The following is a 72,089-nucleotide window of genomic DNA, read 5'->3' as shown; positions in this document are numbered from 1 at the left end:
TAAATTATTTAAAGATGACTTAAAAGGCTACGTGAAATTCTCTGTAATAGTCTTTGACACAAAGTTATTCATGTTCAAAAGCACCATAGACAATATTAGAAGGATTCTAGGTGAGTTAGAAGAATATGTTCTACTAGGCCTAAAGATAGAAATAGTTTCGATTGCACATGGAGAAAAAACAGTCAGAGGTCTATAAAGTAAAAAAAAAAAAAAAAAAAAAAAAAATCCAGGTGTGTTTTTTTTCTCTGAACAATCACTTAAAAATAAAGATAGCTTTTATCAATCTAATATTGTCTCCAGTGAGACCTATAATGAATTGGCCACTTAATGTCTGAATCCCTAAATTCCATACATCCAGTCTGCTTAATAAATGCTAATCCTACAAATGCCAGATGCTGTTACTTTGACAGGGGATTTCATCCAGAATAATTTCAGTCTCAGTACTGTAGCCCTATAGTCCCTATGCAGCACTTTTATCCTTGATCGTCTGCGCACATCTTCACCTTCTCTGTCAATATTATGTCAGATGATAAAGCAGAAACAGAAATATAAATAATAGATATGGTTCTTTGAATTCTTATAATGTGTAAAACATAGTTTCAATATTTTAATAATTATCAGAATATTCTTAAAATCTCCACTTTGATGTTAAGCAAGTGCCTCAAAGGAACTCCTGGTATATGTATTATTCTGCATCTCTCCCAGCACTGCCATTCATTCTTGGCAAAAACTTCACATTTCTTTCACACTCTACATATAATCTCTCCATGAGAAAATTCTGTTAGATCTACCATTCAAATATATTTCTAATCTCTTTCTTCTCCAGAAGTATACTTTTATATTCTGTCCCAGTCCAAGCCATAATCATTGGCTGGACCACTTTACTAACTTCTAATATTTCTCTCTATCCACTCTGGACTTTCCTATGTTCCACTGTCCACATGTAGTCAAAATGGAAGTCCTGTTGGGTCATTTTCTGCTCAAGGGAATATATCTTTAACCCAAACATAGGATAAAAGCTGAAATTCTTTCAATGGCTCCAAAGGACACTATATTATCTGTTTCCTGACCTTTCTGACCATCTCTGTCTCTCTCTCTCTTTGTATATTTTTTTATTGGAGTTCGATTTGCCAACATAAAGCATAACACCCGGTCCTCATCCCGTCAAGTGCCACCCTCAGTGCCCGTCACCCAGTCACCCCAACCCCGTGCCCACCTCCCCTTCCACTACCCCTTGTTCATTTCCCAGAGTTAGGTGTCTCTCACTTTCCGTCACCCTCACTGATATTTCCCACTCATTTTCTCCTTTCCCCTTTAATCCTTTTCACTATTTTTTATAGTGAATGAGACCCCGAATGAATGAGACCATAAAATGTTTGTCCTTCTCCAACTGACTTACTTCACTCAGCATAATACCCTCCAGTTCCATCCACATTGAAGCAAATGGTGGGTATTCGTCATTTCTAACAGAGTAATAGTCCATTGCATATATAGACCACGTCTTCTTTATCCATTCATCTGTAGATGGACACCGAGGCTCCTTCCACAGTTTGGCTATTGTGGACATTGCTGCTATGAACATTAGGGTGCAGGTGTCCTGGCATTTCACTGCATCTCTATCTTTGGGCTGACCATATCTCTCCTCCTTGCTCAAGTAATTTCAACAACAATGCTACTTCTGCAGATCCTTATACATGTCAAAAACAAACCATTTTAAGGTATCTGCACTTTTTTTTCTTAGCATGAAATGAATTCTCCCCTAATATTTGCATAGCTTGCTACTTTAGAGATGACTTTTTAAAAAAATATTTATTTGAGAGAGAGAGCACACACAAGTCAGGGTGGGGAGCAGAGGCAGAAGGAGAAGCAGACTCCCCACAGTGCAGAAAGTGGGGCTCTATCCCCAGACCCTAAGGTCATGAAGAGCTGAAGACCATAAGAGCTGAAGTCAGACACTTAACCTACTGAGCCACCCAAGCATCTGGGATGACATTCTTGACAAACATTTTACCTCTTATTCTTTAAAAAATATATATATATTTATTCATGAGAGACACAGAGAGAGAGGCAGAGACAAAGGCAGAGAGAGAAGCAGGTTTCCTGTGGGGAGCCTGACACAGGACTTGATCCCAGGACTCCAGGATCATGCCCTGAGCTGAAGGCAGATGGTCAACCCGGAGCCACCCAGGTGTCCTTATTCTTTTTCTTAATAGTACCTTAACCGATACATATATTTATTTGTTGAATATATATTCATTTATTGCCAATATCCTTCCTTAGAACATTGTCTGTGGAGACTGTTTGTTGTCAAGCATTATATTTTTAAAGCCTAGAACAGTGTCTGTTAAGTAGTGAGGGTTTATGTAAGTGAATTAACAAGCCTATGAGAAATGCATTTTTATAATCTTAATTTTACAGATCAGGAGACAGGCATAGAAAGATTAAATAATTTACCCAAGGTCATACAACTAACAAATGGAAGAGCCACAGTTTCATTCCAAGTTCTGAGTACATGCTATATATAGCTGCCTATAGGAAGAATGATTTTTTTGCCTGGCATCTAGGATTCTGAAAGCTCGAATAGGCAACAATCAATCTCCTGTAGTACCAAGTTGCAAGTTAAATTATACTGATAATTCTTAATGAAACCCCCTGTGTGTCATCAGCTTGATCTCTGTGGCACAGCAAAGATTCCTGTCATTGAAACAAGGCAGAGGGGTTCTGGCACCTATGTAGGCCAGGATACCTACTTGATCTCTTTGTCCCTAGACCTAATTCTGGATCACAGTTCTTGAAAAATTACCACTCCGGTGAGAAGAAAAGACCAGATCAAAGAAGAGTAAAGGACAAAAGAAAAGTGTTTTCTCCCCTCAATGTTTAGAGCACAGGTAGATGAATTCACCCATCTGATGCCTTATCAGAAATGTATCCCTCCATTTTCGCAAAGGCCTTCGCTTAACCCAGTTGCCTCCTAATTACCTCAGGGATTACAGCTCCAGTGTGGTGAATCTCAAGAGAAGATGCAATGGGAGAGCTTGAGACTCCTAAGGTATAGACAAAGAAAGCTTACCCAAGTCACCTGGGCCTCCCGTCCTTTGATTTATCCTATTCTAAGGCAAAGAGTAAGAGGATAAAGGAATCTTGAGCTCCTCCTTGTGGTCAACACGTGCCATTAACTAGTCATCCTCAATTTTATGAGAAAAATACAATCGAATAAAAAAGGGGTTTGAGTTATTTTTGACATAGATAACTATGCTTTGGGGTAAACCCAGATATTCAAACCATAAAATCAAAGTCAAAACAGTCTTAACCTGTTAGCAGTTATCTAAATTTTAGTTCAGGCATCGAGCAGAAAATAAGACTCTCAGGAAATGCAGCCTTACGAAGCAAAAGCTATCATTAGCACTTGACATGCCAGTGGCTCTGCCTCTCTAGTCATATATACTATTTCTAATCCATACCTTAGTAAGTAATTTTGAGGTTATTATCACCATCTTACAGAGGAAGAAGTGAGAAAAAGAGAGTTTAAGTAACCACTTCAAGGTCACAAAACCAGTGAGGACCAACAACAGGATTTAAACCATAGTCCCCATGATTTCAACGCCCTGTGCTCTCTCTACTAGGCCATGTGGCTTCCATGAAGTTATGACAAACATCCCAGTCTCGAGAAATTTTAAAATATATCATTGATGTTTCATATCTCAGCTTAGTTATTGTTCCTGATGCTGTTGCTATTTATGTGAGGGTGGCTGAAAGTGGAAAAGAAATGAGTCACTGTATATACATCACTGTTGCTAATGTAGTCACTGTCTCCAGAGCCTGTCACTGTTTGTCGCTTCGCCACTTTCCCTCACCAGCTGTCTAGGGCCTTTGCACAAAATGAACTATTCCATATCTGATTGCTGAATTCCCAAGTTAGTTGACTGATCGTGCCCTTCAGTATCCCACAGCTAGAGCCTCCGTTCCTGAGGTTGTTTGCCAGTACGTACTGTAGATTTTCTGTTTTTTGCATACTCTGAGCTACTGAACAGGCCACCGTTTGGTGCACTGGAGCAGTAATTTGAGCAACAGGACCAGGGCTACCTCAAAGTTTTAATGTTCTTCCAAAGATGCCCAATGTAATTTTCTGGGAAAATTTGGCTTGTTCTGTAAGAAATCAATTTAGGTATTAAGATACAGAAATAGGCAGTTTAAATATTTAAAAGCAATCCTTTAATCCTTAAAATGTATTTTTCCCCAGATTGAGTTGAACAAATATTCGGGGAGTCCCATATGCTGTATGTATGACTTGACCATTTGACGCTGAATGTGTTGATGGCTTTAGTAAACAGACTTTGTCAGGACCAAAGGTCATTTGTTTGACTCTCACAGGGCGAGAGGATGGGTAATGTGTGATCTTTACAGTCCTGGGGCTACGAGGCAGATTGTTTCCCCCAGATGACCTAGCTCTGTGACTTCTTGAAATTTGAAGAGCAAACGCCAGAAAATTGGTGCATTTGCATCATTGCACAGTGTTTCAATATGACACTTGCTGGTCCTGTTTGCTTGCTAGCTCTCTCACACTGTGGGTCACGTGTTGTGCATATCCCCGTGCACTTCATGCTCAAGTAAGGCCAGGGAGCAGCTGGGCAAAGAAACATCAGAGAGCTTGGCAAGCTACGCCATACCTGCGTGTCTCTTGCGGCAGTTGGTGTTCCTCTGAAGCATCTGAGCTAGAAGGGAATTAAAGCAGCAGTGCTGCTGAGATTGGGCAATTTGTAATACTTGCTGTGAGTTACCACACACTAATTTAATTCCACTGTTGGTCGCAAAGGCTGCATTTTGCCTGAGTTATGAAAATAATCGCATTGAGCCCTTCGGAATGCAGACTTTTATGTGGATTCCTCAGCATTAAGATTTTGTCAGTCTATCACCCAGTTCATCAAATGCCTTCTTTCTGGGACTTGCTTTGCACAGTCCTGGATGGAAAGATTTGGAGATTAATTTGAACTCTAATGAAAATTAGCTGTGCTGTTTGGTTTCATGTTGTGACTGTCATCATGGAGGTCAGTACTGATGACATGTCAGGCTCTCGTTGACAGTTTGCATACAGGCACCTTTTACTCAGAGCTCAGCAATGCCACTCTCAGAAGATGAGGAGGTATTGAACTGTCAAATGGGGACAGCACAGATGACAGCTGATGCATCTTAGATCAGCTCCTTAACAAAGTGAGCAGGCTTTTTCCTCCCTCCTACCCCCAATAGTGAAATAATCTATTTCATCAAAGTTAAACACTTTCCCATCAGATTTTCTAAAAGGAAAACAAATGCAATCTCTTGAGATCACTTTAAAAACTTTTTTCATAAAAGATAAAATATTTGTGCTATATTACAAATTAATTATCTTAAAGCTCTTTGTAGTTACAATTAATTTGTGTGGATATTGAATTTTTTCAAGCAAGAAAACAGAGGTAAATGCAGATATTTGCAAAAATATTTGGATGTGACAAAATTTTCCATTAATGGGTTTTTATTATTTCATATCTCTGAAATACATTTATGTCATTCTTTACTTTGAATATTTTAATGTTTTGGAAACATAAATATTATTAATTAAAGTAGAAATAAATTTTAGCTCATTACTTACTTCATATTCCCAAAAAAATATTATATGAAACAATTCAAAAAAATAGCTATTCCTAACTGATTTTCATATATCTTATTTTTTCATGTCTAAGCATAAATTTCTAGGCAACCTATGTATAGGGCTACAAACTTTTCATATATTAATTTCAAATCTTTGTACACACTTGAAAGGTTCTTTTGTGTCACTGGGGAAAGATGGTTTCCTTTAGAACTTGTTAAAAACAAAAAGAAACATTGGGCCCAAATGGAGTCATTCCTGCTAAGTCCCAGATCAGCAAAGCAATACTTAATAATTAACGTTACTGCAATTCCAGCCTCCCCCAGGTAGGTGATCTTTAACCGGTCTAATCTAAAAATCACCTGGTTAGCACTAGTGAGGTAATCTGTTTTACCCCTGCTCCCCCCCCCCAAGAAGATCTTGCCTGAAACAATCCACTCTTTGCTAGAAACTTCCTTTTACCATCCCCTCTGCTTATAAAAGTCTTCTGTTTTGTACAGCTTTTTTTTTTTTTTTTTTTTTGTACAGCTTCTTGAAGCTCTTTTCTATTTGCTCGATGGGATGCTGCCCAGTTCATGAATCATTGACTAAAGCCAATTAGATCCTCAAATTTAATCGGTTGAATTTTGTTTTTTAGTTAAGTTTTAGTGATTAACCTTTTCTTATAGAAGATACAAAATCCTATATCTAAAGTAAATCACTATCTCTTATAATAGTTTGATAAAAGTGTATGTACATATGTAAAAGTCTATGTATGCATGTTTCGTAACTCTATGTGATTAGCTTCTGGAGATTTATTTCATCATCACACATGTATTAATTTACCTTAATCTCCTTATTTAATACATATTTTGAAATAGGCATGTGACTCCACAGATCATATTAATTAGACTAGGCCAGACAAGAGGATACAATTAGCCATAAAAGAACATAATAGCATTTATGCTGAAGTCACCTAAACTATATTCTCTTTATCTCCAGGGCAGTAGGGAATGCAATAGAACTAGAGATGATTGACATTTTTTCCTAACCTCTCTGTCCTTTCCTCATGAAAATGCTTAGCGACTCCTGAGAAGCACAGCTGTTGGACAAAGCACAGGGCTCAAGGTTGTGCCTTGGGAGGGCTAACAGAGAAATTCATCCAATCAAAAGGCAGGCTGGAAAATGTCAGATCAGATATGCCAATCACCATAAAAAAGGTGATGACCCAAAGAGGTGATAGTGCCAACCTGATGCAGAACTCAATCTATAAAGAACAATTCTCTTGCTACTGATTTCACTTATTTATCTATGGTATTGGTAGGAACAGCTGCAGAAGATAGAAGCTGATATAGAGAGATAATGCTTCAAAAATGGTGCAGAAAAATCTTTTGTTAAAGAGAGGGTCAATTTTCTTTTACCAAAAGAAAAACCTCATCTTATCATATAAATGAAAAAGAGAAGAAAAGAAAACACAAAAAACTCCATACATTAATATTTCTATGCAAGAAAAATGGGACACATATCTAACCCAACCTTTAATGCAGCAGAATTGTGTTATATTGCCAAGATATAAAAAAGACTTTACATAAAAAGCATAATATTTCAAAAAATGTTGGAAGCTTTTTTTGCCTGATAATGTCACCAATTAGTTCAAAATACACACTATTGTACTGTAAAAATGAAAATTAAAAAAAGAAAACATCTTAATTATTGGATTAATGCAGTAACTAGTCAATGTCCAGCAAGAAGAGATACAGTTTTACCCTAAATTATTAATTAAACTGGTTTTAACTTGCTCTTCCAATTTGATTTCCTTTTTTAAGAGGAAAATATTAGAACTCATTGCTACCTGCAATACTTGCTACTATATTTACATTTCAATCACATTTTAACATTAGCTGCAAAACATCCCGGGCTGTGTAATGTTACCAATTACATTGTTAGTAGGTTATATAATCTGCCAATTACAACTAAAAATAAATGCCAGGTGTTTCCATCTCAAGTCATTAAAATGCACATGATGGGCTGGGACTGACCCTGGGGCTGTCTTACTAGCATTCAACATAAAAATCACAAGAGGAAAAACAACAATAACAGAAGCAAAAACAAAACAACAACAACACCAAAAATAACACCCAAAACCCAAAAAAAACCCAGAACCCCTCCAAAAACCAAAACCAACAACAACAAAAAACAAGCATATGGACCTACATAGATAGATGGATAGATAGATTTTTGTTTTGTAGTTGCGCTCTGACAAATACGATAACACATTTTGCATGACTATATGATAATACAAGTGTTGGAATGTGTATCTTCTATCCAAAAGGGACAATTTGAAAATATCTGTACAGGATTAAAATAATAATTTTCCTTCTTCTAGATTCTTGGCTAAGATCTCAACACCCTAGAATCAAAGGCCAGATTAACAGGAGAAAAACAAAATTAATAGCATATATAACTTCAGTATATATAGGAGATACCCAGGAAAAGTTACTACCCCCTGCCCACCCTCCTCCTGCCCCCAAGGCCCAAATTATGTCCAGCTAAAGACAAAAGACACTGGGGAGAGCAGAGCCAAGTTGTGAGCGGTTTCCAGGCAAAGCTCAGTAAAAGAAGGTATTTTTGTTATGCAAAATTAAGTCTCTGCCTTCTCCAAAGATAAGAGTTTCTAGAGATTTAGCCATCTCCCCCTTCCTCTGCCTGGGAAACACCCTTAAAAATGGAGATTTCCCTTGTAAATGTAAATATTCCTACAAAAGGTAACTTCTACTCTATTCAGAGCTTCTCCTGTGTTTGTTGTTTCTTAAAGATAAAGCCTAAAATAATCCTCGTGCCGAAGAGGCATATTTGGGACTGACAAATTCCGCTTCTCCTTCACATTAGATATTAGGGTGTTTTCTCCTGAACACAAGAAGGAAAAGAGTAGAAAATCTAGATGCTTCTTGAGACCAATTTGTCAATTCAGAATGTGAGAAAACGAAAATAATTCAAGTTTACAGATGAGTTTTAGGTACTTTTATATTAACTACAGGGTTTTTATTCTTAATTATTGCCTTCTAGGAAATTTAGAATCTGCGGTCAATGTTTTAATTCACCTCAATTTTTGTCCAATGGCGTCTTCTTCCCTGGCCTATGTGAGGATGACAAGTATAAAAATGCTCAGCAAATAGTTGCCAAGTACAATGGATGAATACGTGAATCAGCACAGTAATGCCAAGTATGTAGTATGTGGTTCAAATCCATACATAGGCCTAATATAAATTGTTTTCCGTGAACCACCCATGATTGCAGCAAAAAATCAATCCTTTTTGTGCATTCTCTGTAGGCTGGCACTCCTGAAAAGGCTGCTTTCAGGCAAAAGGTTTGAGCGATGGAATGTAGAAAGGACCTAAGGTGACCACCAGGTTGAATACAGACAGGCCCAGCAGGTGATCCACCTCCAAAATATCCATGGGCCTTGACTGACCAATGGGCTACTTATAACTAGGCACAGCTACCAAAAAAGGGAAGATCCTGTATGTTGCCATGCCTTCTCATCTTTCCCTTTTAAAAACAGGCCCCACCCCCTGCCTCCTTGCAGTACTCATACCCTCAGCTCTCTTGAGGGGTAGTCAATAAACTTCTATTTTCTTTGTTCTGTCTCAGGTGAATGCTTTGACCTCTAGTGCCACTGGCTTCCACTCAGTTGATGCCCCACATTTGGGGCCCCTAACTGATGGGGAAACTTCTCATTTAGGCACTGATGTAGGAAGGAACATTAGGGTTTAAAGCCAATGGCTAAGAAGGATTTCTTGAGAGGTCTTTGGAGGCAAAAAAAAAGTGTATGGTTGTTTGTTTGCTTGTTTGTTTGGTTATTTATTTGAGAGAGAGAGAGGGAGAGAGAGAGCACACACAAAGAGGAGAGGCAGAGGAGCCTGATGTGGGGCTTGCTCTCAGGACCCTGAGATCATGACCTGAGCTGAAGACAGCCACTTAACTGACTGAGTCACCCAGGTTCCCCCACAGGGCCCATGGGCATAAAGAGCCACACCGGGGTCATGAGGAGTGGTCCATTATATACTTCTGGGAGGGGGTTAGGGATAGCGTAAGTCTCTAAGGAATTTTGGAAGCAAGATTTCCAGGACCTTGAGGGGGCTAATGTTGTGCCCAAGATAGCGAATCTGAGAAACCACCAAGGAGCTGACACCAATGCAAACACACGGTGGTTTATTTACAAGCTGGAGCTTGGGTCCAAGTGTACCCGACACAGCGGAGCAGGGACTTGGACCCCGAGGTGGGTTTCAGCTTAGTTTTATGGGGTGGTCTAGGAGACCTTCAGAAGGGAGGGAGGAATTTCTCAAGTTCTGTTTACATTCTGATATGGGGCTTTCAAGGGCACTGAGCTCTGTTCTCATTCTGAAATGGGGCTTCCTGCCACTGGCTTGGGCTCTGTTCTCATTTTAATATGGGGCTTTCTAGGGCATTAAGCTGTAAACTGGGTTTTTTGTTTTATTTTGTTTTTTCCTGTAACTGAAGTAATGTAAATTTCAGCTCTTATTCACAGGGGCCTGGGATGGCTGCACTTGTGCTAACGCTGAACTTAAAGTGGAATGGCCTTAATTTTCTCGGCCTCCACACTAGCTATTGTTGGGAAAATGTCATTTATTAGCCTCTAACAAAACCTTAGTCATGAGACCCTTCAGATGTATATTGGTGGGCCATATGCTTGCAGGATGATTACCAACTCGCACCTTGGAGGGCTTAGAGATAAAGAAAATTTCTAAATGAATATTCTGTGTTAACATAGATTTGCAGGACCCTGGGAGTCTGGCTAAGATTGCCCTTTGCCCTTAGTGAAGTATTAAAATTGAGGCATTTGAGTCCCTAGAGGAATGTCTCTCTGCCTGTTTCAAGGGCTGTAGGTAGTAAGGAAATTTATTAATTTCTTTTCTGCCTTTGTTTCCCACATCAGGCACCACAACTCCTACAACTGCATCTTCTATCCTGCATCACCAATTATTCCCTCTTTACTGTAACATTCCAAGATCATCCAAACATGTTATATATTTCTTACTATAAAACAAAAATGGATCTCAACACCCCTTTGTAACTGCTGTGCCACTTCTCTGCTCCCAATTGCAGTGAAACTCCTCAGGGAATGTGGCTTCTTTCTCTTCATTAACTTTTGGACTCACACTAGTCAGGTGTTTTCCTAACCACTCCTTCAAAACCAGTTATTGTGAAATTCACAAATGACTCTTGGTAGTAAATGCAATGTTCACTTCTCAAGTAATATCTTACTAAAGCAATTAAAAAAAGTTGATAGAGCTGACCATAACTTCCTCTTGAAATACATTTTTTTCCACTTATTTTTGAGTCAATACTCTTATTTTTTTTTCCATCCACCTCATTGAATGCTTCTTCTCACATGTCGTTGCTGGTCATCTCCTCCTGACTTCTCAACGTTGGACAGCTTTGGTTCTAGTCCACTGAACTTTTCTTTCTTTTTTTTATACATTTATGCCTTAGTTAACATCATAATCTATGACTTCCAATAACATTTATTATGATGAAAACCAAATATGTATCTTTAACTAAAAACTCTCATGAATTCTAAACTTGAGTTCCCTATTCAGCATCTCTATTTCAATGTCCAACAGACATTTCCAGTGCAACATGTTCCAAACTGAACACTTGATTTGCCTCACCAAAGGTCTTTCCCATTCCAAAAAGAAGACCATTCTTCTTTCAATTACTCAAATGAACAATCATGGAGTCCTCTGACATTTATTTTTCTCTTATACTCCACATTTCTTTCTGTCTTCACCTTCTGTTAATTCTTTCAATTGCTACTGCTATTGACCTAATGGAAACATTCATAGCTTCATCTAAACATTCTTACTTGGGCATTTGCAATAGTTGTCTAACAGCTCTCCCTGTTTCCACTCTTTATTTTCTTCATCCTGTCCACTGTTTATTTTCCTCAATGTAGCCATAGTTAAAATTTTAAAACATGAGTCAGATCATGCAACTATCCTGCTCAGAACTCTCCACTGAGATTTATATATGATTGAGTTTCTTGACAGAGCTCAGATACTTTATTACTCTCTCTTTGGCTTGTTCTGCTCCAGCCATAAGGACCTACTTCATGAGTTCATCAATGAGGTGCACCTGTTTCTGCTCTAGGTTCTCTGCACCTGCTCTTTCCTCTTTTCAAAGTGCTTAGCTTTCTTGGTCACTTTTGCCTGGTCTCTGAACAAATTTTATCAGAAAAGTCTCATCATAACATCTATAAAACATCTTATAATTTTCTATTCTTTCTTACTATGCCTTACTTTTCTTCAAAACATTTAATTCATCTCATATATTATAGATTCATTTGTTTAACCTCTGTGTCTATCTCCCCTGAATACAAATATAATAAGGCTACTGATTCTGTTTGCACTTTGTTTCATTGTCACATCCTTAGTTTCTAGGACAGTAAGTGGTACATGGTAAATGCTAAAAACAGATGTTGGAATAATGAATGGGTAAGTAAAAGGAAGAGAGAATTCTTTGGCACACTGCAAGAGATTTCAGTCCCTATTGAACAGTTGTATAATAATCTTTCTTTGGGTACAGTATTTCCATTAGCAATACAGCAATAAAACACATATTTATCAAAATTTATACCACCATCAATCATCTCTACTATGTCTATGAAGACATTGAAATCTGAAAAAAATCATATATATTTAATATATAAATAATATATCAAACATTATATTCCTAATTCCATTTGAGATGCTTATTTGAAATTTTACCAGTGCTTTTGGAAAACAGAATTTAGAATGTTTTTTTCTTTTCTTTTATTATTATCATTTTTGCTATAGGATATTCTACTTAAGGTAGCTACTGATGATTCTTTTTTAGTCTTTTCAAATATGTATGACAATTCAGGCTAGATTTCATTATGGTGTTTTCATTACAGCCCTTTAATTTTGGAAATGGATTACTTTAAATATCGCTGCATTTATCTAACCACCTCACTTTAACCTATTCTCTGATTCTCCACGATTGTAAAACCAATGCTAATTGCAGTGGACCTGCCATAAAATCAACACCATTCATCAATACCTTAAGATGTAATTTATACAAGAGATGAAAAATAAGTTCACTGAGGGACACCTGGGTTGCTCAGTGGTTGAGCGTCTGCCTTTGGCTCGGGGTGTGACCCTGGAGTCCCCACATCAAGCTCCCTGCATGGAGCCTGCTTCTCCCTTTGCCAATGTCTCTGCGTGTCTCTGTCTCCAATTAAATAAATAAATAAATAAATAAATAAATAAATAAATAAATTCACTGAAATTTGCTAAGGATTCAGTTACTAAGTAGGTAATAGTTTTGGATTTTCTTTCATTTTTTGGGTGTGTTTATGATTTTACTATTGTAGGCTCACTTCTATCAGAAATGTTGGAAGAAGAGTTCAAAGGCACTGATATTAGGTTGGAGATCCCCCTACCCTCTGCCTAGGTAATAACCATTCACAATCAGCATGTGCATCAGTGTGTATTTACCCAAGAAGACTTGCATTTGATTTTTCCTGGTACTCTCAGGAATAGCCACCATCTTAACTGGGTGATTTGCAGATGTAAATGGCCCTAAACACATGAGGGTGGCTGATGCATTTGAAATTCCAGAGAGAAATAGGGAGCTAGTTTTACTGTTGCTTATTTAATCTACTATCCAGAGCACACACAAAAAGCTATTTCTCTTAATTCATAATTTTCCTCAAGATATAGCTTGTCCTTAGGTCCTTAGGGTGGCTCAGTTACTTAAGGGTCTCCCTTTGGTTTACATCATGATCCCAGAGTTCTCCGATAGAGTCCCATATCAGGCTCCCTTCTCAGCAGAGTCTGCTTCTCCCTCTGCTAGTCCCCCTGCTCGTGATCTCTCTCTCTCTCAAATATATAAATAAAATCTTATATATATAAAAAAAAAGACATAGTCTGTCCTGATTCCAGATTTTGTGAGTAGTTGTTTCTCTTCTGGTTCACCACTCAGTATACAACCCAGGATCAGCCCATAGCACCTTTCTTTCTTCCCCTCTGGGCAGTGCTACACATGCAAGCACTAAGACTTAATGCCATTAGGGTATTTTGATAATTCTCCCATATACTTAGTTTCCTGGATGGGTATCCTTACTTCATTGTTAATTTCAAATGGTTCTTCTAGGGATCCCTGGGTGGCGCAGGGTTTGGCGCCTGCCTTTGGCCCAGGGCGCGATCCTGGAGACCCGGGATCGAATCCCACGTCGGGCTCCCGGTGCATGGAGCCTGCTTCTCCCTCTGCCTGTGTCTCTGCCTCTCTCTCTCTCTCTGTGACTATCATAAATAAAAAAAATAAAAAATAAAAAAAAAAAACAAATGGTTCTTCTATTTTCTGGCAGTCTCTTTCATGATTTAAAAATATTTTAATCTTTTGTATGTCTTATAGGCAGTGGGTTTAGAGATCTTCAATTTATTACTCTAAACAGAAATCCACCCTTTGAATTTCTGTTCTAAAACATTTTGCTTACTTTTGCATTTGCATGTAGTTCTTATTAAGTAAATTGAAGCAAAAAAAAAATTAAGATAGTTCTGTCCTGAGCTCATTTTTTGATACAATTTTTTTTTCTTATACAGGAAGAATGATTTTGAACAGCCCATTATGTTCTATGGCTGCTAATTGTAGGAAACATTGAGAAAAATTCTAATTATGATGATAATGATGGTAATTTGATTGAAAAAATTCCTGTGACTGAAGATAAATTGGGACTCCAGAATAAACTGAGGAGAAATTCAAGGATTCTCAGGTAAATTGTTCATTATAACATGGGCTTTTTGAAATCTCTGGTTTATGTAGTAATAGAATATTTTGGGGGCACCTGGGTGGCTCTAGTCAGTTAAGTGTCTGCCTATGGCTCAGGTCCTAATCTCAGGGTCTTGGGATCAAGCCCCACTTTGGGCTCCCTGCTCCGCAGGGAGTCCACTTCTTCCTCTTCCTGCCCCTCTGGCTTGTACTCTCTCTTTCTCTCAAATAAATAAATAAAATTCTTAAAAATAAAATAAAATACTCTGGTACCCTAGACATCAAGTATAAGACAATGTGATTATACTCTAGGAGGTATATATGGATAGGATAACTATATCCATTTCTCTTATTATCGACTTATCACATATCATCTTAAATAATTACAAATGTTCTAATTCTCAGAGTAGAACCAATGGTATCTTTTTAATTCTGAAAATTTAGTGAAATTAGCTTTTCTGAGATCTTTTTTCAACCTTTGAAATATACTAATTTTTATTCCAGAAGTGAAGCAAGAATTTCAGATATTGACCTCTTGTAGTTCTCATTTTAAATTTCTGCACTACACAAAGATATTAAACTACAAGGGATAAGTTATAACTACAATTAAAGTATTTTGTTAACTTCAAAGCAGGGTTGATGCCAGGATGGCATTAACCTATGAACTTTAAAAGAACTGACAAGATAATGAAACTATAAATTCCTGAGAAAATACCAAAAGGGTAGAGTACCTCTTCAGAATTTTTAACTATTCTGTATACTCTAAAATCTTAGTAAATTATTTAATATATACAGACACGCATACTATTTAATTTTTTAAAAATCTTTTAACATATTTCTTACAACAGAAAAACACTTTGATCTGTCACAAGATTATTTCTCTCCTTCAAAGATGATTCATAATGACTATCAATTATCTGTAAATGTAAATCATATGTCATATATATCTCATATCTTCCCTCTCTGCCCATTTCTATTTTTCTCCATCTATATACTTTTAGGTATATTTAATTTAGGAAATAAACAGGTATTTTATACCACTTATTCATTCATACTATTTCATTCTTCACATATTAATACTGCTACATTCATATGTAAAAATCTCATTGGATTTACAGGTCTAATTCTTTGGAAAAAATGTGATTGTGAACAGTCCTTATATCAGCATCTTAATATAGTTCACTGTTTAAACATTACTATTTCAATTTGGATTTTAAAAATTCATTGCAAAATTATGGGCAAATTATTTAGGTTTAAATATTTCTGTAAAGTCATTAAATTCATGTTAGTTATTAATTTATTTCACATATATTTTTATTAGCTACTATATAAGGCATCTCTCCAATATACTATAGGAGAAGTTCATTGAAATGGCTCATTTGCTTTTCCTGTGGAAGAAAAATTTACCAATTTTGTTCTTTTATATATCATGATTTTGATGCAGCATTTAAGAATATTTGCCTAATTCCAGGTCCATAAAGAGTTTCTCCTATATATTATATGTTGGACTACTTGGATAGGTTTTCAAATATTGAGCTAGCTTTTCATTCCTGGGAAGTGTGTGTACTGCTGTACTCAATTTACTAATAATTTTACTGAGAGTTTTCATTCCTATGTTCATGAGGAATATTTGTCTAATATTTTGCTGTTTCTCCTTATCTCTTTCTATTTCTCTGTAATGATGTAATACTAGCTTAAACAAATGGATTAAGAAGTAATAATTTCTCTTTTTCTGTTTCCTAGAAGACCTTATGTAGAATATCTGGTGTTATTCCTCTTTTAAAAATGTGTGACAGAGTTTTCCAGTAAAACCATCAGAGCCTGGAGAATTCTTTTCCAGGTTTTAAAATATGAGTGTAATTTCTCTAATACTTATATTAGTCCATTTCATTTAAGTTGTCACATTTATGCATGTTAATTTTTTGTAATATTGTAATTAATATTTAAGAAGTCATGACTGACCTTCTTAAAGTTTGGATGTCTCTAAAAATATCCCTCTTCCTTTTTATTCTCTTTTTATTCTTTTGGGTGAGAACATTTCAGTCCTACTCTTAGCAAATTTCAACTATACCCACTATGTTAAAAACTATAGTCACCACATTTTACATTAGATCTTCAGACTTCTTTTACTGCTTTCATTTCTGAAATTAGTAATTTGTGTCTTTACTAAAATTTTGTCAATCTTCCTAGAGGCTTATTGTTTCTTTTTCACTCTTCTGATTCTCCTTTCCTATCTTTTTTTTTTTTTTGCATTGCTATTTCATTCTGTTTATATTATTTTTTTTAAGATTGTATTTATTTATTTGACAAAAAGAAAGAATGAGCAGTGGGGAGAGGCAGAAAGAGAGAGAGAAGCAGGCTCCCACCTGAGCAGGAAACCCGATGTGGGGCTTCACGCCAGGACCCAGAAATCATGACCTGAAATGAAGGCAGGTGTTTAACCAACTGAGCCACTCAGGTACCTTATCTATTTTATTTTGTACTCTATTTGTATATTTGTATAAGGTTTTTTCCTCCCCCAGTGGTTGCTTTGGGGACTATAAACTATACAGTTAGCTTTCACAGTCTACTAAAATCAATAGCTTACCAAAAGAATAAAGACATCTGATCACTATATAGACCCTTTACCTTTCCTCCTTTTGTTATGATTTTGTTCTATATCACATCTACATACCTTGAGAACCCTATTAGATAATGTTACAATTTTTGCTTTTAGTACTCAACTTCTTTTAGACGCATTTAAATATAGAGTTTAAATTATTCATATATATATAGATTCAAGTGCTTCTGAGTATATATGCTTTGCTAGTAGCTGCCTTTCCCACATAGCTTCCTATAGTAGTTTTTTCACTTTGAATGCAAAGTCAGATATTTTCACTTCTGGGGGATGAATAACATATTTGAATTCTGGATCTCAATCACACTGATTTTCTGTCTTATGATTGTTTGAAAGAAGAGAGGCTTTCAAACAAATGAAAAAGTTTATGGTCTGAGGCATGAAATTATCCTGATTTCTGGACCTTGGAGACTCCTACTTAGGCACCAGCAGGCCTTCACCTCCAAAGATATTCATCATGGCATCTTCTCAGTGGCTTCTTCTCAAATACAGCTAAGTACTCTTTTTTTTTTTTCCTAGTCCCTGGTATAATATTTTCAAAGCAGGAATACGTTAGCTTATATTTTGGTTCAAAAGGATGATTGATTGAAAGTAAAACATCAAACTTCATTTCTCAAAGTATTTGTGGCCATTGGAGCCAGGTGGAATTTAAAAATTAATCTGGGCAGACATCAAGTTAACTTTATCTGTTAAAAAGAGAAGAAAGGCTCAATAGCATATGAAACTCAGTGTTGCTCAAATGTTGGATTAAATCTAATTTCTAATTTATAGCTTCAGAAGATGTTTAGATATGAACTCACAGTATGCCATATATCTATGTCTGAGTCAGAGTCTTGAAGAAAGCATTCTCTTCCAAAATAATTGTTACTATCACAATGATATTCCCATAGTATTGTTAACTTTCTCATGTATGTTTAGAACTATGAAGACATTACATTATAAGTACAGTTTGACTAGTTATACAAAAACAAAATTTTGGCTCAAAGCTATACTTTTAGTAGAAGATCCAGTTGGGTGCTGCACCAGTGGCCCACATCTGTTAAAATGATTTTAAAATATAATCAGACTATAAGCCTAATCTGAGCACGGTGTTACAGTAAAAGAAACACACTCATAAAGCCAAGAGTGCATTAAAAGAAATTCTAACTTTTTTTGCATCTCTTGAAGAACAGGAAATGAATCACAATAACTGGAGCGATCTTTTAAAAAACAATTTCTCCATCCTCATCATTTTCTTGTGTACATAAATGACCACAGCATACAACAAGTACTTTATGAATGTTAGTTCCTTCTACTCTTTTTGTGACTTTGATATTTAATAATCTGGTCTTTAGCTTCTCTCAGAAATCTCTTAGCTCAGATTGAGTTAACTGAAATATTTAAGGGTAATTAAAAAGGGATATTTGTTCCTTTGGACTCCTTTTCTTTTGGCATATGGAATTACAACGCCAGAATTTTATGTAACTAAAAAGCATTTCTTTTTTTTTTTTTAAAGATTTTATTTATTTATTCATGAGAGACACAGAGGAGAGAGACAGAAACAGGCTCCACGCAAGAAGCCCAATGTGGGACTTGATTCCAGATTCAGGGATCATGCTCTGAGCTGAAGGCAGATGCTCAACCGCTGAGCCACCTAGGCATCCCCTAAAAAAAAGCATTTCTTTAGCTCTTTTGAGAACTGATTTTATAAAGGGCCAATCGGATTCTATGAGTGTCTTTTCTGCTTATTGGTAAAAGTTACATTTGTAAACAATGTTTCTTTCTTATTCGATGGCAATGATGGAAAAAAAAATGTATGTAATTAGTCCTTTTGAGATTTTTACAGGGAATGATCAATTTTGCCCTACCAGCTAGCATACACTTCTTACTAACAAATAATAAAAATTTCATAACAAATTATGCTTTCATTTATGCTTGCAACTCCAGGACATATAGAGTTAACTTTTGAGCTTAATAGCAGTTATGCTTAACCTACTTTTCTCTTATAATACCAAATGTCCACCCTCACTTTTAAAAACGTGACACTCTTTAATGGATTATTATGTGATTGTCAGTGTGTGTGTCATAGAAATAGGTGGAAAGAACTAACTAATTAGTTAGTTAAATTGCTATATAAAGTCAGATATAGAAAATTTTATTTAAGTTTTTGGCTATTCTCCACTTAGTGATGTTTTTTTCTATTCACATATTTGTTTTTGGCACCTTTTCCCCAAATCTCATTCCGAAACAGAATGATGATGAGATAATGTTATTTTTATGTTAAATTATACCATCTTTCAGGAAACTTTTCATACATTTCAATTTTTAACTAAATCCAGCTACATCGCTTATTTGCTACCATAGTATTGTAGCATGTCAGGGAAACATTTATTGGGATAGGGAATTGTTTAAAATATTAAGGATCAGAAGAAAACATAAGAAAAATAATCTTTGGGATGAGGCCTAGGTTAAGAGTTCTGAGATGTGACATCACAATCAATTTGTTAGAAAAAAAAGGGGGGGGGAATTGAGCTTCATCAAAATTAGAAACTGTTATGCTGTGAAAGACTCTATCAAAGGAATGAAAAAAAAAGCTATATACTAGGATAAAATATTTGCAAAACACATCTGAGGTATCAAATACAAACTATAAAAATAACTCTAAAAATTCAATAGCAAAAAAATAAATCCAATTATATAATAGGCAAGTGACATGAACAGATATTTTGCCAGAGGAGGGATAGAGATGGCAAATACATGAAGATATGTTCAACATCATTAGATATTAAGAAATGAATATTAAAACCACATATGACTTATTATTAAATATTTATTAGAAGGAGGAAAAAAACAGTGATAATACCGAGTGCAAGTGAGCATGTGGAGAAAGTGGATCTTGCATTCACTGCATGTAGGAATGTAAAATAAAACAGCTACTCTGGGCAATGGTTTGATAGTTTCTTTTAAAACTCAATAAGCACTTTCAATATTATTCAATAATCATACTCTATGACATTTATCCCAGAGAAATAAGTACTTATGTTCATACTGAAACCTATACACAATTGTTCATAGCAGCTTTATTTATAATGACCTAAAACTCAAAACAACTCAAATGTCCTGCTTCAATAGATGAACTGTTAAGCCAGCTCTGATACAGTGGAATACTATACAATGAAATACTACGAAGCAGTAAAAGGTACTGATGCACATAAAAACCTAGACAGATCCAAATGCATTATGCATAATGAAAAAATATTCTCAAAAAGTTATATACTGTATGTTTATTTCCTTAAATATTCTCACAAGGAGAAAAATGTTGCTAAGATGACCTTGACGGAAAGGAGATTCCTAACTCCATTTCTTCTTCATTAATTCTCATTTTCTTACTTTGCTTGACTTCATGGAGCTTCATGATGTTCCAGACCGAGCCACCCAGGCACTCCTAGAAGAATTTTTTGAGTGTTCCCAGAACCCCAAAATAATCTCTCTTAGGCTTTCCTGATACCTCAGGACACATGTTGCTCTACAAGATGCACAAATTAAATCAAGATAAAGCACAGACACTCACAGACACAGTTCAAAGCTCTGGTGGCTGGGTGCTGAGATGCTGAGCATAGTTCCAGGGAAGGAGTCTGTCTGGTAGGGCCTCTCTCATGGCTGGGGATATGCACTGCCTCTATAAGGGCTCTGCAAAACAAATGCTGAGTGGTATTTTCGTTTTGTCTGTCTTCATAAAAATAAAAATGCGCTTCAGATTTCTTTTGGTTAGCAAAAACAGGTACTAATATAGTCTTTTGTAAAAGTGAAGTGGCACACATGAACTTTTGAAAAGCAGGGGATACCTGTGTTCATCCTAGATTTATTTTCCTTAGTAAAACCTCCTGTCCTTTCTTCAATACTCAAAAACAGTGACTAACCAACAGGGCCAACTCATGACCAAGTGCAGTCCCACAGGGCCTCGTGCTTAGAAGGGCCCCACGCCTGATTTAATGCTTTGGTATAGCTGTCTTAAAATTCTTAATCACATTTTAACAAGGGGCTGTGCATTTTTACTTTGCCATGGGCTCTACAAATTCTGTAGCCCATCTGGCTCCCAATGATAGTGAATAAATTTGATGCCAGCCTCCCACCTAAAAGCATGGGCCTTTCACATCCAGTACCTTCTCAGCCCTAATGATCACTCCTCCCATTTTCTTCAATGAAACTGGGTTGCTGGTTACTGTCCAGACGTATTTATTTATTTCCTACACTTTAAGTTATTACTACTTGATATATTCTCAGTTCAGACCTCAAAATTTTATTTAAATTTTATTTTCCTCCCTTATTTTTATTCTTTGAGTCCTAACACAGTTGACTATCTCTCTCCTCTAAAATCTATAGTACTGTGTTTATTTCTTCTTAGAGAAAATATTTATCATATTTATGTTAATTTTCTTTCAGTAAATGTCTTGTTATCTCCACAAAGACAAACTCTTATTAATGTGTCACATACAGTGCTTAACATATATAACAATGCAATATTATAACAGAATTTACTAATGTAATCTAATTAACTGTTCTATGACAAAAATAAAAATATCCTTCAGTCTGGTACTCCTTCTCATGTTATAAATTAAAAAAAAATGTATGTGTTTAGCGTTCCTGATGCCCTATCTATATAGTTTTTGCTTCTGAGTGGAATGGAGGAAAGGTAGAAATCCAGGCCGTAATAAATTCAGCAATAGAAACTTGAAATATAAAGGAAGAATAGAGGGGAAAGAAAAGCAGAGAAGGAAAAAAATGGGAATAGAGACAAAAACATATCAATTCTGCTGATTAACATGTTCCTTGGTTGTATCGCTACCCTCTCTGGCATTCCAGAAAGGTGATATATCATCTGAGCGCTTGGTCTAGAACAGTAAAAGGAGAATTTAGGAAATAAAACTGGAGATTATGTAGCTTGCCTCTAGCATTTTGTTTATGAGAGTATCTATTCGTGTCTGCTTGGGCTTGTTGAATAATATCCATTCTGTCCTTGAGGCATAGATCAAGCAATGAAATTTTGTTATATTAGTCCTTTCAGGCTTTCCACCGATTCCAGAGTATCTGGAAGCTTAATAGTGTAAGGTGGTTATATTTATCAAAATTTTGTTAGGCATATCAGTGGCTCTATTACTTTGATTTAATTTTTTGGCAATGTCAGATAAAGATTAGATAATGGCAGGAAAGAGGGAGAGTGAAGAATTAGGACAAGAAAAAGAACCAAAAAAGTAAGAAAATACATTTTCCAGCTGGAATGAAACTCAAATATCATCCAAACTAGCTCGATCATTTAGTGTCCCAGTTATCCTCATTCTCCATCCATTACTCTTTCATACTATGATTGCTTACATAAATGCCTATGTAACTGTTAGAGAAAAACAAAAAACAAAAGAAATGAAAGCCAAGGTTAAGGTTTTATTATAATTTTGTTTAAACTATTCCTATCAAACGAGTGTCTTTCTTTTCACCAGTTACAAAACAGTATCGGGAATATAGTACCCAATGTAAAAAAGCAAACTAAAATCACGAGGAAGGATATTATAGATACATATGAAGAACCTATACAATCATCAGTCTGTTTATTTGATTCATGAGTCAATAGATATTACCTTGGTGATAAAGGATGAAGTAAAAGCATGCAGGCTTCCAGGGGCAATTAAACTGCGATGCTAGGGAAGAACACTGAGGCACTGGAGAATGCTAACCCTGTAAGAGAGTAGAGAAGTCACCGAATTTTCCCTCCAAATTTATTAATAAGTGATAAAATATGAATGTATACAGTTTTGCCTTCTACTTCCCAATACTTATACCTCATTTCTATTTCTTTTTGCTAATTGTTTAATTTGGTATGTTCAAGGCAAAGTTAAATAATAGTAATGACAGTATATATATATATAAATGTATACACATGCATTTTTATATATTTATTACTAATTCTATAAAATACCATTTCAACATCTATTGAGACTTTTTTCCTTTATTCCATTAACATTACACTAATTGTATAATGTTGATTTAGTAGAGTTTCAATATTTTCTAAATCTGTCATGTCCTTATTCTCCTTTTTCTTATATGACTATTAGAAGCCAACAGTTTAAGTAATGTCAGCCCTTATTTTCATTCCTGCACTGTAGTAAATATTGCCTAATGTCAAAACCCATAAGGATGAGCTGAGCAACTACTTGAGGATCTTGGATCTTTGGTCTTCTTGGTTTCAATAAGATTTTCATCCATTACTCTTCAGCCATAAGCCCTGACTTTGTTCTTACCAACAACAGTATCTCATTCAAAATCTTGACTTATACTCTCTGATTGTCTTACTTTCCATTATTTTTTCAGCTCAATAATGTATTCCAGAATTTCTTCAACCTAAAGGAGAATCCCTGTTCTCTGAATCACTGGCTTTAACCATTCATTCTTTCCTTAGTCCATAACACCTCATGTTCTGTGTTTTCCTGACTCATCTTAGATTCCATGATCCATCATTGTAACAAGTATCTTATAAATGTCAATAAATCCTGTATCCCTTTATAATACTTGCCTGAGAAAAAAAAATAGCTCTAAAAAATCCCATGTATTCAGTTGTTAAATATATATAGATAAAGTATGCCTTTTTAAGAGTATTTTTAAAATTATTTTATTTATTTATTCATGAGAGACACACACACACAGAGGCAGAGACATAGGAAATAAAACTGGAGATGTAGGCACAGGGAGAAGTAGGCTTCTTGCAGGGAGCTCGATGTAGGACTTGATCCCAGGACCCCGGGATCATGACCTGAGCTGAAGACAGACGCTTAATAGCTGAGGCACCCAGGTGTCCTCAATACCTCTTTTCTATATAACTTTACACTTACCTTCTCCCCAATCTCAGCTGATGATCTAGCTTCATTTTAAAAAGTAGAGTAAAAAAAAAAAATGTCTCATTTTAAAAGTCTGCCTGCAGAGGAATATTCTCCTCATCCCTCTAATGGATGTTTCTGTCCCTATTTCAGAAAACTCACAATTTCAAATATGCAGGAGATTCCAATAAAGGAATTTGTACTGATAGGTTCCATTTCCCTGCATCATTAATCTTCCCTCTCTCCTGGATTATTCTCATAACTGCCATAACAGTTCTTGTTTTAAAACAAACTAATAAAAAAAACAAACTAATCAGAACTCAAAACAACAACCTATTATCTCCGTATTCTGCTACAATTTCCCCTTCCCAGTTTCCTTTATTCTATTCATTTATTACAAAAGTTTGTCTGAAGTAATTGAGCTTGTTTCCTCATAATATCATTTTCACCTTAACCCACATCTTATTTGAACAATTATCAGGTTGAGGTCATCAACATCTTCCATCTTCTGAAATACATTGTTCTTCAATATCTCTATGGAGCATGTGACACTTTTGATCAATGTTTCCTTTTTGATATACTTCCTTCACTTGGATTCTATGATGACACTGTCTCCTAATTATCTTTCCCTTTAGAGTCTTTGTTGTTATTGCTGTTATTGTCATCCATACATCCTTTCCCTAACCTCTAAAAGGGGCATCCACTAGATCTTTGTCCTCAGTCCTTTTCTCCTCTCTATTTGCACTTTCTTCCTAGATCATCTACTTTAGCCCTCTGGCCATTATATTCCAATTATTTGTAATGATATCAAAATATAAGTGTTTAGATTTCCTCTTCCATGAGCTCCAGCTTTACATACCCAGTGCCAATTTGATAGCTCAAGATTAAAAAACTTAACATGAAAAAAATAAAAAAAATAAAAAGCTTAACATGGAACACTTTCCCAATCTCAAAGATCTAATCCTACATTTTCCCCAAACTCAGTGAATTTTCTTTCCATGAAGTTCACTTAAATTCACTCCTTTGTAATCAGTAGGAAGGTAACACATACCAAAAATTTATACTTTGTTGAACCTGAATATTTTTGCCCTTATAATGCTTTGTTGTTTACCTTAGATATATTCAAGATGAATTGCTAAATAGTAGGTAATGCTTACAATAGTCATATAACCAACAAAGGTCCTTTAATTTAATTTTTTACTGAGTAACTTTTATATCTAGTCTATAAAAGCTCTGATGACATATTCTGAACATTAACAAATATAAAGTTTAATAAACATTATACACTTTTTCCCTCAAAAGTCATCAAGGTTGTAAACAAGATGATGTCATAGGAAATGTCTCATTTAAGAAACAATAACCTGGAAATAGTGTCCTGAATAACTTGTGATAGGAAATACTGGAGAGAGGAACAGATGGTTATAAAGCTATTGAATCCAGGAGTGAGATCACAAAGATTTTTTTCAAAGATGTGGTAATTACTTATCCCTTTGATTGGTTAAAAAATCTTTCACTGAATTTCTACTGCCCACATCAGAATGTGCTACTTGGTTTTTGCTACCAAGTATATGGCTTGGTATTTGCAAAAACAACAACAACAACAACAACAACAACAACAACAAAGAAAAGGAAAAAAAAAGGAATAAAAAGCTCAGAGAAATCAGTTAAGTAAAATATGTTAAACAGATCCTTTTCTAGTAGTAGAGGGCATCAAGCAGAGGGGTAAAGGGGAGTTCAGTGTGTAGGGAATCTTATGTTTCCTATTTCCTAAATGGAGGTGGTGCTGAAAATCTGCCCTTCAGGGTAAGACCTCACCAGGCTGTGGAAAGCAGAGACTGGGGGCTTAGCAAACACCCTTGTAAATACCCCAAGTATGTCATTCTGAATCCTCAGCAAAATTAGATTACTTGTTTGCAGAACTTGCCTTTTTTCAAGCCAGAATACTGGATCTAATGTCTGTATCTGAAAAACAATTTAGTATGCCATCAGCATTATCTAGCTACATTGCTCAATGGTTACATAATAATGACTAAGCATCCCATATACACAGTTGCATCAGGACTATATAAAGATGGTCTGTCTGTAGGCTTGCATAAGCAGTTATTTACAAGGTCTAGAAGCAACTGATCATGGCATTCCTTGGCAGGGCTTCCATTAGCTAAGCATTTTAGAAATACACAAATAAACAATTAGAACACAGTACTAAATTATAGCTTACCAAAGATTGAAAAATATATGTAAGAGATACATATTTTTTTGTAAAGCAGATATATTCAAAGCATGTTTATTCTCTTAACGTGATGCTATGAGGATTAAAAACATAGGTTATGTTGTATAGTAGAAGAGAAAATTTTCTCTCTTGAAAGATAGGAAATAGCAATGCAAGTTTTGAGACTAGTGCTGCTTGTTTAGATTTAAACATATTTCATGTCTGATGCATCTGCAAATTTGAATTAGAAACTCTTACTGAACCTTGATTGCATGAGTATAAAACTGATTTATTAATAGATATAAGAATCAATAACTCCTTTCACATAAGAACAAATAATATGTTTGAATATCTGAGTGCTATACTTTATGTTTGGAGATCTGTCTCACTGCAGCCATACATCTAGAAAGTATTTTTAAGTGCTGGAATTTGCGTGTTCACTTATGGAATTAGTTGATATTGTGAAAGATGGTAAAAGGAAGAGAATTCTCAGTTGAGAATAATCTAAATTGTTTCTTCTGCATTTTTTATTCAGTGAAATATTTGAAGTACCCAAAACTGTGCAAAATACTTGACTTTTTAAATTTTAATTTCTTAATGGTAAAAATAATTAGTAATAGCCATGGTACCATCAATATCAAATATGCTTAGTGTTTAATAAATAACTAATAAGAAAAACATATTCCATTTTTCTTGTTAAAATTTCATGAGACTCTTAATCATAGGAGACAAACTGAAGGTGGCTGGAGGGGAGGGGCGTGGGGGGACAAGGTAACTGGGTGATGAACATTAAGGAGGGCACATGGTGTTATATATAAGACTGAGGAATCACTGACCTCTATCTCTGAATCTGATAGTATATTATATGTTAATTAACTGAATTTAACTACAGTTAAGATTTTTTTTTAATTCCTGGGAAGTCTCCATGTTGCACACACAAAAGTCTCCTCTATCTTCTCGCTTTCTTTTTTCCCTCCCTCCCACCCTTTTTTCCTTCCTTCCCCCCTCTCTCTCACACACAAATACACACACACACTACAGGAGGAAGCCAGAAATTCTGGCATTCATGTCCTGGCAGACTGAATCAAGGACTGTGATCCCATAGCCAACTCATACATAATGCCAGGTTAGCATTCTATGGGTTTTCTAAATTAGGAAAAAAACATACAATCTATCAGCAGATCTAAAGACTGAAAAGTTATAAGCTACAGTATCTCTTTAATGGTAAATCTATTTTTAGTACTATGTTTTTAAATAGAAAAATATATGTTGAATCAATTCAGGTGCCTTTTAATTAACAAAAATATGACAACAATAGTTTCTCTACTTTGACATATTGATAGGTTAAGTTATATAAAAAAAGAGTCATTCTGTATAATACCTTTACATTTGAAGAGCAAGCTATACTTGAACATGGTGTTTTACTGGTGAGGTATCTTCAAAATTCAGTTTGGTAGTATTTTAGATAACAATATTTTCATCAACCAAATTTGTTTGGTCAGTAGTTTTCTGTTTGTGAGTGTATTATCTTGTTTTGATGTTGGCATTATGTCTGCATTATAATCAGCTTAACAAAATTAACATTCTATTATATAGGTAGTAAATGACCACTGGATTATTTGTTCAACCTCTTTCCATTGAACCATTCTCTGACTTTAGATATGGATAGTTATAGCCGTATTTGTTTTAGATTACTTATCTCTGTCCATAACTTTTTGGATCAAGAGTGGTCCATTCAGATTCTCTCAACTGAAAACTTAAAAATGAGATTAAAAACATTAGTTTTACTGGTTTCTCAAAATTAAGAAAAATACATTCAGCAGCTGAGACTTCAGTATTGAGGTAAAAAATACTGGTCTTCACATAGCTGCCTCAGTAAAGATAATATTTTCCAACCTCCACTGTACCAGATGTGACCTTATACTAAATTCTCATCTTTGAAATGTTTGTCTTGGTCTTAAGACATTATGTGACCCTGTGCTTCCATGCATCTCAAATTGTTGGAACATAAAAATACCTACAATCCAGCCTGAACTGTCAAAGACAAAATCAAGGGTATATAAAAATTGGAATTTAGAAAGGATCTGGGTCTTTAAATGATTGCCGACTTGTGCTGCTCACTTTGGGACTTTTTTATCCAAAAGAAAAAAAAAATTTTTTTTTAAGCTTTTTTACTTTGGGCCTTTTTTTTTTAAAAAAGCAGCTTAGCCTTTATCCTAAGTAGGCCAAGCATATGAAGTAGTAAATATTATTAGGTAGAAAGAGAGTAGGAAATGAAGTGGACTGAGAAAGACACTGAAAGTGGACTGAGAGAGACATATTATCCAAAGGGATAGTCTAAGGGTAAGTACTAACTTACATTTTTCCTGTTTCTTATGTAATTTTTGATTTGGAACCAAGTATATTCCAATAGAATGGTTTCCCACAGTTAGGCTCTGTAAGTGATAGGAAGTTCCTCTTTTTCATTTAACCTAGATTGAGTTTTCCTTCCACAAATGTCATTACTAACTTAATATTTGATCCAAAGCTTGAGATTGCAAATAACACGCCCCAGAACCATAACCTGGATGGGGAGTAGATATAATGAAGTTCCCTTTATCCTTGCATGTGAAAGTGGCTCCATATGTACATGAACCAAGTGATTTTTTACTACCTTTGGCATCCAGATGCTATGTTCTTATAAAATTATACTTTAGGAGACTTAGAAGCCAAATATAATCAAATTGTTTTGATTAGTGTTGTACATAATGGGAAAGAATACAATTGAAGTCCAAAGCTCCTTTGGCTGTAAATAGAAAGAAAAGTAGATGGAAGCTCTGAAGTTACTGAGATCTAAATTAATTAGATTGATAATAATTGAAATAATAATGGAAATTTACATGCATGATTCCCGGGAGTCAAGTAACTTATACATCTTATTTAATTTTTGTGCAAACTCAAACGGGTGGATTCTTTTATCATTCTCATTCTTCTTAGCAAACCTGAGGTCTAGAGTGTTCAGAAATTTGTCCAAAGAAATGGATTTGATTCCATTTCTGCTTTGTGCAACAACCACTACATTTTTAACCACTATACCATATTGGACATTATCAATAGATTAACAATGTGCTTTGCTGAACTGAAGTGGCTCAGTTCTGTCCTTTTACTTGTGCCTATGGTGCAGAGTGATTCAGGGCTGAAAACGAGTGAAATCCTAGAAAAATGAAATAATAGGACCTAACACACTTTCTGTAACTATGTTTAACTCATAGAGAATGTGGAGATTAATCCACTTTCTATTATTAAAGCACATTCCACTACTTCGGTTTGTGCAAGGCTATTTTGAAATGTCAGCTCTGGTCCAGCTAGCTAGATCTCTAGACTAAAGTTATTAAGGATCACTAAAAGATAGTTTCAAGTACTATGTGGTTTTTATCCAATTAAAAGCAAACCCAAATATTGGAAGCCACTAAATAACTAGATGTTATTTTTTTAAGTTTTTATTTAAATTCCAATTAGTTAACATACATTGCAATATTAGTTTTAGGTTAGTACAATATAGTGATTCAACACTTCCATACGTCACTTGGTACTCATCACCACAAGTGCATTCCTTATCCCCATCATCTATTTCACCTATCCCCTCTCCCTCTTCCACTCCAGTAACCATCAGTTTGATATCTATAGTTGAGAGTCTGTTTCTTGGTTTGCCTCTTTCTCTCTTTTTTCCTCCTTTGCTCACTTGTTTTGTTTCTTAAATTCCACATATGGGTGAAATCATGTGGTATTTGTCTTTCTCTTACTGATTTCGCTTAGCATAATACCACCCACATGATTGCAAATGGAAGACACTAGATTTTAACACAACTAGGTATTTACACAAAGGATCCAAAAATACTAATTTGAAGGAGCACATGCACCACAATGTTTATAGTAGCATTATCAGCAATAACCAAATTATGGAAAGAGCCCAAATGTCCATCAATTGATGAATGGATAAAGAATGGAATACAAAATACAGCCATAAAAAAGAATGAAATCTTGCCATTTACAATGACGAGGATGGAACCAGAATGTATTATGTTAAGTTAAATAAGTCAGTCAGAGAAAGACAAATACCATATGATCTTACATGTGGAATTTAAGAAACAAAACAGATGAACATAGGGGGAAGAAAAAAAAAGAGAGAGGAAGTCAAACCATAAGAGAGATTCTTAACTACAGAGAACAGATTGAAGGGTATTGGAAGGAAGTGGGGGATGGGTTATATGGGTAATGGGCATTAAGGAGGGCACTTGTGATGAGCACTGGGTGTTATATGCAAGTGATGATTCACTAAATTCTACTCCTGAAATTAACACTATATGTTAACTAAAATTTAAATTAAAACTTGAAACATAAAAGGAAAATATGTCCTTATCACAAGATGAAAGAATGTAATTCTGTGAGACAATTGATGTTAACTAGACCTGTGGTAATGAATATATACTTATATCAAATAGTTGCATTGTGCACCTTGGACTAACACAATATGCCAATATATCTCAATAAAATTGGGAAAACATCTGTTATTGAATATGCACCTTGCTTGATTCACACCAAGAAAACAGAGAATGTCGGTCATTCAGACCATTACTGAGTTAGTTTATGAGTACAAAGGATGTCAGTACTAGCTGAAAGCCACCTGCTACAAACCCTTCAGTATTATTGCCCCTTCACAGACATTAGAAGGTCTAGACAAGAGACATTTTTTATCCAGTTTTCAAAAATCAAAGCAACCCGATTTGCTGGCCAGCAAAATCATCCCTTCAAACAAGAGTTGTACCAACACAATGAGGTGCATGAAAGTCACTGTCTCCATCACTTATCTCACATATATATCTATATTTTATAAAATTTATATATACATATATCATGCCAAAGTTTAAATAGTCACTTAGATTATAATAGATAAGTGAGTAGTTCACCACGGGGATAATTTTAATTCACATTACGGTAAAAAATAAAAGTTCTACATATAGGATAGGAATGACAATGTTTGCATGCAGGAAGTTGAATGTATTTTCAGGTAGTCAAGGGACACTTGGCATAATAGAAATTGTGGTTATATAACTATTATACTTACTATTTTTATCATTATTCTGCTAGATCTAATAGTCAATCCTAAACAACATTTTGCTTAGATGATTATTACCCCTCCCTTTGGAAAATATATATGTTATATACATATCTTTTGCTTGACTTTAATGAATTAATGTTATTTCAAACCATTAAGTTTCTAGAAATTTGTTATGTAAAATAGAAAATGAACATATTTTGCAGAAGCACAGACAACAAATAGGATAGGTAGAAAGAATTAAGGGAGAGAGAGAGGAAGGGAGTGCAGGAGGAGGAGGGAGAGAAGAAGAAGAAGAAGGTAAGGAGGGAGAGGGAGAATGTGATCTAAGCTAAAAAAAAAAAAAAAAAAAAATCAAAACCAAACCAAACCAAACCAAAACCCAGATCACCTAAACTCAAGATACTCATAGAAAAACAAATATATGCTTCTTTTTCAGATGACTTTTCAGTTCCTGATTCTAGAATCTCATGAGACCTGCCTATATATATAGTTTTTGGCCATATGATAATTCTGACTAGCTTAAGCACAAACTCCTAAACTAAGCTAGCTCATATGGGTTTTTATTATTTGGAATTGAAAGGTCTTAACTAAGACCTCATAATATTTTTGTTTCATAAAAAAATAAAATAAAATAGAAATAGTCTTTTGCTGGGAATGATGAATCCATGACAGTGCTTCATAAAGTCTGTGTGTGGATTGAGTATAAGTCAATATTGATTCCTTGAGTGACTCCATTTATTACATGAATTCTCTCCCATGAAGAAGCTGGTTTGGTGCTCTTGAAGGTTTTTTTGTTTGTCTGTTGTTTGGTACCCACTGGCTCTTACCCCATCCCATTCTATCACATTCCTCACATATGACTTTACTACCATTCTAGCAAATGAAAAGGCTAACAAAACCTTTTTCCCTTTCCCATTTGTCTAGTTAAAGTGTTCAAACACAGTGTTGGGTAAATTCATATTTTGTCTCCAAAGGGGACATTAACTATACAAGATGATGCTTGTGCCAAACATACACCCCCTCAGTCTCTACCTTGATAATTACAGAAGTGCTCTACCAGAGACATTTATTACCCTCCCCCTCCAGCTGTGGATGAGTGTGAGTGTTTAGCTTATGTACACAGAAGACTGGAAGTCCCTGAGTTTGATATTTCAATGACAGATGAGTAGTGGTCAATAAATATTTCAGATTTCTTTCTTGGGATAATGCTAAAATACACTCCACAATGTCTCCCAAATTTGCTGGTGGGGTTGAACTCGTATTGCACACCATGGAAATCTGCTAATCTTCTATTCTATTCTATTCTATTCTATTCTATTCTATTCTATTCTATTCTATTCTTTCTTTCTTTCTATTCTATTCTATTCTTCTATTCTATTCTTTCTATTCTATTCTTCTATTCTATTCTATTCTATTCTATTCTATTCTATTCTATTCTATTCTATTCATAGAAGTCTACTCTCTTCTTCTATTCTCCCTAAAAACCTACTTATAACTGGCATTTGAGCCTCTAGGATTTGACCAAAATTACACTTCTATGTTCAATAATTATATCGATATTCCTAGATCAATGGAAACTGGGATTAATGGGGAATAAAGCTTTCCACAAAAGTTGGAGCTCTGGAGGAGGAACAATCAGTGCTGGAGACACTCTCCAAAAGCAGAGGAAAAGAGCAAGAAATCCGGTAGCTTTTCTCTTCTTCCCACTTTCTGGTCTCCTGTGAGAAACTACCATTGACAGAAAATGCCAAAATGTAGCCTGCAGAGGATTCTGGAAAATGAAGTTTTCTGCATGAGTGAACAGAGCAGAGGAAGCACCAGGAATGCATCTTAGAGCATACAGGCTGTAGCTGCCATGAAAGTTCTGAATTACCTCTTGGATCACTGACTGCATGGAGCATAATTGATCAAAATCTCCAGCTTTTGTGCTCACACCGTATATTGCACAGAGACCACACCTCACATGAATTGCTCCCAACAAATGACAGCATATTGCAGTGATATTATGGCAGCCCCATACATGGGAGATGGGCAACTCTTCTGATAGTGACTTTGGCTCCTGGGGGTTTTGATAAAACTTTCTTAGAACTGCACCACAGTCTATTTGTTGTTTCCTTCTTGTTCCTTTCTTCCTCAATGGGTAGACCTACACCATTGTCCTACTGGCTTTTCCTACATCCTCAGGCTAACTCTCCATTTTTTTTCTCATGATGTTTCCCATTAAGTATCTTGCATGTCTAATTCCACTTTGTTCTGTGTGCTTCTTAGCAGACTCACACTAACACTCAGGCTTAGATACAAATAAAAAAAGACATGCAACAAACCAGAAGAATGTATTTGTAACATAAAATCAAACCAAGGGTGTAAAATGAAAAATAACCCTATGAAAATGAAGGATATAAAAAGCAAATTCATAGAAAGTGAAATACAAAATGACCAAAAATGACACAAAATATTAAAATTGTCTAATCCTTAGGGAAATAACTATTTAAAATGAGATGCCATTTTAGTCAAAAATGGAAAACATTAATAATAAAAAATAAAAGCAGGTTAGTCACTTTCTTATGTGGCTCATAAGAGTGTTAAATGTCACCATCTTTCTCTCTGTAAATTTGTCAATAACTATTATATTTGTTTGCCAGGGCTCCCATAACAAAGTTCCACAGACTGGATGGATAAACAACAGAAGTTTATTTTCTCATGGTTCTGGAGGCTAGAATTCTATGATCAAGATGTAGGCAAGTTTGGTTTCTTCTGAGGCCTCTCTCATTGGCTTGTAGGTGCCTGCCTTCTCACAGTGCACTCACATGGTTGCCCCCAAGTCCATGTGTTGCCTGTATCCTGGTCTCCTTTTCTCAAAAAGACACGAGTCATGTTGGATTACATCCTCCCTGACATGACTTCATTTTACTTTAATTATCTGTTTAAAGGTTTAAAGGCCCATCTCCAGATCTAATACATTCTAAGATATTGAGTGTTAGGACACATAAATTTTGTGTGGGATAGAATACAGCTCATAACAATATGAAGTTTATAAATGACATACCTTTTAATTCAGAAACTCCACAGAAAAACATACACTTCGTAGTTCCCTTCCTTTGGGAATTTATGCCTAAACTAAACCAGGGCAATCTTCTCTATCCTGTTGTTTCAGTGGGGATCCCCATGCTCTCTTTCACAATTCTGCGACTCAAGTCAGAATAGTCCATCTTCTTACTCACAGTTTATTGTCTTCTACTATCTGGGTGTATGACTCAGACTAAGCCTATCAGTGCTGTTACTGGATCTTTTTAAACATTTGCAAAGTTACTCTCTCTTGTTTGGATATTAACTTAGGCAGCTGGATATAATCTTCCACCATATTGAAAGAAATTATCTCAGAATGACACCAAATAGCGAAAAATGGAGATCTGGATGGACACATGCTGATGACTAATCCATAAATCTAATAGTTCTTGATATGCACCTTACATTAACCAATAAGTTGTTTTTGTTGTTGAGCTAATTGAATTGCATTTTTGTCGTGTAACCAAGAAGTCCTAATACGTACATACATATACTCAGAGTTTTAATCCCCAAAATTTTCTTCAAAATATTTTTAAGCTAAAAAATAGAAAAGTTCAATATTGCAAACATTTAGTAAATTGTGTATTAGCTAGACTGTAGACTGACATGAATCTATATACAATGATGTGCAAAAATGATAATATATTTGTTAAAGCAATTACCAATAAAACTATGATCTTATTTATATTTGTATGAATATATATGTAAGTGTATAAAGAGTGCATATAGTGCTTATTATGGCAGAAGGAATAGGATTGGAGTTGGCTTTGAGATGAAACAAGATTTTCACCACTTATTAGTTATGTTTACATTGTTTTTTTTACTTTTAATATATACTCTCATAGTACTTTTTAAATGCTACTTTGCACTCCTAAGTTTCTCCAGATCACATTGCCAGATCATATAGTGGGTGCATAAGAGATGTTTATAGGTATGTATATTTAAGGTTGTAGTAGGCAGAGTAATGCTCACCAACCCCCATGGCCATTCCCAATTTTGTGAAACCTGGGAATATATGACTTTACATGGCAAATGGTATGTGGATTTGATTCAGGTTAAAGACCTTTAGATGGGAAGATTAGATCGGATTATCCAGATGGTTCTAATCTAATCACACCGGCTCTTAAAAGCAGAGAATCTTTCCTAGCTGCAGAGGACTAGAGAGATGGTGGCATAATTAGGACTCCACCTACCGTTGCTGGATTTGAAGAAAAAGGAAAAGGGGCATGAGCCAAGGAATGTGAGTGCTCTATAGAAGCTAAAAAAGCCACAAGAAAACATTATTCCCTAACATCTCCAGAAAGGAATGCAGCCCTGCAGCCAGCAGACACTTTAACTTTTGCCAGGTCAGACCAGTGTTGGCCCTCTCACCTACAGAACTATAGGATACTATATGGTAAAGTATGGGTCCCCCCTTATCCATGGGGTATACATTCCAAGACCCCCAGTGGATGCCTGAAACTATGGATAGCACTGAACCCTATATATACTACGTTTTTTCCTATACATACATGTCTCCAATAAAGCTTAATTTATAAATTAGACATGGTAAGAGATTCACATCAACAATAAAATAAAACAATTATCACAATTTTCTGTAACAAAATTTATGTAAATGTGGTTTCTCTCTCTCTCTAGAGATATCTTATTGTAAGGTACTCACCTTTCTTCTTGTGATGATGTGAGATGACAAAATGCCTACATGATGAGATGGAGAGGTGAATGATGTAGGCATTGTGACACAGCAGTAGGCTACTGTTGGCTTTCTGCTTCCTTCTATGGTTGACCTTGGAGAACTAAAACTGTGGAAAGCAAAACCACAGATAAGGGGAATTACTATAATAGACGGTGTGGTTAAGCCTCCAACTTTGTGGTTATATGTTACTGCAACCATAAAAATTAAATAATAACACAGTTTCAAAAATTACTGTCCATTATATTAAAACTGTGGAAGTTATCTTGATATAAGTATCATTCCATTCATTTTGTATTTGTGTGTCCAGACACTCCCTATGTCTCATTATTATAGAAAATCGATGCTTACAGAAAAAGCAAAATACATTCTGTTTAGTGTGCAGATGAACATAAACACACAATATATGGTAGAAAATATGTGTGCTAGCTTGAATCTTAGAGTAATTAAATAACTCACATGCTTGAACTTCAAATTATGGAACATTTCATCAAGAGGGAGTCAAATAGGAAAATGCCCTAGATTTCAAAATGGAACAAGGCCCAGATGGATTCACAGAAAGGTTGCAGTTCTCCTCTGAAAAGTGCAGACACAGATTGTTAACTAGATATAAGGGAGCCATTCAAGGGAAACTCAAAAATGCAAAAAATAACAGTTTTAGCCCAATTCTCTTGTGAGTAGGAAATTGTTCTTTAACTAACTAAAGTAACATGAGCATAGGGAAGGGAAGGTTAATTTTGCACCTACATTTATTACGGATATAACATTGGAAAGAACAGAAACAAACCAATGGCAAATTTTATAGCAGTTTGAGATCATACATTTGAAGGATACCTACATATGCCATACCTGTAACAGATAGATTAATTAGATGAAGCAGGTAAGAATGAGTAGCAAAAGATGAAAGATAAGGCTTCACTTTCATGGTGAGAGTGTTTGAGTAAAAGGATATTAAATGTGATCGTAATAATGATAATAATGAAAATTGCTGTCTACGTTCTCAGATGTGGCATATTCAGTGTACCAAATACTAAGAAATCACACATCTTAATTATTGCTGTAGTAGGACACATAGTTAATTAGCAAACTAAATATTTAAAATATATTCATGTATAAGCATTGACTCCTGCTATTTTGCTTTAAACTCTATATATAATTGGAATGTATAAAAGAACCTGCCTGTCATTAGTCACCACTATAAGATACATTACTGTTTATATTAATAGTTTCTAATTATTTTTTATTTACTATTTAATTATATATCATAGAGCTTCAGAAATATTTATCACATTACTTGTTAGCCTTTTGAAATTCCAGAAATCAGGGCTTCCTGGGTGGTGCAGTTGGTTAAGCATCTGACTCTTGGTTTTGGCTCAGGTTATGATCTCAGAATCACTGAGATTTAACCCTGAGTTTGGCTCCACACACTGTGGAAAGTCTGCTTGAGATTCTTTCTCCCTGTCTCTACCCCCCACCCCCACTCTCTCCTTCTCTATATAAAATAAAAAAATAAATGTTGAAAAAAAGAAATTCCATAAATCAAAGTCCTTGTCTTCATTGAATCCAGATAACTTTTAGCTTTTTTTCCCTGTTCCACATATTTTTGTCTTTCTTACTCCTTTTATGCACACAAACGATTTTAACCACTTCCTGTAAAATTGTACTTTTTATTTTCAGAATGTGGTTACCTGCTCTCTTATTGTCCTCCCTCCTTTTGTCTCTTCTTCCTTTCCTTCTCTTCTTCTGCATGTGAGCATCTATTATGTGCTAGAAACTACACTAAGCCTCAAGGATAGAGAGATGAGTAATAACCCTAGTGAGCTAGCATTCTCTGCAGGACAAGCAAATAAAACCAAAAATTATAATGGAGAGTTGTAAGTATTATAAGAGAAAATATTATGGGAACACAAAGGAGAGATAGAAGACCTATGGTGGTCAGGAAAAGCCTGTGAATGGGGCTGATGCTTGAATTGGGTTTTAATCCACATGACCGTTTATCAGGTGAAAAGAGAAAAACGTGATACAATTTTCTGCTTTTTTGTGTACTTTTGGCATCTAGGTTGTATGGTGTGTGTATGTGTGTGTATTTATTCCAGAGCCCTGAAGGAATTAGATACACACAAAGTTTTTAGTTTTTTGGGGTTTTTTGCTTTTGATAGCTATGGAACTCACAATTTTGGTATTTACTCTGAATGTAGTAGGGGTAGATAAAGGATTCTAAGAAAATATTCTGACAACTGTTTCCTTTTTTTGCTGTTTTTCTGTTCTGCTTATTTTTTTTTATTTATTTATGATAGTCACAGAGAGAGAGAGAGAGAGAGAGAGAGAGAGAGGCGCAGAGACACAGGCAGAGGGAGAAGCAGGCTCCATGCACCGGGAGCCCGACGTGGGATCCGATCCCGGGTCTCCAGGATCGCGCCCTGGGCCAAAGGCAGGCGCCAAACCGCTGCGCCACCCAGGGATCCCTCTGTTCTGCTTATTGCAGCAGAAGGTGAACTTTGAATGCTAAATTCATAGCTGGCAACTTGTATTGCCTCTAGTTTTGTCTGAAAGTTTGGATTCTGATCTAATACAGTATAATATTTCCAAATAATTATGATAACATTAAGTTAGTTAATACATATAAAACACTCAGCATCATGCTCATTTTAGCACCTAATCAGCAATATAATCTATCTTAGATGAAGAAGGTCCACAGCAGAGAGTTAGAAAGAGAGACAGTTTGAACTTTTAGTTTTGCATATAAAACTTCACTGTTTAACTGGTTCTTTTTTTTTTTTTAAACTGGTCCTTATATCAACAAAAACTTCTATATTGTGAAAAAATATATATGATTTTTTTCCATAATGGTATAAAAACTGAAGTCCTCTTTCTAGAAGTTTGGTTCTAAAGAAAAGATGGAAGTTAAGGATCAAAAGTTGGGATGAGATAACATGTTGATTTAAAATTTTTTTAAAGATTAAATAAAGAATGTTTGTGGATTAAAGGGAGAAAAAGTCAAGGCTATGAGTCAATAATTAGTAACCAAATAGATAATTGTTTCAGGAAGACTCTGAGGGGACAAGAGGGCATATGATCGAGGACAAATCTCTCTCTCTCTCTCTCTTTTTAAAATTTATTTATTCATGAGAGATACAGAGACAGGCAGAGACAGGCAGAGGGAGAAGCAGGCTCCCCACAGGAAGCTTGACACAAGTCTTAATCCCAGGACCCCGGGATCATGACCTGAGCTGAAGGCAGACACTCAACCACTGAGACACCCAGGGATCCCTAGGACAAATCTCATTAGAAAAGGAATAACCCATGTTCTCAAATAGAAAGGACTTGCTTCTTCTTTTTTTTTTTTTTTTTTTTAACTTGCCTTTTAGGGAATTTTTCCTGAAAGACTTCTTGAACTCTTACTATAGGCAAGATACCTATCTATCTGGGACTTAATTCTGTGTTCAAAAGTTCATTATTGACACAGCCTAATTCTGAAGAGGTACAAAGCTCAAAATACAACTTTTGGTTGCTCCTTCGATCATTTTTGTGAATGATTATGTACTTATGTCACATTTTTTAGTTGGGTATATTTGTCTTTTATTTGAAGTTGTATTTTATCACATTTCCTTAGAGATTAAGGATAGATATATTACTTATTTTTGACAATTACTGATTTTTTTTATTCTTGCACATTTTAGTGCTGTTTTTTAAACTCTTTCCAAAATATGTTCAGTTGCCATGAAGAATTACATAGAACTTAAGTGGAAATTTGATCAAATTTATGCAAGTGAGTACCTGCTTCTGCTTTATTCTGCATTATTCCCTCTGAGCTACTTGTCTCATGCTAATAATGTGCATCTAATTTGGGGAAGCTTTTAGGCAAAGTTAATTTTATCATTATTGCATTCCAGGTTTTCTGCCTCCCACCTAGGGTCTATGTTATGTTTTATTCTACTTTGAAAGCAACCATTTTTAAACCGTTAAAGTTGAAATTGTACATAAATTATTTCATTTATCCACCATCTGTGTCTTCTTATCTGTGCATTAATTCTTAATTTTTGATTAATTGTTAACTTAGTCCTGATGGAAATTAGTGAAAAATAAAAGTAGAACATCAAGTAAATTATTTCAACATGATATAAATATTCATAATCATACATGAGGAAATCTAAGAAATTTGAAGACTGGAAAATGCTTAAGTAATATGTGACAACAAATGCAAGACAGAGATTGCCATCTCATGGCCTATAGCTCAAATCCTGCCACAGATGTCATCTGTTTATTTTATATGGTATTTTTAAAACATTTGAGTTATGTGCCAACATTTTGAATTTAAAGTTTACATGTAATTTTTAGTATATGTGCTGCCAAAGCGAGCACTACATGTTAATTTTTAAAACTAGTTATTCCTATATTTGCAAATAATATACCTGATAAGGGGTTAATACCCAAAATACATACAGACTTATACAACTCAAAAGTAAGAAACAACCAACCAAAAAATCCAATTAAAAACTTGGGCAGAGGATCTGAGGACCTGAATAGATGTTTTTTGAAAGAAGACATGCATTCTCTCCCTCTCTTTCTAAAAAAAAAAAAAAAAAAAAAAAGCTACTGAAGCGTTTCAGGCATGACATGATTGTGAGTGACAGTAGAGATGGAAAAAATGGATAAATTTGAAAAAAATCATAAATCATCAGTACTCAGTGGACTGGATATGTAGGATTCATGAGAAAGAAATGAAGAAGGAAATTTTTAGATGATAGGGCTGCTCAATGAGATGGAGAACAGTGGAAGAGGACTGGGTTTATCAAAGTAAAGATCCAGTGTTCAGATTTGTAAAGGATGTGTTTGAAGTCTGTTGAAATCCTCGTCTACACAGAGAGGTTTTGACTGGAGATCCCAAAGATAAATGCTGTGGGGTGAAAGGAGAACGAAAAGGCCCAGAGGAGAAGGGTAGCCCAGGGAAAGGAAATAAGAGGGAACAATTAGGAAACTAATATGAAAATCAGAACAATGAGCAAACATAGAAACTAAGAAAAATATATCACTAACAATGGAATTTTCAGAGTGGTGATAGCTTATAAGATGCCATGTAGAATGGAGGATGAAAAAGGTTCATTGTATTACAGACATGCAGGTTTGGTTAAGGTGCCTTTTATAATTAAACTGTAACATAAAACAAACTCCATAATTTATGCTATAAGGTCCTAATATTTGTTCTGAATTTATTTTTCAATAAAAAAATTTTTAGAGATCTTTTATTTATTCATGAGAGAGAGAGAGAGAGAGGCAGAGACACAGGCAGAGGGAGAAGCAGGCTCCATGCAGGGAGCCTGATGTGGGACTCCAGCCCGGGTCTCCAGGATCACACCCTGGGCTGAAGGTGGCGCTAAACCACTGAGCTACCCGGGCTGCACTCAATAAACAATTTTTAAAAACCCGAATTTACTAAAGTAAATATTTTCAATTTTCATCTGACTTTATTTTATTCATCTTTTGATTTTACATTTGACCTCAGGTTGACAAAATTAAATGAATCATAACCTTCAAAATTAGACTATTGTTTTTTTCCCCACAGAGAATCCCACTATATTTATTTTATTGTTATCTATCATTCTTTACCTCATTTTCCTTATCCCCATGCTACCTATGGTATCTAATGTATGTCTTAAAACCACTTATAAATCTCCTTATTAAAAAATCATCATCATGATCTCATATCTACAAAATTACATTATTGGAACCACAGTTGTCGTTTTTTCTCCTCTTAATATTGGCCTTTGATCCATCTTGACGTCCATGTTGATGTATGTAGATGTATTTTATTTTTACTTCTGTAAGATGTCTTATTGTTTCTATAGACCACATTTTATTCTCTATTCATTTATTTTTTTATTTTTTTTTAAATTTATTTATTTATGATAGTCACAGAGAGACAGGCAGAGACATAGGCAGAGGTAGAAGCAGGCTCCATGCACCGGGAGCCCGATATGGGATTCGATCCCTGGTCTCCAGGATCGCGCCCTGAGCCAAAGGCAGGCGCCAAACCGCTGCACCACCCAGGGATCCCTATTCTCTATTCATTTATTGCCACTTAGATTGTTCTCCTCTCTTTGCTATCACAAAATAAACACACTTGCATATGCACAAACATACACACAGAGTCATGAATATCCTCATATGTGTCTCTTTATTTACTTGGCTTACATTTTGCTAGGCTGTATAAACACTGGGGCATGGAGTTCCTGGCTGGTAAAATATGTATAATTTAAGGTTCATTAAATAATTGCAAAATTATTTCCAGAATGGCTGCATCTATTTTTATAAGCTCCCCTGTGCTAGAGCCTGAAGACCTTTATTATAATTTAGAGAATATTTGTAGGTTTAATCTTCAGAATTTCTCATGGTTTAACCTGGTTTAAATCTTTCTAAAGAGATTTCTGAATGGATGTATTTCCACTGATAATGCTCTGGAAAGAGTTATCAGATTTCATACACACAATTCTTCTTATTAAGAATTCTTACAGCTATCTCTTTTATTTATGTATTCTTTAACATAAGTGTTTATCAACTTACTATATTTTAGCTTTCTCATCTCTTTCATCTTAGCATTTTGTGCTCTGGTCAGCACCTCTGAATGCCATGTGGTGAGAAAACTGTTTATTACGATGTTATTCTCTGGAAATAGATGGGAGAAAAGGAGATCATGTGTGTTTATTAAAATGGTGGTGTGTGTGAGGGAGTGGAGATTGGTGGATGTTTTAATTGAACTATTTCCTTACTTCTTAATCTTTTTTTTTAATCTTTTTGGTCTTGAGATCTCACTTAGAAGGAGTCAAGGCTGAAAAAAAAAAAAAGGATTCAAGGTACAAAACATCCTATAAAGCTTTTTATACTAGAATTCACTTTATAAATTGTCTGCTGAGAAATTACCTTATACTAAGGAATTGTCTCAGATTGATTTACCTTCACAAAAATTTTGCATGTCAATAATTGAACAACAATAACAACAACATACCCACAGGTGGGAAATGAAAATTTAGTTTATTTACGTTGGCTTCAGTAGCTTCAGAGAAATATTTTTTGGATGAAATTATCTTTTTTTTTCTCTCAGTTGTAAAAGTGTTTTTCCAATTTTTCCTTCAAATTTTAGCGTTATAAAATAATGCATGAAAGACATCAAGCTAAGATGCAGAAAGGAACAAACAATTTTATCTAATTTTCCTCTCAACTCTTATTGAAATGATTAACAGAATATTCAAGTTTGAGAAAAAGAAGTCTGAAACTCTGTTTGTAATTAGGGAAGGATGCTATTCATATATAGGGAATAATAAAGAATTAGTAGTAGGTCTAGTACATATGGAACTAGACTTGAGGTCACCAAGGAACACTTTATACTTGCTTCTTTTCCTGAGAAACAGTATCATCTCAGGGAAGTTACACAGAACGCTTAAAACAGAAGCCCATTGAAAGTTACTGGTTTGTAGTGAGATAAGGAAACAAGGGAAGCCTTGTATCATATACGGAGTTTAGGACCCGAGGTGCATTCTATCCCTCTCCTCACCCCCCTGTAATGTAGTATTTGAAATCAGTGATGATGATTATACATTACAATTTTGCTGGTGGCTAAAATAAGCAGAAAGGCTGCCAGGAGTAGAGTTGCCTAAAGGTGTGTCTGACTGCAGAAAGGGGTGCAGCAAAACCACAAAGTTGCCTTGTATGGGTCGCCTCAAACACAAGACAGACATAATAGACTGAGAAATTTCCTGCAGGTTAACCATTCCTAGAGAATGAAAGACACAGATATGAATTTCCTTTGTTAGGCTACTGGAGATTTTCTCTCCACTAACCTTAGCTAGCTTGATTTTTAAACTGATAAAGCAGTTTAATATCAACCATTTCTCCAGCTTAACATTTTTATTTTGGATGGACTTGGGTGAGGTTTATCTAATAAGGTGAGGAATAGTAGTCTTTGGCTCTGACAGATGCCTTAATGACATAAACAGGAGGCAGAAGTGCTATTCAGTATAGCTGTGACAAAGTCACATGAAATTAAGATACTTTTGTTTTTACCTTCTTCTAGGTTTTGTATCAGTCTGGATGTAGAGGCATATTTTTAAAATCCTAGAGAATAAAATTTTGGGAGTGGGTTCAGGATTCCTTGACAGTTTTGGATATATTAATTTAAATAATGTTTAAAACATGATCAAAGGTAACAAAATATTCTATTTGCCACACTAATAGGAAAAACCTATGTGCCAGTCTTCTAAAATCTTTGGAATCAATCTGCTCTAAGCATTCTTTTTGTTTGGGAATTTAAGAAAAAGACTGTTGAGTTCATTGGTGATAGTTCTGGACACTCAGAGCAAGATGATACATGAATATTTCTTCACAATCCCACAAAAAGATATATTCCTCTCTGGTTCTCCATGACATAAGCCCATGAATGGATGTGTGCCATTCTTCCTTATAGTAGAGGCTGGTTTTCATCTCGGAGGTTAAAAATGCTCAACACATAATTTCTCTGTCTTTGTCTCTTCTTTTTATTTCTTTTTTGTTAATGAATGCAATAGTATCAAATGCTAACCAATGGAACCTTGCTGGGCAACTTTTGGGACATGTTTTCCAATATAATAAAGACATGGTCGCCAGAGTGCCCCCTTCCTCATGCTAAACCATAGTTGTTCCTAAGTGTGATGCTCAGAATGGTTGCAGCTATCTTATGTTAAAGAGGGAGACATCACCAGCACGTTGAAGATTTCAGAGCAACTCTACACTTGATACATGACGGAGTGTCTCCATACCTTTGGAACTTCTCCCCCTGATGTGTCTGTGGCATGAGACAAGATATACCTCTTCATGCACCAGTTTTCTGGCCTTTGCTTAACCCCTGGCTGATGTTGATGCTGAAGGTGAAGAATAGTTTCAGTTTTCAATGTCTTCTGAATGCATCTTTGCTGTAATCCCAAATGTCCAGTTCCTCAGTTACCAGTTTCATTGTTTTGATTTCTTGATTCTGTCATCAGAAATTGGGAGCTCATATATATGTGAAATTCAAATATCAGAAAAAAAATGATAGAAATTACAGAAAGAAAGGAGGGGGAAATATTAACATATAAACATATTGTAGCTCACATCTTGTTTAACTCAAATTTAGTCTTCTTATTTTTCGGAGCAATAAGTTGGACAATTTCATCAATTATAGCCAAGTGAAATAGGGTATGCTAATCCACTGTAGATTTTCAGAATGGCAAATGACAAACTTTCATGAACTTATTCATGAGAAACATTTGAAACAGTGCTTTGTATCACTATGCCTGTGATGCATATTCTAACAGCAATATACCAGAGGATGAGAAAACAGCAGGAGAACTTTTCCTTTTGGTACAAATGATATCCCTGAATAGATCTTTCCAGTATTAATATTATAAAATAGAGAAGAATGAAACCCCTCAGTTTTAGCCTATAAAAAGATTCTACAATGACAAAAAGGAAGAAAAAAATAGTTATACCATTCCAGGATAAGAAAAAAAAAGAGGCTTTGAAAAAAAATCTCGCTGTAAGAAAAAGAATAAATGCTAGAATGTATCCATCTGTGTTTTCAATGTAATTCAATATAACCTGGATCCTCTGTAACTGGAGATGAAATGTGGAATGATAAGACAAAAGACACATGACAAAAGTTCTGGCTGAGAGTCAGATTGAAATAAAACAGAGATGGATGATATAGGAAAATATTGAAATTAAATTAAATACAGCAGCAGGGAGAAAAGTCCCTTATACTTTAGGAAAAGGAAATAACAGAGTTGATACTACAGAAAGTGATATGAAGCAAAAGTATGTCCCAGAATGAGGATGGGGCAAAGGAGTGAAAATAACAAGCAAAGAGGGTAAGTTTGGAGCACCAAGAACAGAATTATACCTGGAGATAATTGGTGCTCCCTAGAGAGACCTCAGAGCACAGTGGAATGAAAGCTATAGTATGAAATACAATAAAAAAAAAGTCAAAGAATGTCATATGCCTGTAGTTTGAAAGGGTTCAGCAGGGTTCCAGGGAAGATTAATAGAACTATATCCCTGTCTACATAAATTATGGTGACTTTCTTTAAATTTCAAGAATAGAGAAAGAATTGTATAAAAATGTAATCAGAAAGTTTAAAAAACGCAAAGGGGAAAAACTGTAGGATATCCACAAAGGAAGAAAATTAGAGCCTCCTTTAATATTCTCACCTATAACATTAAATGAAGAAAAAAAACTAAAACAGTAATTCATCTACACAGTTTTAAGGAAAATATTTGTGACCCAAGAATTTCATTCTCTGACTACTTATCACATGAATATTAGAAATGAAGCAGTATTAAGAGTATTAAGCCCTATCATAATTGTATGTAACTTAAATATAAATCTATATCTAGCCAGCTATGTGTCTATATTTACATATATGTATATAGATATAGATACAGATAATTTAGCGTGAAAAATTATATAAGAGCTCTAAAAAGGCATGTGATATAAGACATTCGGGGATAACTTCAAATCATCTAGAAATATAATTAAAACAAAGTATTATAAATACTATTTCAAAACACAATGCACATGTCCCCTATATCTTTATCTTTTTAACCGTTTTTTTTTTTTTGCCAATATTATGCCTTCACCGAACTCTGATCTCCCTGGAAACAACATTGTCTGTTGGTGTTCATTCTAGTGAAGATGGCTTGTTTTCCATTACAGAGAATATCCAATTATCATTTAAAGATTAGGTGTGTATCTTTCTTATTTTACAAATGACTCCTCTAGTTCAAAAATTAATATTATAACATCAGAAACTAAATTACTTCCTATTTCAGACATTAGCCCCTGCTTCTACGACTTTCTTTATCTCAAGTCTTACTATCATCTGGGTGGTTTTATAATCTATAGAGATGACTCAGAAAATATCCTAGTCTCACAAATGTTTGGCTTTCTCATCTGGAGGGTTTTTTTACTGACACTTTTCTTCTGCCATATGAACCTCCACAGCTCTAATTTTGAAAAAAAAAATGTGTCCACTCTTAGACCACATTCAGTTATGATTTTGTATCTCCCAATTTGCAAAAGTTTTGGCAAGGATGCAAAGTAACAAAAACTCTTATATAATTAGAGAAAGGATGAAATAGTTCAAGCATTTCACATTATTTTGTGAATTTGAAAATGTGGTAATCCTATTATAGGTATATACATTGGAGAAAACATTTCATATGTGCCAAAAGTAGTCATAGCTATACTGTTTATTTTTCATTAAAATATATTCTGAAAACAAACCAAATGTCCACCATAGAAGACTGGCTAAATATGTTGTAGTATTATGTTGGACAATTGAATGTTTACTTTTAAGATAACTGTCCACAGTCTCCCACCTTTTCTCTATAACACATCATATGTCATATGTCTGCTGACCTCATGGTATGTTTAGCCAATCAGAGGGCTGGTGGATGATATGGGAATATGAAGACACTTTCTCCAAGCCAACATATTTCTTCTGCTCCATGTGCTTCCTATGGTATCTAAGTAAAAGCTATCTTTTTTATCACTCAATCTTTCTTTGACCTCAAATCTGCAAAGCAGTCCCAACAAAGGCTCTAGGACCTATAATAGTATTACCTCTTTACCATTATCCCTCCACTCCTGAAGGTGGTAGTAGCTTCTGATAGGCTGATTGATACCTGGATTCAAAAGTGGTCTATATGAAATGAAATAGGCGTGCCACGTTATTTCTAGCATAATGTGGAGAGAAATAATTAAAATTTTCAAGAAAATAGAAATGTTAGAGTGGATTATGTGCCACTGCTCATTGTAATCTGAACTGTGTCTCTTGAAAGGGTTTAGAAGCCAATTTATTCACAAAGGCATTGAGAAAAGGTAAGACCAAATCTACCTTATCAAAAAAAGTTATTTTGTAGCTGTGTTGGTACTAGGAGAGGCGGCCATAGTGATATGGGCTCCAATGACTTCACTAATTCTTTCACATAAATGTTAAGGAGTAAGTTTGAAAGAAGTGAGACTCTCAGACTTGGGATGGTAACATGAGAGGACTTAGAAGATTATTTATTTCTTTTAAATAACAGGTTTTTTATTGGACTGTCACAGAATCTAAAGATTTGACTATTGAGTCACAGTGATTATGGGATTTAGCTGCCAATTTAAACTAACTGCTATGTGATCTGCCAAGCCATAAGGGGGCCATTCAGAAGCAATCCCTTATTAAATGGAAAATAGTATATGTTAGATAGTCCTTGAGTAGATTTTGAAGACACAAAAAAATTGTACAAGTAAGTAATTCAGACTTCAGCAAAGCTACTCCTACACTAATTTCTATGCTTTCATGGGAAATTCTTTATTATAGGTTGATGGAGGAAGAAAAATATCTCAAATCTCATTTTTAGGTAGATATGCTGGCACCAGTTAACCCTTGAATAACACAAATTTGAACTGTGAGGGTCTACTTTTACATGGATTTTTTTTCTTGAAAATGCAGTGAAGTACTGTAAAAATATTTTCTCTTCCCTATGATTTAATAACATTTTCTTTTCTCTAGCCTACTCCATTGTAAGAATACAGTATATAACACATATACAAGATAGTGTTATTCATTCTTCCTGTAAGGCTCTGGTCAACAGTAGGCTATTATAGTTAAGTTTTAGGGGAGTCAAAAGTTATATGAAGATTTTTCAACTGCATGGGTGTCGGTGTCCCTAACCTCTATATTACTCAAGACTAAATCACAGTCTAAAATCATATTACAATTCTATTCAGGTGTTGTCCTGAAAGACAGTGGCAAATAGAATTTTTTTTTTTTTTTTTTTTTTTTTTTTGGTGAGCGAAACTTCGAGCAGTATATCTAGTATATCTGATTGTCTGCTTTGCCAGGAAGAAGTGATAGCCAAAGGAATGGGTTTTCATGGATTCAAAGGCCTTACCAATTTGCAAATTGATTGGAGACTTACTTGATACAAACAGGATTCGGTGATAAGGAAATTTTATAAAAGTCATGTGAATTGACTTCTCTAAATGGGCATAGTCTATGAATATAATTTCCCCTGTTAGTACTCGCCAACATTTAATAAAAATGACTTTTTCCATAGTCAGATAAAATGACCCGTGTTTTGGATGTAAGTTATCTTCACTCCTTATCCATCTACAAAGTGGTCGTGGTGTTAAAATGCAAACTATGCATAGGCCCAATACAGAGCTCCCCAACATTAAAGATGATTTCAATACTTGTATGTAGCTAAGTATCAAGGCTGTTAAGCACCTGATGTGGTCCCTTCATAGGTATTCAGGCTATTGGTGAAAGATTTGAAGGGAAGAGAGGATATGAATTTGATTTCTTTTCCTGTAACAATGCCTCTGTCACTACCACTCTGCATATTTTTTTAAGCTTTTTTTTTTAATTTTTAATTATTTATGACAGTCACACAGATAGAGAGAGAGAGGCAGAGACACAAGCAGAGGGAAAAGCAGGCTCCATGCACCGGGAGCCCGACGTGGGATTCGATCCCAGGTCTCCAGGATCGCGCCCTGGGCCAAAGGCTGGTGCTAAACCGCTGCGCCACCCAGGGATCCCCACTCTGCATAATTTTAAGAAACCGTTTACAATCCTGATACCACAAACTGCATTGCTGTAACCAAATAACACACTCTTAAAAACAGACAAACAAAAACAAAGAAACAAAACCCATGCTCATGGATCATGGATTTCACATATTATGTCAAATTTACCATTGCTAGAGTAAGCTAGTCTGATATAATTATGGAAGATTCAGTTAAGGCACCTGCCAATAATAATATCCAGTGAAGTTGGAGTTCTGTCCTATACAATGCAGTATATGCTTTAAAACAATGACAATTAAGGTGTTGTTTCTTCTACAGCCAGCTTACACATATCTGAGACCTAAGGAGCAGTGTGAGTAGTGCCTCTACTATACCATTTAACTTGGCTTGCAAAACTTTTGCTTTGTTTTCCTTAAATCTTGGGCTCTTTTTGTTTAGAATCCTTAAACCTTAATGGTTGAGCACTGAGTGTTATACTATGTTGGCAAATTGAATTTAAATTAAAAAAACTTAATGGGATTTTAAAAATGGGATACAAATTGGTTTTTTTCTTTTAAATTGAAACTGCCAGCAAGCTCCTTACGCTCTAGAGCCAATGGACAGAACAGGGTGATCAGTTCTAAGTACCAAAAAAAAAAATAAGGCTGCTGGTGGAGGCAAGGAAGACTCTGAATGTAACCTAAATGTTTGGCTGGCACTTCTTGGTACTTTTATGATAAATCGTATGTGTCACTGGAAAAAGTAATTCAACAAATGCAAGGTTATAGAGGACTTAGATACTTCAAAAATTAAATTACCTCATCAAGTAGAGGACCCTAACCAGCTGAGAAGTTAGCTGAGGGTGATGAAAAAATGGTGTAGGTAAAAAAAAGAGAGGAAATGGTAAATATCAACTATACATTTTTGACTAATTACAAAATATTGCCTGCATTATTGTATATTTCTGTTACGTACATAACAAACAAATTTTTAACTATCTCTTTACGTGTATGTTTATTTTTTAAAGATTTTATTTTTTTATTCATGAGACACAGAGAGAGAAAGAGAGAGGCAGAAACACAGACAGAGGGAGAAGCAGGCTCCATGCAGGGAGCCCGACGTGGGACTCAATCACAGGACCCTGGGATCATGCCCTGAGTTGAAGGCAGACGCTCAACTGCTGAGCCACCCAGGTGTCCCATGTGTATATTTATTTAAACACCCCTCTTTTCTTCCCATTTACAAAGAGGATTTTTAGTAATACTTTCATAAATCATGAAAAAAATCACTAGAAGTCACACACATAACTGGTAATAAAGAATGCATATTGCTTGGGATCTCTGGACCTGAGATGGCTACTATGATTCTTGAGACTTCATGTTTACCCTCTTTGCAGAGACAGCATTTCCACCTGTAATAGATATCATCTTATATTAGTCAAAAACATTACTAGTTGTTGTTGTATAGTTCAAGGGTTAGAACTGACCTAAATAGAAGAAGAGAAAATATGTATTAGGTATGAATATATATTTTAAAAAGCAAGATAATAAATAATAAATGTGAAATTCCAGAAAATACTTACCTCTAGAAGGTACAAGGATGGCATAAACGAGGAAAACATGAATTTATTCAATAATTCTGGTGATGCTCTAATTCTTCTCTTGCATTTGAGGATAATTAGGGCTCATGTTTTTTAACTTCCATATATGCCACATACATTCTATTATTTGCATCAAAAATTCACTCCATGGTTATAACTGCTTATCCTTCCTAGCATATTTTAACTTATTCTGACATGGTTGTGAAATCATATCAATCATCATTTTCTAGGCCCTTTATTGTCTCTTTCTTATTTGATTTCCTATTATCTTCTACTTCTTTATCAAAAATATTACATTCTTAATTTCAATTTTCATTCTTAATTTTATACCAGTATTGTCTATTTTTCTTTTATTTCCTGTTGCATCAACTGAAGTGATCACTGTATGTTGATTTCCTTTAAAAACAGCAATATAACTTTTTTTCCTGTCTCCTCAATAAAAATGAAACATCACCACCCAACTACCCAGTTACCCACGTTATTCTTTATTCCTCTTAATCTTTCAATTTTCCCCATCCTGCATTTATAATACTTGTCTCTCTCTTTAACATTTCTTTTTTAAAGATTTATTTTTTTAAAAGATTTTATTTATTTATTCATGAGAAGCAGAGAGAGAGAGGCAGAGACACAGGAAGAGGGAGAAGCAGGCTGCATGCAGGGATCCCAACGTGGGACTCGATCCCAGGACTCCAGGGTCATGCCCTGGGCCGAAGGCGGCACCAATCCATGGAGCCCCTCGGGCTGCCCTCTCTTTAATGTTTCTTATCTAGATTACTACCACATTTTTCTATGAAAACATAGAACTTAAGCAAACTCCACTCTTCAAGGTATATTCAAAGTGATCTTCTGAAAGTGCATTTATAAATTTTCTTTAATGGCAACTTATTGCTATAAGATAAAATAATTATGATCAGAATATTATGAAAAAATTTAAAAAGTTTTTTAAAATCGTATCAGAAAATACTTAGGATATATTTGAAATTAAATGCACATCATAAAGTTTATATAATTTGATTCTAGTTTTGTAAAAAATAATTTTTATCCATACATGTAAATCTATCTATCATCATCTATCAAGGTCTATTTTTGTTTCTCTCAACAAACCTATCATCTCTCTACCCACACACAGAAAATACTGTGGAGAAACACAACAATATTTTAAGAGTGTTTCTCCCTGAATTAAGGAGTCATGAGCCATTTCCCCCCTTTTTTTATGTGTACCTGCATTTTCCAAGTCATCTACAATTCATGTCTGTGCTTTTCCTTATTTTTACAGTAAGTATCCATTGATATAATAAGACAAGTTAAAATATAAATAAAATATGATCTCCTCCTTTAACTTCTTAGCTGATAATGAATTTCCCTACTTTTCTTCAAAAACAACAAAAAATGAGAGAAAAAGACACCAATATTAGACCCTACGAGATTCCATCTGATCTCATCCTTGTTCCTTTGTGTGAAGTAAATGTCAGCTAACTTCACTTTGCCAGATGTGAGGCATTTATCCATGAATGTTTGCTCATTTGGCAATATTAGCTCTGGCTTAAGTCAAATGTTACTTATAGGGGAAGGGAAAAGCATTGCTATTTAAAGCAAGCACACACATATATACCATGCACACACACACACACACACACACTCACACACACAATTTTCTCCATATCTATGTAGATCATACTCAGCACCTTTCTCCTTGCTTTCTCTTGAATATAGTTTTGAGATTCTTATTTGTAAATTATTCTATATAGACCCTACAACCTAATTATTAGCAGTGTATTACCACAGTTTGGAAATGTGACCAGACACCCAAGTTCTAGAAGAGTTTAAAGATCTCTGCTAAGAGATTAGAGCAGTAGACTTGACTGTTTTCCCTTTTATAGCTCTGCATATTCCCACCCTACATCATCCAGCAAAGTCAGAAACACTGTCCCATTAGCAAATGTAGCTTCTAGAAACTTGTAATTGGTATACTTAATAAAGGATGTTGTTCCACTGTTCATATGCTTTAGCCATGCCTATGCTGAGCCCTCTTTCAGCACATGGTGAGTCCAAGCACATACTATGTGCCAGTCACCATTATTGGTCCTGGAATTATCATGTGCAATAGGAGAGAACCAAGCCCTTAAGGAGCCCTCATTCAGCTTGCCATAAAATAAAACCACTGGCATATCTAGAGCAACAGCTCTATATTTATACATATATATTCATTATTTAATTAAGTATTGCATTGCCTATGGCTCATGAAGAAAATTTCTTTCTTCTTCCTTAAAGATTTTTAAAGAAAATTTGAGATAGCCACTCCAAGATGATTTTCATGAGGAGAGAGAAAAATCTACATTCATGTTATGCTTACTCTTTTCCAAGCTTTAACATAAATTTCTAAAATAATACTTTTTGAAAATGTATAAATCACATTTTCCTTTGAGAAACATGTGTACCCATATAACCCAAAGATTTCTTATCACCATAAGGACAGCTGAGTATTCATCATATTAACTTATGCTTCTATATACAGCTTTAAGGTCCTAGGAAGAGTGTATGTGAAATTAAGGTTAAAATACTGGCTTTGTACAGGCAGTAGTATTCTGTTAACTGGTTGAAAGGGCAATCAAATATGTGCTTTGAGGTCAGACAGACCTAGATTTGAATATCTCCTCTATCAATTAATTGCTCATGCTATAACCTCTGGTAATTTATTTGAATTTAGCTGGTACAACAATAATAACTTTACAGGACTTTGAGAAGTATTACATGAGATTGTATATATAAAGTTGTTACCAAGTAAAAAATGAAAGAACTCAATAAATGGTAGTTTCTTTCTTTACTTGTATAATAGTGTAGGCAGTTAAGAGGACTTTAATGCTTAAGAGGACAGAAGATAGAGACCTTCCTGGGCTCAAATCATATCCTTTGTCCTGTGATAATTTGCTTTTATAGATTGTGAATATATTGAATGAATTATGGTATATAAAGAACAGTGGCTGAAGTGTAGTTGGCAGTATTATTAGTAGTTAGTATCATTATTGTTGTTAGTAGTAGTGGCATATTTAATAAACAAAAGGTGCCCTCTCCAGTATTATTATTATTATTATTATTAATAATTATTACCACATTAATAAACAAAATAGCATTCTCTACCCAAAGGTAACCTCTGTGTAGCTGCTATGTCTGTGAATTTGGTAAGATACATGTATGGAAACAATACTCTTTTCAATCCCTATGTTAGAGTAGATTAAGAAATCAATCAGCATTTGTACACATTCCACTCTCCCTTCTTTCAATTCTAGTACTTATTCCTGCCTTGTGCCATCAGCAGAGTATGCCCTTACCATTTTATAGTTTCCATAAGTGTGTCCAAGATATTTCTATTCACTTTATTCATTATTAGCTGTTACCTCCCACCCTCTCTTTCTCTTTTTCCTCTGCCCCTTTTACTCAGAGAGAATTTCTTGAGTTGGTTTCTTCTGTAAGAGTTATATTTCAGTCTGCCTGTCTCTGATAAGTTATTTTATAGTCTCTGATACTTTATAACCTCTGATAGCTTACTTTAATGAAGATTTAAGATAAATAATTTGGCCAAATAGCTTATTTTTTATTTGATGAATACTTAAGAAATATCTTAATTTTAGATACCAATGGAAAATGTATCTGCAAGATGATTTCTTTTTAGCCTCATTTTGAAAATAAGAATTGCAAAAACCTGTGGAAATATAATATACTTGTATATGTATATATAATAATATATGTAATAATATATGTACATATATATAAATATTGAACCAATAATCCTTAAAAACATTTTTCTCTACCTTTTAAAGCCTTCTTCACTAGCTAGATGTATTTTCTAAGTAACAACACACACTCTCAGGAATGGATATGCATGATAGGGTTTGCAATGTCTTCAACATGGAGATTAGTTGTGAACACTCTATCCATGTGTGCACACCTATTCATATATTGTGCATTCCTTACTTTAACTTATTACCCATCCATGCCAAACTCTTGGTTGTATATGGTGAGAGGATTGAGATTGTTGGTTGAAGCTTTAGTACTAGACAGAAGCACTTACTTAACTCTCCTCCCTCAGGAGTTTATATTTTCTGTTTTATCTGTGGGATTGAGTTTAGTGACAAGCACACACTGAAAGGCTATGAGAAATGCCATGGGAACTGCTTAACAGCATTCAGATGAGGAGATGGCATTTGAGTTCCCAGCATTTGGCCTGCCTCTTTTGCATTAGAAATCTTAATCAGGTGAACTTCTATAGGGTAGTTGGAAAAAGAGATCAGCTACATATCTGTTTCCACCAGTAAAAGATGCATGCTATTTTTGAATCAATTCTAAAGGTTAGGCATCTGAATAATTTTCATTTGATTGGCATGTTTAAGGTAGTAACATGGCTGGTTCTTTGAAACAATATGTAGACTTTATATTTTTTCTACAATTGTTCTACTACATGGACCTATTTCATAAATTATATTTTTGCTATAGTCCTCTCCTTGTGATTCTGGTCAATGCACATTAGCAGCCAGCATGTTTCAGTTTATACTATTGTAGTATTTATTTGGCATTTTATAAGAGAAAAATTAAGCATTTGACTATGATCTGTAATCAACAGCCCAGCTTTATATTTAATACTCTGAGCTTGAAATGGGTGCACATTTGATTGTAAATTATATGAAATTTAAATCAAATGCTACAGTGATTTTTCCACCATGAAATATTTCCAGAATTCCAAGTATACCTGAGCTTCATATAGTAAGAACAATGTACATATTTTTCTCTTTCATTCAGTGGTAAATACAGTGTAATTCATGCAGGGGTAGTGTGAAATTAAGAAAGTACATGAAATGAATATAAAAGCAAATGACTGAATTGGAAAAGTAATAAAAATGTAATCACTGAAGCTGTGAGGTAAGTATGGTGCTTTGCAATGTTAGTGCTCTGAACTGTTAAAATATAAAATAATTCCATTTTGCATAATATTTTTAAATTCACATAAAATGACTGATTTCAATTTGAAAAATCTGCAGTACAAAGAATTAACCTCACTCTCCAGACAAGATGTTTAAGGTTAACTATAATAGAAACATAAATCTTCTGTAAATCTTATTAAAGGAGAAATATCTGCAGTATCTGAGCTAGATTTCTTTCAACCAAAAACTCCCATTCTGAAATGCTAGCATTCTGACATGGTGACAAATTGCTGGAACAAATGCTAAATAGTTAAATGGACAAGTGATGGATGGCCTCATAAGCCTTGCAGGGCAGCCTGTGTAAGATACTAATTGGTTCTGTGGAACTGGTTTTAGTCAATAAATTCACTTGAGAGATTTTTTTGTGTTAGACATCTTTAAAGAATGCAGTGCTATAGGTGACAAAACACTTGCAGCATATTAGGCCACCAACAACTTTATCACAAGCACTGTGCATGCTATCTCTTTCCTTAGACCTAGATATACTCAAATGCTAAATATTCATTTTTAATGCCCATTGAGGAGATTCTTTTATGGGTTCTCTATTTTATCCTTCTACTTTTGAGACTGTTTTTCTTACTCCAAAAATTCCTTAATATTTTCTTCTTAACAGGAAGCTTCTCAAATTGGGTGTTTTCAAATAAAATTTAGGTTTTAAAAAATAAAGTTTTAAAACATTCTATAGGATTAGAATAAAAAGAATATTATTATGGCATATGTGAAAAATTGGCAGTTCTAATATTTTAGGGCAAATTGATTCTTTTTCTCTTCTTTTTAAAAATAATAAAATCATGTATTAGTATCAAATTCATCTTCAAATTTCCAGAATCCCATTTAGTGGAAGGAAAGATGAAAGGAAGGAAGGAAGAAGAAAGGATGTAAGGAAGTAGCAAGGGGGAAAAGGATTCACTTCCAGTTGACTGTGTCCTTACGAAGTCACTAAGAAACTAAATCTATACTTTCTTAGATTGAGAGATGAATGCTAACAAACCAATCTGCTCATCGTTTGCAACTGCACCAGATATTTTTGTACAATAAAGAGAAGGTTGGTTACGAATTCCCGTAGTCTACTGGAGAATAAAAGTTCTTGTGAGCCTTAAATTGTGTTTCCATTTTCAGAATATCCCAGACAATTCCTCCTTCAAGGCAGAGCTAGGACTATGAAGTGAAGTGATTCCTCTGCCCACAAATATCCCATCTCTACACAAATAAAAAAGGAGACACTTATTAGATGATAAGCAAACAGGCTATGCAAATAGATTTCATCCATTTAACTCTAAATTCACTATGTGACAAATCATTTCTTTGTGCCTCAGTTTCCTCATCTATAAAGGTGGGATAATATGAATATGGGCTTCTTAAGTTTGTATTTGATTTATATGTAAATCACTTTCATAGCAGCCAGAACACACTAAACACTCAACAGGTTTCAGTTATAATCATTTTATTGTTGTTGTTGTTGTTATCATTATGTGTATGTGGGTTTTTTTCTTTAATGAACCCAACTTTATGAACCATATCTATAAAGTTGTATTTATAACAGCATAAAAATCATTTTAAGGGTATTTGTAGTTCATTCAGTAGCTAAAACAGGAGAAATTATAATTTCATTTTTGTGGACTGAATATATTATAATCTTATTCTCTCACTTGGCTCTATTCCCCTTCATATAAGACTATACAGTGTTTAAAATAGGTGAAGGAGACTAATAGATACAAACTTCCAGTTATAAATTGAGAGAGTTATAAGGATTAAAAACACAGGATAGAGCATATAAAAAAGTAAATATATATATATATATAATCAAATAAATATAAGCCATATAATAGTAAAATAATCTCTAGTAATAATACAATGACATGCAAATTTCTAAACATATTATTAGGTGAATATTATAAATATAGTTTATGTCAGTGGCAAACAATCTAATATTTTGTTGATGTTGAAACACCATGTGATATTTAACTATCTATCAACTACTACAATTCAAGAGAGATGAAAGAAACTAGTGAAGTAAAGAATCATCTTTGTGCTGTTTTTAAGAAAACTAAAATCATTATGGCTCTTTATTATAATCAAAAATATAAAGGGAGAGAGCCTATATAAAGATTCTGTAAATTTTTTGGTCAACAATGGAATTTTATCTCTATATGCAAATTAATGGATAGTTGTTTACATTATAGTGTTTTTCATTAAAATTAACAAATTGGTATGAACTTCATAATAATTATTATAAAGAAGATTATTTTAAACTTAAGAACATGAAATGCTTCACTGGGGACATCTAAGAAACAAAGAAGATAGATAACTGACAATACAGAAAGGAAGTCAACAAAATTTAAAATTAGTAAGAATTAAGCACTAAAGAATTTCACTTCAGTAGGAGCTGGAGATTATACTCTTGACACATCAAATTCAAATATTATACAAACATTCCTGACTTCGTGTCTTACCATGGGCTTTATATAATTGTGGTTTAGGTTCTTGTCTCTGCCATTAAACAACTGTCAAAAATGAGTTCTTTTTCAGACAGCTTTATTCAAGTATAATTGACATATACACAGTTTTACGCATTTAAACTGCACATTTTGATGTTTTTATATATTATACAGCCATGAAAGTATCACCAAAATCAAGATGGTAACATGGTCTACACAGTTCTTATAGTTCTTTCTTACCCCACCTCCTCTTCTCCCCCAAGCAACCACTTATCTTCTTTGTCACTATAGATCAGTTTGCATTTGTAGAGTTTTATATAAATAGAATCATAAAATATGTACTGATTTTTCCCTTGACTTCTTCTCTCAGCATAATTATTATGAGATTTATCTTGTTGCATATATCAATAGTTCATTCTGGTTTATTGCAAGTAATATTCCATCGTATGGATATACAGTGAATTCTCATTATTCATAGTAGTTATGTTCTATAAAGTCCAAGCTGACTGAATTAGCAAATACTGAGTCATTGCCCCTCAGGAAAATACAGGGTTAGGTTCCTGCCAGCCTCTGGTCACAACGTTTTCATCAACCAATCAATATGTAATCCTGTTTTATATGCGTTTCTGTTTAAAGACACCTTATTTAATACATATTTTGATTCATTAACATTGAATTTATGGCACTATAATTCATGGTGAAAAGTAGTTTAGCTGATATCCATATTTTCTCCATGAGGCACAGTATTAGACATTTCGATAGTGTTTGGGGACCATTTAAGCAGCAAAATCACCAACAAAAACACAAAAATGCAAAACACATGACACTGATTATACAGCAGAATGGAGAGCTGCTGATGTTCAGCCTCCAGTAGGAAAATAAGCTCTTTGGATGACTCAAATGTTTTCACTGCTCTGTGCTCTCAAATGTCCTCCAGTGCCCATGGAAGTGCCAATAGGATTCATTTGGCAGGTTACAATAAATTTTAGTTGGTAGTGGAATTTGCAAATGTGGAATTCTCAAATATGAAATCCACAAATAATGAGGGTTGACTGTATCATATACAAATATATCCATTTACCCACTGCTGGATATTTCTGTTTTATGAATTTTATCTATCACAAATAATGGTATCATGAATACTCATATACAATTATTGGTATGGATGTATGCTTTCTTTCCTCATAGGTAAATGCCCAAGAGTAGAATGGCCAAATGGTATAGTGTGTATGGGTTTAAGTTTTAAGAAACTGTCAAACTGTTTTCCAAACTGGTTGTAGGATTTTACATGCTCATCAGTAGGGTATAAACGTTTCAGTTGCTCCAGAGCATTGCCAGCATTTGGTATAATCAGTGGTTTTAATTTTATCCAACCCTGTAGGTCTGAGGTTGTATCTCAAAGAGATTAAATTTTCATTTTCCTAACAACTAATGATGCTGAGCATCTCTTCATTTGTGTTTTGCTATCCTTAATTTTCTTTGTTGAAATGTCTTTTCAAATTCTCTGCACATTTAAAATTTTTAAAATTGTTTTCCTATGACATTGGAGAACGTGACTATAATTTTGAACACAAGAAATATCCTTAGTAAGTATTATTCTCTCAGGCTTGTCTTTTTCTTTACTGTCTAAAAGCATAAGTTTGCATTTTTAGAAAGTCTATTTCATCAATGTTTTTCTATCATGAATTAATCTTTTGGTACTGTAGCTAAGGAATCTGAGCATAAACAAGGGTAGAGCAAACAAAAATGTTCTCTTATGTTTTATATTAGGATTTTATTTAGTTTTAGACTTGACATTTACATCTATGATACATTCAGAGTTAATTTTTTGTTTATACTGTAAGGTATAAATTGAAGAGTTTTGCTTTGTTTTTGTTTTGTTTTTGCTCAAATTTTCAGTTATTTCAGCGTTATTTGTTGAGCATACTTTTATACTGTAAGGTATAAATTGAAGAGTTTTGTTTTTGCACAAGTTTTCAATTGTTTCAGAGTTATTTGTTAAGAATAGTTACTTTTTTCTTTCCTTTTTTAAAAAAATAGTTACCCCTCTCATACTGAGTTGCCATTACAACATTTTCGAATGTAAGCTGTTCATAGGTAGATGGATCTATTTCTGAATTCCCTATTCTATTTTTTTATCTATTTAACTGTAATTTTAGACAAAACCACATCTTTGTGATTAGTGTCTTTCAAATTTTATTTTTTTCAAAGTTATTTCAGTTGCTCAATATTATAGCACTTCCATATAAATTTTAGAACAAAAGTGTAGATTTCCATAAAGCAATCCTGCTGGGATTTTTTTTTATTAGGATTGTTTTGAATTGATAGATAAATTTGGGGAAAATTTATATCATAAATATTGAATGCTCTAAATCGGAAACAGGTTAAAGATTTCACTATTTAGTTGGGTCTTTTTAAAAAAAAATATTTTATTTATTTATTCATGAGAGACACAGACAAAGAGGCAGAGACACAGGCAGAGAGAGAAGCAGGCTCTCTGCAAGGTACTTGATGAGGGACTCATCCCAGGATCTTGGGATCATGACCTGAGCCAAAGACAGGCACTCAACCGCCAAGCCACCGAGGTGTCCCTAGTTGGGTCTTTCATTATGTCAGCAATGTTCTCTAGCTTTAAATATGTAAGACACATGTTTTGTTAGAGTTATCTCAAAGTAAGGATATTTTTATTCCACTGAAAATAGTACTCTTAAACTTCTGACTGTTCATTGCTACAATGAAGTTGTAACAGAACTGATTTTTATATATTTGATGTTACATCCTACAACTTTTCCAAGTTCACTTATTCTAGAAGCCTTTCTTCGACAGAGATAAGGATGCTTCAAATAAATAAAACTTTACTATTTTCTAAAAAAATGCATGTCGCTTATTTTATTTATGCTTTATTTCACTGTTACAAACTTCAGTACAATGTTGAATATGAATGCTGAGAGCAGATATCCTTATCGCATTCCTAATCTTAGGAGGAAAGCATTCAGTCTTTTAACATTAAGCACCCTGTTAGCATAATGTTACTGTTAGGGACCCATTAGCAGAAAGATGAAGTTCTCTTTTATTGTTAGTTTCCAGATATTTGTTTGTTTGTTTAAGATGGGAATGAATGTTGGATAAATCCCACCTGATCATAATGTTTTATTCTACTTACATATTGTTGGATTAAATCAGCTAGAATTTCCTCTAGAAGTTTTACACCTATGTTTATGTAAATTGTTGTTTGTAGTTTTCTTACTTATACTGCTTTATGTGGTTTGTCATCAGAGTGATGGTGGCCTCACAGAATAAATTGAGAAATACTCTTGTTCTTGAATTTTCTAAAAGAGTTATTATTTCCTTTTAATTGTATTATTTCCTTTTAATTGTTTAGTAGAATTAATCAGTGAACAATGTGGGCTTGGATTTTCTTTATGGCAAGATTTTCAACTTAATTATATAATGGATACTGGGTTATTTGGTTTATCTATTTCTTTCTGAATTTTGGTAGAATCTGTCAAGCAATTTGTCCAGTTTAACTGACTTAATAAAATATATTGTAATAAAAGTATTCATAATGTTCCTTATTATCCTTTTGATATATGTAGAACCTATTGTGATGTCACCACTATTATTCTTGATATCAATAATTTTGTCTTTTTTGCTGATCAGTCTAGCTAAGTTTTTATCAATTTTATTAATGTCAGAGAAACAGCTTCTGGTTCTATTTTCACTAGTGTTTTTTCTATTCAATCGATTTTTGTTCAATTTGACCTTTATCATTTTCTTTGTATTGCTTTTGTTGGGATGAATTTGATTTTTTCTATTTTTTAAGGATGAAAGCTGAGACTATGAATTCGTGACCTTGCTTACTTTCTAAGAGAGATACTTAAGTGCTATAAATTTCCTTCTGAGTGATAGGTTTTGTTTTCAATGTCATTCAGGATAAAATACTTTCAAATTTTCCTGGTGATTCTTCTTTGTTCTATAGGTTATTTAGAATTGTTTTTTTCTGGATTTCCAAATATTTTGGGGAAATATCCAGAGATCTTTTTGTTATTGATTTCAGATTCAGAGAACATATTTTGCATGGGTGGGATCTTTTTAAAAATTTACTGAAACTCAATTTATGGCCCAAATTTTGATCTATACCGTACCATGGCTTTTGAGTCCAATGTGTTTTCTGATGTTGGGTTGAGTGTGAATGTCAAGTAGGTCAAGCTGGCTAATAATATTGTTCAGATAGTCTATATCTTTAATAATTGTGCATTATTTTATCAATTATTGAGAAAGAATTATTAGAAGCTCTAATATATTTGAAAATTCATTTCTTCTTTCATTTGATCAGCTATTTTTTCCATATATTTTGAAGCTCTTAGGTACAACATCAAAAGCAGGATCCATAAAAGGAAAAATAATAATAAATTATAATTTACCATATTTATGAACTTCTGGTCTTTAAAATATTATTTTAAGATAGTGAAAGGATAACCCACAGACTGGAAGAAAATAATCTCAAGTCACATAACTGAGAAGGGACTGTACCCAGATTATATGAGAAACATAAAACACATTAATATAAAAACAATCCAATGAAGAGGTGGGCAGAAATCTGAAGACATTTCATCTAAGAGGACACAGAGATGACAAACAATTACGTGGTAATTATGAAGAAATCTGAGAATCTCTTAAAAAAACATAGTGAGATACCATTATACACCTATTAGGATGGATAGAATTTAAGAGATGTACCAAAGCAAGTTTGGATCTTGTATACTGGTAGTGGGAATGTAAACTGTAATTCTGGAACACAACTTGGCAGTCAGAGAAAGACAAATACCACATGATTTCACTCAGATGTGGAATTTAAGAAACAAGACAAATGAGCAAGGGGAAAGAAGAGAGAGAGAGAGAGAGAGAGAGAGAGAGAGAGAGAGAGAGAGAGGCAAACCAAGAAACAGATTCTTAACTATAGAGAACAAACTGATGGTTACAGAGGGGATGGATTAAATAGGTGATGGGATTAGGGAGTGCACTTGTGATGAGCACTGGGTGTTGTACAGAAGTGTGGAATGACTATATTCCACATGTATCTGAAATTAATATTACAGTGTATGTTAGCTAACTGGAATTTAAATAAAAACTTTAAAAAATAACTAATTATAAAATTAACCAAATGATCTAGCTAATCTGCTGCTAGCCACTTAGACAATAGGAATGAATGCCTATGTCCACACACACTTATATATGAGTATTCATAGCATATTTACTTAGATTAGCCAAAAACGCAAAATAATTCAAATGTCCATCAACAGCTAAGTAAACAAATACAACATAGCCATATAATGCAATATTACCCAGCAATGAAACAACGAACTACTAAAAAGCAGCTGAATAAGTCTCAAGATAACTATACTGGATGACAGAAAAAATAAAAAGTACATTTTTTAAGACTATATTTATTTAAATTCTAGAAAATGCAAACTGATTTATACTGACATAAACAGGTAAGTTGTTGCCTGGGGGTAAGAAGGAGGAGTTTGAGAGAAGGGTTACCAAGGAATATGGGGAAACTTTTAGGGGTGATGGATATGCTTACTGTTTAGCTTCAATGATGTCTATGCATATTCAAACATATATATATTTTTAAATAATGAGTTTATTATATGTCATTTACATCATGAGTAAGCTGTCAAAAGCAAAATTAAACCAAAAAAGAATATAAGACTTAAATATTTTCCCTTTCATAGGTATTAGCAACTCAAAGAATAAGGTTTTAAGCTTTTAAATATATGTAAGCTCATAGTGAGGTTATCATAGATGTATTATAGACACAAAGAGTCAGATGCAATAAACTCAACTTCCAATTTAGTGAATTAATTACAAATATTATACACTTTCATTATTAGTTATTCAGTTATTATTTTATTTTGCCAAGTAGTTTAATATTAGTGATATATTTTTCTTAATTATTTCTTCTTCATTTTATGCAATGATAATATTTTTCCAGTTGTCTGCTATATAGCTCTAAATTTTATTCAACCAGTATTTCATGTATGTGGAGAATGATAGATGCAATAATATTCTGGCTCCCTCTTTCCATGTATCTGCTCCTCAGTGTCTCCTCCTTTCCCTTACCCCCTGCTCTCCCCATACACACAAACAAAACAAGGGTAGAGAGATTTATAATCAGATTTGTTGTGTCTGAGGATAAGCCTGTATTTTTGTTATTATTATTGGATGTGATTATTGACCCTTAGTGATCAAAACATACTTGATGTGTATGTAGCAATATGCCTGGCTCTTCTGAGTAGACAGTGAGCTACCAGTGGCAAGTACATGATTACTCATCTTTGTAACTCTTTTGCTTACTATGGACCCGCCACATAGTAGGCATTTTGAAATATTTACTAAATGAATGAAAAGAATTTTAGCATTCAGTTTGGAGAGATTATGATAGAACTGATATTCCCATATTGTTACTGCCATAAAGTAGTAGAAAAGTCATCATGGAATAACCAGTATTTGGAGGTAAATAAGCAGAATAATATGTTCATACTCATCTGCTTTTTTAAAGATCGCTGTTTAAGGACTTTTGCAGAAAGTAACTATTTCCTGGACACCTCCAGTGAGGAAACTGCAAGGGATTTTACGCACACACACACAGTTGCAGATTCTTGAACTGGCTGTACAAAGTAGGTAGTATTTATACCTATCCTCCAGGAAAATGAATCCTGGAGAGGTAGACTGAGTGGATCAAATATAGATATTTTGAGTATGTGTTCTTTCCAATTATTTTGCATTTAAAGAGTAAAAAAATGATAAAGGTAATGTCATGTACATTCACTAAATATTAGACCAGGTGATTTCGAGACTGAGATATTTTTTAGTGCAACATCCATTGGAAAAAATTAGTGTTGTTGTTTTTTTTTTCTTTTTTTAATAATTAAATCCTGGTTGCAGCCAAGCATTTATGGGACCAAAATAATTGCCCTGTCTGAAATTTTATTTCTTTAATGGTCCACTCTTTCCTATCAAGGTTTTGTTGTTTCCATTTCTTAGAACTTAAATTCTATATTTTAACGGGAAGTACTATGGGCATTGTCTTATGAACTCTGGGCAACATGTAAGTATAATATTTCCCAAGTATTGTAAGATGGTTCAAGCCAGCATTCCTAACTCCCTGGCTGAGGCATCTTGTTAAAAATCTATTAATCTTGGCCATTTCACCTGTTGTACCTCCTCAAGTTTGACATTGCAGCTCTACATCTAGAGCATTTTCTTCTAGGCATTAACTGGTATAATAATATGTTTAAATATTAAAGAAATGTAATGTATAGAATTGTCAGATCATCATATTTTACACCTGAAACTAATAATACTGTATGTTATACTTGTTTTTTTTGTATGTTATACTTGAATTAAAAAAAATTAAATATAAACAAATAAAAAATAAACAACTAGCTAATCTTAAACTAATGAGCATCATATTCTTCTCAAGCGATCCCACACACTAGACTTCGGAGGTAGGCACACTGTATCTTTCTTTAAGTCTATGCATTGAATATATAGTTTTATAAAAATACATTTTCAACTGAACAGTCTTATGCACATAGAAGATGTATAGGAATGAAATTTCAGAGGTGAACTGCATTAATGTGACTCAGAATTACAAATAATAAATGTCAATAAGAGCAATCTATTTTCATCAAAAGTGCCTTGAATTTAAAATTTGCTATAATAGAATTATTATTCCGTTAAATATCCATATAATTTGATTCAAATCAAAGTAAAAGCACACTGCTGACTTCTGTGTATGAGTTTTATATAAATAGGAACTTTATCCTGCAGTTTAGCAGCTAAAGACATATAGTAAATTGAATTGATCTGTAGTTGAGTTTTCAGATACACTTCTCTTGTTTCATGTGATGATCAAATAGCGGACATATTATAGGAGTTAAGAGCTAAGCTATTAAAGAAGACGAGCTGGATTTGTAGCCATCTCAGAGCCCACAGTAATGCTGTGTACTTTCTTGCATTTAATCAGACTGTGTGGCTCTGCCACATAGGCCTCAGGTCTCTTAGGAACTGATCTATAATAAATACTTTATTTTATTAATACTAAAAATTGTGGCCATACACCAAACTGAACAAACAACTGTTATGTGATTTCCAATACAATGCCTTATATTTATGTGCCATAAAAGCCAAGGGTATACTTAACTAGAATATTGACCTATAAAGCTTAACTACTGAATTAGATATGGTTGAAAGACAGAAGTCTAAATAAGTAAAATAACTTTACAGAAACATTTGCTTTAGTTTTTGTTATTTTTATAAACTCTGTTCTGAACATAATTTTAAAATTCACACATTCTAACATACATCATCATCTATTCATGCCCAATCTTGGCAATTAGTGAAGGTTTGTATTACTGTGAGATATAATGTGTCTTTTCCAATTAGCTTTTATAAAAATTGGAAGACCAAGTTCTAATAATACAATTTTATTTTTAAGAGTCATTTAATAAAGATTCTTTTGTTCTTTAGAAACTCATAAGTCTGGCCCTAATCCTCTCTTATTTAATAACTGAGATCAACTAGTATAAAACCAAACCCAATAAATGAAGAGATCCTGAAAAGTTACGATTTTAGCACAAAAATGTAACCAATAAAAGTTAGGTAGAATTCAGTGGCTAGCCTTTATCCATAGGGAACAACGTTTGTGGGTTTTTTTTTTTTTTTTTTTTAAGATTTTATTTTTAAGTAATCTCTTCACTCAACACAGGTCCTGAATTTATAACTCTGAGATTAAGAGTCACATGCTCTACTGACTTAGCCACTCAGTCTCCCTGGTGGGGTTTTCTTGAGATTAAGTTTATGTTGAACATTTACCAAACGCTCTGATAATGTTAGACTTTGCTAGGGATAAAAATGAAAATTTACCTTGAATTTACCATTATTTTTCCTTCCCACAATTTTCTGTGCCTTTTCAACTATAATTGTTATTAATTAAGAACAATCTTAGTACATTTACATTTATGTCAGTGATTTTTAAAATAATTTTAAGTTAAAAATGAATATAGGTATCTAAACAATGATAGTTTTGATACTGGAATAATTAAAAAGGTAATACTGTTAATACATTCATACTCATTTATTTTTTTTCCTTTTTTTTCTAGTCATTACAAGTGCTTAAAGAAAAGTTAGACCTTTTTTATGAGTTTTTTTTATGTTCCTTATTTTTAGCATTCTACTTTTTATTAAAAACCACACGCAAAATTGTAGTTCATGTAGAAAAAATATTCTCTAAAAGGTAAGCTATGACAAGTATGATATTTTAAAGGATACAGAGATATTCACACATTGCTTTGGTGCAGTAGAGTGGAAAAGTCATGCCAAAATCCTGTAAATTGTTCATATATTCTTCATCTTTGTTTCAGCTAATATATTTAGGGTGTTATCAAAGGAATTACATGAAGTGGAGGAAGTAACAAGGAGATAAATGCTGATGACATGCTTTGGAAGAAAAGGACCATCTAGAGATAATTTCTTTGTGTTTGTCATATCAAAGTCCTACCCTTAATTCCTCATCAAATTTACTAATCTCTGCTATATCATGCTACATCAAAAATATGAAAGAAATAAAATTAGTTGGTGTCATGGTCTTTTTTTTTTTTTTAACATTTCACTCTTTATAACTGGAGTGTCCCCTCCTGAGAATGTCAAGCTGAATTTACTTGGGGGCATTTCTAAAGAGATATTACAGAGATCGATAAAGAGATTGCAAACACGGTGCTGCTAGTCTAAATATCTCAAAGTCAAGATGAGGAGATAAAGTATATTTTCCCTCTAGACTATGAGATGTTTGAAGACAGCAACTGTGTCTCAATCCCCTTGAGCCTCTAGCTCCTATCCCAGTATCTAGAATGTGTCAAGAGCTAATGTCTGTTATATTTGCTTCAAACTATGGCTTTCAAAATGACGTAGTGGAGCAAAGATTGAACAAGCAAGTAGATAACAGTGCAAGAGCTTGAGGAGGGCTAATAAAACCAAGAAGCTGGAATGATATGAAGGAACTGGCATTGGGGTAGAGCATGAATGCACAGAATTCTTAGCTTGGAATTCAGACAATAGCATCCCTGCTACAAGGGAATGATGGGATGTTTCAGTGAAGAGCTTCTGATTCTGCTTTTGTCTGTGCTATAAATACTAATATGATTTTTCTACCTTTTCCTCACCATACAGCCCCAGTGAAATGTCAATGTCAGGCACTATAGTTAATCCCATAACCCAGCATATTATCCTTTCCCTCCCCATAGCATCTATCTCTCTTAAAAAAGTAACCAGCTGGGATCCCTGGGTGGCGCAGCGGTTTGGCGCCTGGCTTTGGCCCAGGGCGCGATCCTGGAGACCCGGGATCGAATCCCACATCAGGCTCCCGGTGCATGGAGCCTGCTTCTCCCTCTGCCTGTGTCTCTGCCTCTCTCTCTCTCTCTGTGACTATCATAAATAAATAAAAAAAATAAAATAAAAAAAGTAACCAGCTGACTCTCCCCTCAGTTTTCCTAAAGAAGTAACCAGCTGACTGTCCCCTCAATTTTCCAGGCATTCCCCTAGCAGATCCTTACTCTACTAATTCCTAAAGTTTTTGATACCTAATACATGTCAGATGTGATATTGTTATGCTTTCTAAAATCCATAATAAATCTATTGATGAAGAACAAGACACTATAGTTCATATTTATAGGTGTCTGAATTTTGGTTAAACTAGAAATGAAAATTTTGCTTTGTGTAAAACCAAAGCACTTAATTGAATGCAGAAAGCTAATTGTATTTAGAACATTCTGAGCTGAGAGAGACTGCTGTTCACACAGGGAAGTATATTGAAGAAATTAAGAAATCAGGTACTTTATTTAGAATGCATTGCACATGCTTGTGCTTTTGTGAATTTGTATTACTTTAAAAGGCAGATAGTTTCAGGGCCTCTGGAGTTGGTTATTATTAGTTTCACATCTAAATACACATTGGGAAGAAGAACCCATGCAGGGTACTCCCAATTTAGTGTGGCCTAGTTCAGTTCATCCCCAGAGTCAACTCACTAGATATCAAATGGATTAAAGGAGGATTCTGTACAGCAGACCCTTTTGGTGCCCCAGTGAGATCCTCTTAGCTTTTCCATCCAAGTCAGGCCCCTAGGGTCTCTGTTAGTCCCTGAAACTCTAGGATTGAAGACTTTTTCTCAGTTTATATACAAGCTAGGCCGAAGTATTAACTGTAAGGAATCCAATGGTGAATGTAAGAGCTCAAATACTCCCAGCTTCCTTACCCCTTTAGATGGGGGTTAGGGCAACTCTGGGGCATTTTCTACTCTGCCAAAGTCCTCAAAGAAGTATAGCCACAGTTTTCCACAGTACTACTCTTTTCCATATCTCACCTTTTTGGGGGGGAGTGGGGGTAGTTTATCACTTTTTTGTCTCTTTTCCCAACTCCCCATTTTATGTTTCTTGAAATCCCCTCCCAAGTAATCTATGTCCTCTCATTACTAGCATACCCCCCCCCATAATTACTTTTTATCTGTAATGTTCAAATTACCACAAGGCTGGCTACTAAATTTGCAGAGCCCATTGCAAAACAAAAATGTAGAGCCCCTTGTTCAAAAAGCAAAAAAAAAAAAAATAAAAAATAAAAAATAAAAAAATAAAAATACTGTTTAGTGCATTTCCCACTTCCCAATGGGTTTCAAAAAAAACCCCACATATTATTTAGTATACATTACCTACTTCCCAATCACCATTGTATCACTTTCCTTCTTTTTAAGTACATGGGCCTCCTTTGTAACACTGGATTCCATTCTACCTCTAATTGTATACCAATTTAAGAACAATATTATCCCAGTGCTTTAAGGTCCTTACTGGTTGGGGGTACTGAAGTTATAATTGTTTTTCTCATACATCTCCTGACATTATTCTTGGTGCTTTGGAGATGCCCAATGACATAGTTATAAAGCTAGATTTTTATGTCAACTACATTTCCAGTGAATACCTTCTTCAGTTCACAGCCAGGTCCTGAGGCCAACCAATAAATCATTCCTGTCCCCAAAAGAAACAAGATCCTGACCTGATCGCTATCATACGGGCCACTGCAGACATGGTGGTGGCTCCCCGGGTACTCACCATCTAGAGGATCCTACATTAGCCAATCCTGGCTGCACATATGGGATCAGGAAAGCAGGGTTATTCTGAAAAAGAGCAGTCAGTGGGGCTGGGAATCTAAGGAGGATTTTAGAAGGGAGAATTTTATCTGGGTCTTCAAGACAATTCCTTCACCAACAACATCAAATTCTAAGGAACTTCATAGTTCACCCTAGTTCACATTCCCATTTCCACTACTAAACGAGGTTGGAGACAAACAGAAACCTGTGTTGACTAGCCTGACTACAAGTCTGTAGTTTCATTAATACTTGGCAGTTATTTATTTATTTATTTATTTATTTATTTATTTATTTATTTATTTATGTGGGGCTCCATCTCAAGGCATGAGCGGAACAAAAATTGAGAGTCAGACACTTAACTGACTGAGCCACCCAGGTACCTCAATACTTGGCAATACTGTTGCTTATCTGTAAGATTCCTTATCCCAAGTTTTCCAACTTTTTCTACTCTCATATCGAATCTCCCCTCTCATTTTGCTTAGATTAACTGTGTGTCATTCTTTCTAAATCACCTCATCCATTGGCCCACAGAAATTTCCCATACCATTCATGTGCTAATCACATCAGCCACTAGTCTGGAATGGCTGCTTTTTTCCATGACTTCCAATCACTCACTGAGTACATCTTTATTCTAATGGTTCATAGTGTTTGTTAAATGCACACATTTCCTTAATTCAATTATCTCCATCCTCATTAAAAAATAGTTTTGCTTCCAACTTGACTAAGAAAGAGGCCAGGGGATGGAAGGTGACTAGCTTTGTCCTGCAAGTACAAATTTTGATATCTTTAACTGTCTCTTCTTCCTCCAGTCTAAGTCTCCTGTTGTTTGTGATAAGGAAGTAACCCCTTGCCTAGCTCTGCAGGAAAGATCAAATTAAAATTGGCTACCACCAAGTATAAACTAAGCTGTTATCCATTAGGCAGAGAGGAATGAACTTTATTCCACTTATTGGGAAAAAATTAAATTGATAATGATTTTATATTATTTAAAAATATTGAATAATATACCTTTGATGTATAGATTTTTTAGCACATTCTTATAGGCATCTTTAATGACACAGTACTGAGATCTTATTGGTTGATTTTTAATTTTCCGGTTTTTCTTACCAGAAATTCGTCATAAATAACCTAAGTATATACATGACCAGAGTTCCTGAAATACTATAACTAGTGGGATGCTTTTTGCAGTTTTTCTTTCTTCATTAAATGGGATATTATCTGAAATTCTATTCCTACTTACTTTTATTCATATATCCTACCGTTGGGGAGCACAGGTAAGACAGGATGTATGTAACTATTTTGATCATCAAAAGAGTAGTGTAAACTTATCTTAAAATTTTTCTCTTTTATCTTTATATATTCCCTGAAGTGAAA

Source organism: Nyctereutes procyonoides, unplaced genomic scaffold (assembly GCF_905146905.1).
Source record: "Nyctereutes procyonoides isolate TBG_1078 unplaced genomic scaffold, NYPRO_anot_genome, whole genome shotgun sequence".
Lineage (NCBI taxonomy): Eukaryota > Metazoa > Chordata > Mammalia > Carnivora > Canidae > Nyctereutes > Nyctereutes procyonoides.
The sequence above is the reverse complement of the archived record's forward strand: the minus strand, read 5'-3'. Positions refer to the sequence as shown.